The following is a 72,089-nucleotide window of genomic DNA, read 5'->3' on the forward strand; positions in this document are numbered from 1 at the left end:
CAAGGGGAAAATAAAAATGAAAAAAAACCTTCTGCATGTCTGGCAGCATCTGTGAAGAGAAATTAGAATTGGCATTTCAGATCAGTGACCCTTCCTCAGAACTGAGATTAGCTAGGATAAAGATGGTACAGAAGATGGGGTGGGGGAAGAGGGTAAGGGCTAAACAATAGGTTTACCACCGCGTTCCCTGGTCAACATCTCGGTCTCAGGCTTGCTGCAGTGCTCCAGCAAAGCTCAGCACAAACTGGAAGAACAACACTTCATTTTCCATTTGGGAATCCTGCAGCCCTCCGGACTCAATATCAAGTTTAGGGTTTGAGCTGTCCCCTGCCCTCACCCCAATCCCCACACACCAGGCCTTGTTGTCACAAGGTCTGTTATTACACATAACTATGGTTAGTCACTAACAGTTCCCATTAACAGCTATTAACCCTCCTAGCCAAATTTCTATCCATTCTGTCCAACTGTCATCTCCCTCTTTGGGCTCTTTCACCACCTACCGTTTACTCCTTACCACCCCCCCCCCTCCCAATCATCTGCATAAAAAACGTTTTCCTAGGCACCATCAGTTCTGAGGAAGGGTCACCGGACCCAAAATGTTAACCCTGATTTCTCTTCACAAAATCAGAAATTGCTGAAAAAGCTCAGCAGGTCTGGCAGCATCTGTGGAGGGAAATTAGAGTTAACGTTTCAGGTTCAGTGACCCTTCCTCACAACTATAGTAGTGAGGAAAATCTTGGGTTGTATGTAGAGGATAGGGTAGGGGGAGCAGGTAAGGAGTAAACAATTGGTAGGGATAGAGCCGAAAGAGGGACAAGAATAGTTGGACAGACAAAGGAGTGGATAACAATTTGGCTGGAAGGGTGAATATAGGCAAACAGGAGGCAGGACGAACACAGCAAGCCAGGAAGTGGAAAAGTCAATGTTTTGGGTACAACCCTTCTAATTAAGGTGAGAGCAGGAAAGTTTAAAGGAGATGTGTGAGGCTAGGTCTTATACACAGAGGGTGGTAGGTGCCTGTAAAGTGCTGCCAGGATAGGTGGTAAAAGTAGATGCACTAACAATGTTGAAGGGGGATTTAGACAGATAATTGAAATGAATTGAATTGAATTAGCTTCATTGTCACGTGACTCAATGAGTGCAGTGAAATGTTTACAAGTCGTCACTCATGGTGCCATCTTAGCGACAGATTCTTCAGCACAAGTTTTCAGGGAAAAAAACAGTTAGAAAATGGAGAAATAAAAGTTCAGAGCAGCAGTTTTCCAAGCCAGTCCACACCAAGTCTTGACTCCAGTCTGTGCCCGGCTTCACCTTGAGGCTCTAAGGCTGGGAGGCCGCTCTGGTATCACCTCAAGACCGGACGTCCATGCTAAGGCCACGCCCAGCCGAAAGACTGCCGAAAGACCAGGTTGGAAAATGGAGGAATACGGACCACGTGCATTAGATGAGATTAGTTTAGAATGGCATCACAATCAGCACAGACATGGTGGGCTGAAGGGTCTGTTCCTAATCTGTACTGATCTATCTTCTATTTGTTTTAACATATTTTCACAGGCACATTCTATCTGGGTGGCACAGTGGCCTCAGTGGTTAGCACTGCTGACTCAAGGAGCCAGGGACATGGGTTCAATTCCAACCTTGGGTGACTGTCTGTGTGGAGTTTGCACAGTCTCCCTATGTCTGTGTGGGTTTCCTCCCACAGTAAAAAAAAGATGTGCAGGTTTAAGTGAATTGGCCTTGGGAAATTACCCATGGTGTTCAGGAATGTGTGGGTTAGGTGTATTAACCATGGGAAATGCAGGGTTACAGGGTAGGAGATGGGTCTGGGTGGGAGGCTCTTCATACAGTCAGTGTGGACTTGTTGGGCCAAATGGCCTGTTTTGAGCCTGTAGGAGGTTAAAACAAAAATGGAAAGGTTCAAAGAAAATAACAAAAAATACCCATAAGGTTTTTCAGTCCCCTGTGATTTTTATCCAGGGCGATACAATGCAGTGTCATGGAAATTGATCCATTAATTCATGGAGATTCCAGACTGAGCACCCTCTTCGGCAGCACAACAGGGTCAAAGGGCTGAATGGCCTACACATGCTCCTATTTTCCATGTTTTATTTTGAAATGGCAGGACAAGAAAATCCCAAATTCAAGCCTGGTACCCTCCCCCACCCATCGTACTTTGACCTAAAGTCGAGTTGAGCAGCACCCCCTCCCCCTTGCAGCCCCACCCCAGTCAAGCAGCGCTCTCCTCTTGAGTAGGAGAGACACAAAATGTCTTCAAATATTTCCTGCTCGGATCCACAAAGGATTTCGACAAGCAAGCTCGGCTAACCTTGTTTAAACATCGGGAGTTGTTAAAGGGGGCTGGAGGAACAGGAGGAAGCCACAGCAGGGAGTGAGAGCTCTGGTTGGTCACCACTGAGAGAGTCACCCGTCACCAAGGGAAGGACACTGCCTGGGGCTCCATGTTTCAGAGTTTCACACGACAGCTATGACACTTGTCATAGAAACAGGCTGTGGCTTTGCCCTGTTATTGTAACTGTAGTCGACAGGCAGGAGGCTGGAAGAACACAACCAGCCAGGGAGCATCAGGAGGTGGACAAATCGACGTTTTGGGTGTAACCTTTCCTGAGGTCCAGTTACTGTAACTGACCAGGGAGCAGTGACATAGGATTCAGTGAATAGGGGCAGGTGCAGTTCGTTTGACTGGACTAGTCTAAAGTCAGGCTTGCATTTGTATCATGACTTCCACATCCCAAAGCACCTTTGTAGCTCATTTCGATGCGCGGCTGTCCATTTGCGCACAGCAAGATCCCACATTAAAATGACCCAATGCTATGTTTTTATAGGTGTCCGTGGAGGGGAAACCATCTGCCCCCAGACCATTCAGGTGAACTGGGTGGGGGTTGGCATGGTGTCTCAGTGGTTAGCACCACTCCTCACAGCGCCAGGGACCTGGGTTTGATTCCAGCCTCGGGTGACTATCTGCTTCCTCTGGGTGCTCTGGTTTCCCCCCTCATACCCAAGATGTGCAGGTTAGGATGAATTGACCATGGGAATTTACCCATAGTGTTCAGGGATGTGTAGGCCTGGTGCATTGGATAGGGATAGGATGGGTCTAGGCGGGTAGCTCTTTGGAGGGGCAGTGTGGACTTGCTGGGCTGAATGTCCTGCTTCCACATTGTCGGAACTCTGCTGCCTTTCTTCAAAAACAGTCACATGGGGATACTTTACATCCACTTCAGAGAGCAAATGGGCTACACTATGCCAGTCTGTGCTCAACATAAGCTTTATCTAATCCCTGTTCATTTAACCCTGGCCACAATATCTTTATCCCTGACTTCCTCATGCACTTATCCAATTTCCCCTTCAATGCAGCACACCACAAATATTCCCTGTAATACCAAGTTCCAGATTCTAAACATTCCTGCACTTGGCTTTGTGAACTTTATTATTAAGGAAGTATCTCAAAGTAATAAAGAGGATGTCAAAAGAATTTAGTAATTATTTGCATTTATATAACATCTTAATTGAGTAAAAGATATGCCTAGGTAATTCAAAATCTGAGGTGATGTTGTAAGGAGATCTTAGGGAGGGGAACAAAGGTTGTAATTAGAGACTGAAAAGAGGAGAGAGTTCCATGGGGTGGTGTAAAAGTTGCTAGAGGGTATACTAATATGGGCACTCTGTACCTTGAGGGAGGATCACTACTAGTGAGGTGATGGAAATCAGAGGGTACCAAAGAGACCAGAATTCAAGGAAGGCAGATCTCAGAAGGTTGGTCTTTACAGTTTGATGAGCCACTGGTGGGGTCTGATTTGACGCCCATCTCTAATTGCCCCTCAACTGAATGGCATTTCAAAGGGCAGTTGAGAGCCAAACATATTGCAGTGAGGCTGGAGTCACATGGGGGTCAGACTGGACAAGGACGGCAGATTTCCCTCCCCTATTTTGAACCAAAGGGGTTTTGATAATTAATGATCGTTGGCACGGCTATTTCAAAAAACGCCATTTTCCTAATTAATTTCCTAATCCCACTGTGGCAGCACTGTTACCTGTGACCCCAAAGCAACCGCCTGGGTCTCAGGATTACGAGTTCAGATATTTTATAACTACACCATCATCTGTAATTGAGAGGTTTGAGGAGATTATGGAGATATAGAGACTCATAGAATCATACAGCATGCAAACAGACCCTTCGATCCAATTCACCTGTGCTGATTAGGTTTCCCAAAGTAACCCAGTCCTATTTGCCTGGGTTTAGCCCATATCCCTCTAAACGTTTCCTCTTCATGTACCTGTTCAAATGTCTTTTAAGTGTTGTAACTATACCTGCACCTATTACTGTCTCTGGCAAGTAAAGAGAAATTTGAAATCTTGGATTAGAACTTTATAACTGAAGAGTTGCCAGACTGAGATGCGCAGATGATAGGTGAACACAACCTGGTGTAACTTAAGTTAAAGGAGTCAGTTTTGGATGAAGGAAGAGGCTGTAAGGTGAGAGACCAGCAGAGAGGTACCTTGCAAAATGTCCATATTACTGAGGAGGAAGTGCTGGATGTCTTGAAACACATAAAGGTGGATAAGTCCCCAGGACCTAATCACGTGTACCCTAAAACTCTGTGGGTAGCTAGAGAAGTGATTGATGGGCCTCTTGCTGAGATATTTATATCATCGATAGTCACAGGTGAGGTGCCGGAAGACTGGAGTTTGGCTAACGTGGTGCCACTGTTTAAGAAGGGTGGTAAGGATAAGCCAGGGAACTATAGACCAGTGAGCCTGACCTCAGTGGTGGGCAAGTTGTTGGAGGGAATCCTGAGGGACAGGATGTACATGTATTTGGAAAGGCAAGGACTGATTCGGGATAGTCAGCATAGCTTTGTGCGTGGGAAATCATGTCTCACAAACTTGATTGAGTTTTTTGAAGGAGTAACTAAGAGGATTGATGAGGGCAGAGCAGTAGATGTGATCTATATGGACTTCAGTAAGGCGCTCAACAAGGTTCCCCATGAGAGACTGGTTGGCAAGGTTAGATCTCATGGAATACAGGGAGAACTAGCCATTTGGATACAGAACTGGCTCAAAGGTAGAAGACAGAGGGTGGTGGTGGAGGGTTGTTTTTCAGACTGGAGGCTTGCGACCAATGGAGTGCCACAAGGATCGGTGCTGGGTCCTCTAATTTTTGTCATTTACATAAATGATTTGGATGTGAGCATAAGAGGTAGAGTTAGTAAGTTTGCAGATGACCCCAAAATTGGAGGTGTAGTGGACAGCGAAGAGGGTTACCTCAGATTACAACAGGATCTGGACCAGATGGGCCAATGGGCTGACAACTGGCAGATTGAGCTTAATTTAGATAAATGCAGGGTGCTGCATTTTGGGAAAGCAAATCTTAGCAGGACTTATACACTTAATGGTAAGGTCCTAGGGAGTGTTGCTGAACAAAGAGACCTTGGAGTGCAGGTTCATAGCTCCTTGAAAGTGGAGTCGTAGGTAGATAGGATAGTGAAGAAGGCATTTGGTATGCTTTCCTTTATTGGTTAGAGTATTGAGTACAGGAGTTGGGAGGTCATGTTGCGGCTGTACAGGACATTGGTTTGGCCGCTGTTGGAAAAGTTGGAAAGATGTTGTGAAACTTGAAAGGGTTCAGAAAAGATTTACAAGGATGTTGGCAGAGTTGGAGGATTTGAGCTATAGGGAGAAGTTGAACAGGCTGGGGCTATTTTCTCTGGAGCACAGGAGGCTGAGGGATGGCCTTATAGAGGTTTATAAAATCATGAGGGGCATGGATAGGATAAATAGGCAAAGTCTTTTCCCTGGGGTGGGGGAGTCCAGAACTAGAGGGCTTAGGGTTAGGGTGAGAGGGAAAAGATATAAAAGAGACCTAAGGGGCAACTTTTTCACACAGAGAGTGGTACGTGTGTGGAATGAGCTGCCAGAAGAAGTGGTAGAGACTAGTACAACATTTAAAAGGCATCTGGATGGTTATTTGAATAGGAAGGGTTTGGAGGGATATGGGGCGGGTGCTGGCAGGTGGGACTAGATTGGGTTGGAATATCTGGTCGGCATGGACGGATTGGACCAAAGAGTCTGTTTCCATGCTGTACATCTCTATGATTCTACTGTTCTGAAAATGGTATTCGCTTCAGACTGTTATCAAAAGAGCACAGATTAAAAGGCAATATTTAATCTAAGAATGGCAGGCACTTAAACTATTCCAAGGACTGTAGGGTCTGTGAAACATTTGAGAAAGGACAATAGAGGAAGGACGAGACTGGTCTAATCTCCTCTGCTACTCAGTGAAATAAAGACAGATGTGAGACAGCTTTATCTCAATTCCAGACTTTTTTTGATAATGCTCCTGTGAGCTAACCTTTACTAAACTTAATGGTGTTTTATATGTCCAAGTTGTTTTAGTATTGGATGTACGGGTGTACGTATATTCCGGCATTCCAAGGATGATATTCCTCAACCGGCTCATTGCAGGATCCCACACCAAAGGAGGTTCCAAACTCAGAACCCTGGTCCCTGGCCTCCCTCTCCAACTGTTCCATTGGGGGATTTCACAGGCAGTGTACAATGATGGCCACATTAATTAAAACTTCAAAAGATTTTCCTGAAATGTGACCTTAGCGGGCGTGGAGATTGAGGTTTGTGGGAGGTTGTTGCAGTCCTTAATTGTTCTTTGGGGAAAGGAATTAGCAAAGGAAGCACATTGAGGAACGCATAAGTTGTTCATCTTGGGTCTTTGGTCACTTTTGGGCTCGACATCGTGCTTAGAAATACGGAAGCGTTCCTTCATAATGATTTTAGCAAACTTATACACAAGGCCTGTGCTTGGTTCTGGACACTGTGCCAGCTGAGCAGTGTCACCAAATAGGAGACTCAAGTATCTCATAAATAAATGTCTGTAAAAAGCAACTTGCTCAAGGTCAGGAATGTTTTGAGCAGCATTTGACTCCGAGGTCGCTTTGGGGCCTGGCGGGATGAGCAAGGACAATGCAAAGCCAACCCCTCCAACAGTGTCCTCACATGTCCTATTTACAATTGGATGCATAGATCAAAACTTGATTTTCCATTGTGACTCTTACTTCAACCATGACCAAGTGAATTCTTTACTGAATACTCTCCATCAAAGCAACAAAGCAATCCATCCTCCACGGTACTGTATGTGCTGAGTTCTGCCTCCCAACGTCTTGGAATGCTCATTAACACATATTATTCTTGACTTCTCTTGTTGCCCTCTATCATGGCTTTGTTGAGTAATATCTATTACCTATCCAACACACTCACACTGGAGCTCCTGACATTAGTGACAGTCAAGGGATTGCATGGTGGCTCAGTGGTTAGCACTGCTGCCTTACAGTGCCAGGGACCCAGGTTCAATTCCACCCTTGGGCAACTGTCTGTGCGGAGTTTGCACATTCAGTTTGGGTCAAGAGTGTGGTGCTGGAAAAGCACAGCTGGTCAGGTACCATCCGAGGAGCAGGTGAATTGATGTTATGGGCATAAGCCCTTCATTCAATTCGGGTTTCCTCCATGTGCTCTGGTTTCCTCCCACAGTCAAAAGATGTGCAGACCACGTGGATTGGCCATGGGAATTGCAAGGGTTGGAGGGTGGGTCTGGGTGCGGTGCTCTTCAGAGGGTCAGTCCGGACTCAAAGTTCTGAATGGCCTGTTTCCACACTGCAGTGATTCTTTAATTCTATGGAGTAGAGAGAATGCGTGAACCTGACCTCATATAGCCTGAAGAAGGGCTTATGCCCGAAACGTCGATTCTCCTGTTCCCTGGATGCTGCCTGACTTGCTGTGCTTTTCCAGCAACACATCTCCGGCTCATAGAGCCTCAGGTTTAGAGGAGAGTTGATGTCATGGAAATGTATAATATTCTGAAGGGAATTGACAGGGTAGGGTGAACTGCAGCGATATCAAGAATGTGGGCTCACACCTTCAGGATCAGGGGATGACATTTAGGATCTGGATGGATTAGGGATTGTGTGGGGGTAGTGGGTGAGATGGTGGAGCTGTTTCGGAAGTGGATGGATTGAAGGTTGGGAGTATTGGGGGTGAGGTGGTGGAGGTATTTAGGATCTGGATGGATTGGGGGGGTGGGTGGTCAGGTGGAGGTGTTAAGGATCTGGATGGATTGGGGGTTAGAGGGTGAGGTGGTGGGAGGGGCGTTTAGGATCTGGATGGATTGGAGGGTGGGGGGGTGAGGTGGTGGGAGGGATGGATTGGGGGTTGGGGTGGGTGTTGAGGTGGTGGGTGGGGTGTTTAGGATCTGGATGTATTGGGGTTGGGGGGTGGGGGGGGTGAGGTGATGGGAGGGGTGTTTAGGATCTGGATGGATTGGGTGGTGGGGGGTCAGGTGGAGGTGTTTAGGATTTGGATGGATTGGGGGTTGGGAGTACTTGATGTGTAATGACTTCATTCGAAGGGTTGTGAATCTTTGGAACTCTCCACCTCCCAGTGAGCTGCTGAGTCACTGAGTTTATTCAAGAGGAAGTCGATAGATTTTTGAACATGAACAGAATTAAGGAAAGTGAGAACAATGCAGGAAAGTGGATCACCCTGATCCTATTGAATGATGGAGCAGGCTCAAGGGGCCGAATGGCCTGTGCCTATTTCCTTCATGCTCTACATTCTTTTCTAACAGAGTAAAAACAGAACAAAGTCAGACAGGGAAATGAGACTTACTTGAAATAGAATGCACACATGCCACTGTCTTGGCTGTTCCTTTGTGCTTATCAGTTCTACAAGATTCTGCAAGAAGATGGGGGAGGGCGTGCAGAGGATTGTCAGTTCTATTCCCTGGTGGGAGGGGGATGGGAGTCAGAGAAGTTGCTCTTGCAATGGTAAAGGCAGTGATACAGAAAGATAGTGCTTCATCACATTCTCCTTGATGATTTGTTCTTCCTTGGTGTAGCATTAAACTAACCCCGCACTGCTACAAGCAGAAACACAGAGATTGGAGCAGGCATGTTAATGTTCACTGTGTGTTGGAAAACTGAAAGCAGCTCCTCTTTGAACCGGTCACCAGTTTTCTCCAATTTGAAAGGCTGCTACCCCTCCAATCTCTCCTGAACATCCGACACCTCAAGTCCGAAATGAGATCATGGCTGATCTGTGACCCAAATGGAGCCTTTGCTTCATATCCTTTATCTGGTTAGAAAATGAAACGTAGAAAGTAGGAGCAAGAGGATTGTGGCTAGCTCAGTCCCCCAATTCCAGCTTTCTCCCCTTTACCCCTTGATCTCTTGAGCCCTATGAACTATAACTAACTCCTTCTTGAAAACACTCATGGGGTCACCTGTGAAGATAATTTGCTTGACAGGGAAACCAGCGGAACATTGGTGGGTGTGTAACTATTCCCAGTCAGTGGGAGAAAGTCAGGACTGCAGATGCTGGAGCTCAGAGTCAAAAGGTGTTGCGCTGGAAAAGCACAGCAGGTCAAGCAGCATCCGAGGAGCAGGAGAGTTGATGTTTCGCTTTATGCTCTCCTGCTCCTTGGATGCCGTATGACCAGCTGTGCTTTTCCAGCACAACACTATTCCCAGTCAGTGCCTCGAGTTTGGGATGGGGGGGGTGATGGGTGATGAACAAAAACAGGTTACATGAGGTCTAACTGTATTGGGGCTGTTGAGGATAACAGTGCACCCTTACCATGTATTAAACTAATTTTTTAGAATCTCATTATTAGGATGTGACCATTGCTGGCTGGGCTGGCTACATTGTGAACTGTGGCAGACCACATGGTGCTGGCAGACACACAACACTAACAAGGAGACAGTTCCAGGATTTTCACCCAGTGACATTGAAGGAACGGTGATATATTTCAGAGTGGTATGTGGCTTGGGGGGGGAGCAAATAGGGGGTGGTATTCTATGTGTCTGGATGGTGTTCTATATGGCTACTGCCCTTGTCCTAGATGGCGAAAGGCAGTACTTTGGCTCAGTGGTTAGCACTGCTGCCTCACAGTGCCAGGGAGTTGAGTTCAATTCCAGCCTCAGGTGACTCTCTGTGTGGAGTTTGTACATTCTCCCCGTGTCTGTGTGGGTTTCCTCTGGATGCTCTGGTTTCCTCCCACACTCCAAAGATGTGCAGGTCAGGTGTATTAATCATGGGAAATGCAGGGATAGAGTAGGGGGATGGATCTGGGTGTGATGTTCTTTGAAGGTTTGGAGTGGACCTATTGGGCTGAATGGCCAGCTTCCATAAAATAAATTTTTAAAAAGGGTTTGGAAAATGCTGTCTAAGGAGCTTTGGTGAGTTGCTGCAGTGTATCTTGTAGATAATTCATGGGCAGCATGATGGCTCAGTGGTTAGCCTCACAGCGCCAGAGACCTGGGGTTCGATTCCAACCTCAGCTGACTGTCTGTATGGAGTTTGCACATTCTCCCCATGTCTGCGTGTGTTTCCTCTCAGTGCTCTGGTTTTCTCTCACAATCCAAAGATGTGCAGGTCAGGTGAATTGGCCATGCTAAATTGCCCAGAGTGTTAGGTGCATGAGTCAGAGGGAAATAGGTCTGGGTGGGTTACTCTTCAGAGGTGTGCACTTGTTGGGCCGAATGGCCTGTTCCCACACTGTAGGGATTCTAATCTAATCTACATGCTGCTGGTATCGAGCATCGGTGATGGAGGGAGTAGATGACAAGGGAGACAGATTGAGACCAATCAAGCAGGCTGCTTTGATTTAAATGGTGTTGATCTTCTTGAATATTTTAGAAGCTACCCTCATCCTAGGGTATTCCATCAACTCCTGAACAGTGTTGAGATAGTGGATGTACTTTGGAGAGCCTGGAGGAGATAGGTGACTCGCTGCAGGATTCCCAGCCTCTGACCTGCTCTTGCAGCCACAATTTGAATATTGCAGAGTTAATGTTTTGGGTCCAATGGCCTTTCTTCAGAACAAGGGTTCCATTCTGAGGAAGGGTTACTGGACCTTAAACGTTGACTCTGATGTCTCTCCACAGCCTTTGTAGCAATTTCTGTTTTTGTTTCATTGGATGTAAAATGCTTTAGGATATCCTGAGATGGTGAAAGGCACTAAAGCAATGCAATCTCTTTCTCTTCATTCCTTTGATCTTTATAACTGGAGAGTCAGCCACCAAGCGACTAGAAGAACAGGCTTATAATTTCCTGAAATATGAGCCAGGGCTCTGTTAAACCAGAAACTCAGAGACTGGAGCAGGTATGTCAATGTTCATTGTGTATTGTAAAACTGAAAGCAGTCCCTCTTTAAACCTGTCACTGGCTCTGTACAACTTGAAAGGCTAGCCTTTCTCCTGAAATCATCACCTCTTCCTCAAAATATACTCAGTCATGGGATGTTGTCAACACTGTCTGGGCCAGCATTTACTGCCCGTCTGTAATTACTCTGGAGAAGGTGGTGGTGAGGTGCCTTCTTGAACCAAATTAAAAATCACACAACACCAGGTTATAGTCCAACAGGTTTATTTGGAAGCACTGGCTTTTGGAGCGCTGCTCCTTCATTAGGTAGCTGTGGGACAGGATCATAAGACACAGAATTTATAACAAAAGATCACAGTGTCATGCAACTGAAATGATATATTGAACAAACCTAGATTGCTGTTAAGTCTTTCATCTTTTAGAATGAGTATGTGTCTTATGATCCTGTCCCACAGCTGCCTGATGAAGGAGCAGTGCTCCGAAAGCTAGTGCTTCCAAATAAACCTGTTGGACTATAACCTGGTGTTGTGTGATTTTTAACTTTGTCCACCCCAGTCCAACACCTGCTCCTCCAATTTTTGAACCATGGCTATCCATGGAGTGTCAGAACACCACAATGCCCTCAGGGAGGGAATTCCAGGACAGACCCAGTGACACTGAAGGAACAGCGATGTATTTTCAAGTCATGATGCTGTAAGGTCGAGGGAGATCTTGCAGGGGGTGGTGTTCCCATGTATCTGCATGACAGTGGCATAGCAGTAATGGGAAACCACCTCAGCGAATGATTGGGGAATATGCACAGGCTAAATAGCTCCCCTCAGTTTAGAAGTGAATAATGAGGAGGGAATGATTTTAATGTATTGGGCAGAAGGTTTTGAGGAATTTCATTTTCACCCAGATGGTAATCTGGGAGGGCATTTAACCTCACAGTGTTTACAAAGTACTTGAAATGTCATAATATTCAAGGCAATGGGTTTAGTGCTGGAAAGTGGAATTAGATGAGATAAGTTAGCATAGACTCAGTGGGATGAAGGGCCTCTTCTATGTCGTATTTATGGCTCAATGGATTCATTGTGGCAACTTGAATCCGATAAAATCTGAAATTAAATGGTGATGATTTGTTGAAAAGACCTATCTGTCTCATTCATGTCCTTTAGGGGAGGAAACCTGTCCACCTTACTCTAAATGTGACTCCAAACCCAGAGCAATGTGGTTCTCTCTTAACTTCTCTCTGAAATACCTGAGTAAACACTAAACTGCCACAATCCCTTTTTAATGATCTGATGTAAGCGATTGACTTCAGATGTGAACCAATTTAGGAGGGTTAATACCAGACCTCAATGGGGGTGGGGAGAGCTGAATTCACCCAAAAGTACTTGCTGAAAATCAGCTTCAACTACTGTGTGCTCTAGAAAATTTACTCTCTTCATGCATGTTGGGACTTTACACTGAATGCAGGATTGGGAATATTATTTAATTTTTCTACTGCCATGGGAATCCAAATACCAAATCCATGTAAATCCAAGCAATCATAGAATGATAGATCTCTACTGTGTGGAAGCAGATCATTCAGCCCATCAGGTCCACATTGCACCTATGAAGAGCATCCCACCCAACACATCCTCATAATCCTGTATTTCCCATGGCTAATCCACCTAGCACATCCCTGGACACTATGGGAAATTTAGCACGGCCAATCCGCCTAACCTACACATCTTCGGACTGTAGGAGGAAACCAGAGCACCTGGAGAAAACCCATGCAGACACAGGGAGAACGTACAAACTCCACACAGACAATCACCCAAGGCTGGAAGGTACTGTGAGGCAACAGTGCTAACCACTGACCCACCATGGCATCCCAGATACTGCTAGTACATGCTAATAAAGACCATTAATAAGAAAAGAACAGGAGTAGACTATTCAGCCCTTAAGCCTGCTCTATTAGTTAATAGGATCGCAGCTGGTCCAATACTCCTTGCCTCTTCCTGTAAAGATTTGGAGGTGCTGGTGTTGGACTGGGGTGGACAAAGTTAAAAATTACACAACACCAGGTTATAGTCCAACAGATTTATTTGGAAGCACTAGCTTCCTGTAAATACACGAAAGGAGTCAGTGAGACTGAAAAAGGAGTCCCTGAAAACCAAGAAAAAGTAGCCCAAAAATAAAAAATAGCCCTTAGGAACATCTTAAGAGAAGCTCAATTTAAAAACAAAATGCTGTTTAATCTGAGCTTGAGTTTACACAGAGAGAGATAGTGACAATGTCACTGGGTTTATAATCTAGAATGTGTTCAAACCTCAGTAATGACATTTATTGTCAATAAACAAAATTTGGAATCAAAGGGTTGTCTAATATGGAAACTGCGATTGTTTGAAAACCAAACTGGTTCCAACCAATGCTTTCAGGAGAAAGTAATCTGCTCTCTTTACTGATCTGGCCACACGTTGCTCTCGACCCTCAGTTGCTGCCTCCTACTTGCATTCTGAAATAACCAAGGGATAGATGGGCTTCAAACTGGTTCCACAGGTCGATGCAACATCGAGGGCCGAAGGGCCTGTACTGCGCTGTAATGTTCTATGTTCTATAAGCTACTCTGTTAAAGGATGGGCATCAAATGTTGGCTTTGTCTGAGATGCGTGCAGCCTATGAAATATCAAGTCTCCTGCTCTTCTGATGCTGCCTGACCTGCTGTGCTTTTCCCAGCTCTATACTTGATCAACTCTGACTCTGCAGCATCTGCAGTCCTCTCTATCTTTAAAAAAGAAACACATCTGTAACATTATCAGGTCTTCCCAAAATGTCGACAAAGTCATTCCTGACGAAAGGCTTATGCCCGAAACGTCGATTCTCCTGTTCCTCAAATGCTGCTGTGCTTTTCCAGCAACACACTTTTCGACTCTGATCTTTAGCACCTGCAGTCCTCACTTTCTCCTAGTTGTTTTGCCTGGCTCCTGTTGTAGTGTATGAAACACAGCTTCCAATTTTGTGCATAGCAAGATCCCAGGAACATGATTGACTAGATGTTTTTAAAAAATGGTGTCTGTAGAAGGTTTCTTTGGAGCAGGGGAGACAGAGGGGGACCTGATTGAGGTCTATAAGACTATGATGGGGCATGGACAGGGTGATTAAAAGCAGCTGCTCCCCTCAGTTGAAGGCTCAATAGTTGAAGGGTCAATAGTTTAAGGAGAAAGGCAGGAGAGGATTTTGGGAAATGTGTTTCACCCGGAGGTAGTGACAATCTGGAACACACTGCCTGGGAGGGTAGTTGAGGCGAGAAACCTCACAATCATTAAAAAATATTTGGGTGTGCATAGGGTCATAGAGTCATAGAGTTGTACAGCATGGAAACACACCCTTTGGTCCAACCTGTCCATGCCGACCAGGCATGGATGTTGCCAGGGTTGGAGGATTTGAGCTACAGGGAGAGGCTGAACAGGCTGGGGCTGTTTTCCCTGGAGCGTTGGAGGCTGAGGGGTGACCTCATAGAGGTTTACAAAATTATGAGGGGCATGGATAGGGTAAATAGGCAATGTCTTTTCCCTGGGGTCAGGGAGTACAGAACGAGAGGGCATAGGTTTAGGGTGAGAGGGGAAAGATATAAAAGGGAGGTAAGGGGTAACTTTTTCACGCAGAAGGTGGTACATGTATGGAATGAGCTGCCAGAGGAAGTGTGGAGGCTGATACAATTGCAACATTTAAGAGGTATTTGGATGGGTATATGAATAGGAAGGGTTTGGAGGGATATGGGCCGGGTGCTGGCAGGTGGGACTAGATTGGGTTTGGATATCTGGTCGGCATGGACGGGTAGGACCGAAGGGTCTGTTTCCATACTGTACATCTCTGACTCTATGACTCTATAACAGCTTATATTTAAGTTCGACTGGTGTTCGGTGGAATACGGTAGGGACTTTCCAAGCTGGTTGGTGTTAACTTCCTCCTGAGCATTGGCTGAGTGATTAAAAAAAAATCCCCTGATCAACCTGCCCATATAGTTCTCTGTGAGCAGCGGGGTGAAGTCTCTAGTGGTGCAGGTAGCTAGCTCAGCCCTGAGGAGACTCTCACCATGTCAACCGACGAGCAGCAGAACTCTTTGCTGAATAATTCTCAACAAGATATCGCCAGCCACTCCAATGTGGAAGCTAGTGCTACTGTTACCGGCCGGAGGTGAGATTAAATCATAGGCAACCCTTCTGTTTTATGTATAATATGAAAGAAAATCCTTTGTGGACTTGTTTGCTAGTGAGAGATTTATAAAGACTTTCTTTGCCGGAGTAGCCCAGTGGCTGTGTAGAGAGAAACAGAGTATCTAAATCTAGTATAACTCAGATCCAGGTACTAAGTTCTGAATAAGAATTAAATCGGGCAGGAAATGTTAACTTTTTTTCTCTCTCTCTCATGGGTATCTCCAGGATTTTCTGTATTTGTTTCAGATTTCCATCATCTGGAGTGTTTTAACCATTATTTGCTGGAGTCAGAGGCGTGAACAGTGCGCAGTCTGTAAAACCTTTGAGCATGTTGTAGGGTTAGTCTTATGTCAGAAATTGACGCTTTAATAAATAAAAAATAAAATCAGGCTTTTCCAGCATTTGATGGTAGTCCCTAACTGTTACTTGAGAAGATGGTGGTGTGCTGCCTTTTTGAAACACTGCAGTCCTGGGGGTGCAGGTAAACTGTGGGGGAATTCCAGGATTTTGACTCAGTGACAATGTGGAATTGTGATCTGGTTCCAAATCCGGATGGCGTGTTCCATTGCAGAAGATCAAGACATTTTTTTAAAAAAAAACATCCCCCTGTCTTCTCTGGTAAATGTAGCTGATCGTGAAGGAGCAGGGGAGTTGCCCCCAGTGACAAATCAGAAATTGCTGGAAAATCTCAGCAGGTCTGGCAGCGTCTGCAGAGAGAAAACAGAGTAACTGTTCATGTCAAATGCATGGGAGTCGTAACAGTATCTCCATCGGAATTTCTAAAGTTCTAGCTGGGATCTTCATTTAGACTTTTGCTCACTTTCCTCATGTAGCTGTGTAATTTTGTTTTGTATTTTAAAACCAATTGTCCTGGTCAAATTATTATCACTCAACCAACATTGTGCATACAATTTCTTTTTAAAAGTGAGCTGGTCGTTTTATGACATTACTGTTTGTGGAATCTTGCTCTTTTCAACAGTGGCTGCCTTTTCTACCTTACTAACTTCTAAAAGGATCTCTCAAAAATCTCTGTAACCTGTAATTCTTGTATCTTTTATATACTCCCAGAATCTGTCACTGATTTTGTAATAAGTGTCAGTTTTCTTTGGGTGGTTCAGTTGCTACACAATAACAGCTTGACTCTTGGTGTGAAATGAATCATTCTGTCTGATTAATGTCAGTACGTGGGACCTACTGGGGTAACAGCAGAATCCAATTAGTTCTAGCTGGGATCTGAGTTTAGATTTTTTGCTCTCTTGCGCGACTGTACAATGTTGTCACTTTAAACTTCAGAGTCCTTTGTGATTCAGTCTCTAGATCTCTGCCTTTCATAGAACATCAAACCAGCTACTGAGAAAAGAGAGGGTTTTTAAAAAAAAATTGGTGCGGCTCTGAGTTAGCCAGTCATTACCAATCCCTGGTATTGGCGCTCTCAATGTTATTGGCTGTCAACTTTACTCTCAACTACATTCAGATCCACAAACAGTCCCTCCGCCAGGAGTCACTGCTGAACAGTGAATTGGTTCAGTTCTGATCCATTTGGCCAGGCTCTTGTTAATAGTTTCAGGGTTCCCAATCCTGTCTTTATCTCCTCAAATATACTCTTGGGAAGGGTTTTTTTTTTCATTTGTGACCATGGTTGAGAGGCGTTGCAAGTGAATTCAGTTCTGAAAATGAGCAGAAGGAACAAATGGATCTCTTCCAGAGGTGACAAACCGTTTTTAAACATCCCAGCAATGAAATATTGGCTCCATGTCTGGGGAGTACTACACTCTTTGTAATGAAGCTCCATTCCGAACTGTAGAAGGCAGTCTGACCAGGCTGTCCTGTTCATCAGATTTTATTTTGGCTTTTCTTTTTGGGGTGGAAATGATTTGATTTTGGTTTGGACATTTGTTTGTTTGTCTTCAACTGGGACTCCAGACCAGTGTGTGCCGTTTCCATCGCACCCACCATGCACACACTAACTCCAACACATGTAGGCTCACTCACCATACACACACTAATGTTCTCTCAGACACCCAGATACAGATCATCACACACTAATACCCTCAGACACCCAGGGACATGCACTCACACAGGTAAATATGCACTCACCCATGTACACACATGCACAAACAGTCATGCACACAAATACAGAACACCCCCACACAAAGGACACTTATTGTGGGCATTGGCCAGGAGCAGGATCTTTTAGCTGAATTTGAATTTTTCTCAATCTAAGATGTCACAGAGCTCTTTTTTTTATATATTGTATCTTTTAATCTTCTGGGTGTTAAACGCTTTCAGTCATGTCTTGAGCTGCTATGCATTTGAAACAGGTACAAATGATAATGTCTGCATTCAACCAGTTTAAATGTTTGAACAAGTGTTTTCTTTGAAGGATTCACGGTCCAACAGTGTCTGGATGGATCTTAGTACATACATTCACCATTGTTTAGGAAGGGATTTACATTGCCGAGTTAAGTTAATAAAGCATTAGATGTGGTTTGGAGGAGTTATATTGTGGGGTCACAAATCTTGTAATTGACTTTGGAGGATAAATATTGATCTTTGATCACCAGTGCAAGGGGTCTACTTTTAGATTAGATTTGGTTTGAATTGTGCACAGGTTAGGATGTGGTTAGCAACTCACTTCTTTACTAAAACTCTTTATTTTCTCCCTTCTGCTTTGGCTAATGTTTAAACTAAAATCAGGGATTCAGTTATTAACAAGAATGCAGGTGGTTAAAATCAGAAGAATTAATAGGAGCACACTCCTAATTACCAGCTTTGCTCCAACTGTCAAACAAAATGGCTGCTCTTCTATTGCCAGAGCGTTCTTTTGAGATATCTCAGCTCAGTTAGAGCTGGAAAGTAATTCCATGAATCTTGTGGAGCAGTCTCATATAAGGTACGATCCACAGGTTACTTTTCGTTTTGACTAATCAATTGAATCATTTTGTTTGGGAACTGTTTCAGGGGAATAGTGCCAAGGTGGTGTTTCCATGGCCACCAAAATGGCTGCTGTTCAGCCAGTAGATGAACAAAGAAATGATTAAAACTGAGAAGTTTATGAAACATTTGGTAAATAATTTACCTACAGAAGGTGGGGGGGGGGGGGAGAAAAGGGAGGGAAAAATAAACACAGTAATGTCTTGAAATGAACGTAGGGGACCTTTTATCTTCGTGTGTACCAGAGGAGTTAGATCAGGATGTTCAATTTAATTGTTTTAACTGGTTTTCCTTTTTGGCCATCCAGTAAGATTAATAATCAAAAATGTCTAATTTTTAATCTTGAAAAGGGTGAAATCAATACATCATTTCCCCAAGGGGAAGAACAAGTAACACATACTAGGAAATGAGTGCACAGGTCACTCTTGAGCTCCATTTTTGAGGTACACAAAATTATTTGGGCCATTTTATGCCATTCGCAAGTGTCACTGATATTTTCCCCCTACTCGCCCTATATTTTGAATTCACTTCTGACTGTGCAATCCCTTTGTTCATCCTCCTTTTATAAATGTACAGCAATCAGACTAACAGGGCGGGAGAGAGTCTGGGGGAGCGAGTCTGGGGCGCAGCACTGAATTGGATGTCTCTTTCAAAGAGCCAACACAACCGATGGGCTGAATAGACTCCATTGCTGCTGTAAGATGTTGTAGAGATTCGCGAAACAGTTCAAGTATTTTAAAATAATCTTGTAAATTAACTGTACTGGAGTAAATCCTCAGTTTCTGCCTTGGGTGAACAGTAGATCTAATTATACCAGATCATAAAACCTGCTTTGTTTCCACTTTAGTTTACTGCCATGCCATACTCTTATAAAGGAGGAGTGATCCATTGGCAGATTACTGTTTATTGCCTAGTGAGTGCTGGTGGTTAATTCAACACTTGTGACTGGAGATCCCACTATGGTTCCTTTGTTGTCCAGGATTGTTCACTGTAATGAAATTATTTTCTTGCCATTGTCTGGTTTTACATTCTCTCACTCTCGACAAAATATACAGTTTTTGAGTTCAGTGCGGGAGCAGAAGTCCGCTAGTCAGCCCAATCCTGAGACTTTTGGTCAAAGTATCTTGGTGTGGGTCAATAAATACTAAGCAGGAAACCGGGGTGAATATTCCAAGTGTGACCAACTGGGTGAAAACAGGCCAGAAAAGAATCCTTAATGCTGAACTTGAAGCACTTGAGCTATTGTTGGCTATGAAAGCCAGTGGAATTTTCCAGAATTCCTGACTGTTTCACTTTGAGGCAGGAGGGGTTTTCCGTGTCAGTTTGCGAAAACATTCTTCTTATCATAAATCTGCATCATTAGTGTAATCAGTTCATCCAGAAACTCTCTCAACATGTTCCAGTTGCAGAAACATCTCAAATGATCAGTTCTGCTGTTCCAATCTCTCCACGGCTTTGCCTCCTTTAGCACCACAACTCACCTAGGCTTCTAGAATCCCTACACTCTGCAAGTAGGCCATTCAGCCCTTCCGGTCCACACCCAGACCCACCGCCCAATAACCTATCCTTAGGACCATGCATTTCCCACAGCCAATCCACCTAATGTGCACATCTTTGGACCGTGGGAGGAAACCCATGTAAAGAATGTGCAAACTCCACACAGACAATCGCCCAAGGCTGGAATTGAACCTGGGTCCGTGGCGCTGCGAGGCAGCAGTGCTAACCACTCCTATCACCTTAACCACTGTCCCATGTTAGGATGTGAATATTGTTGAAGGAGAAAATCACCTGGGGTATTACAGAGAGATGATGCACATTTGTTTACACCGATAAAAATGGCAATAATATTGAGTGCCCAATGTCCATTGTTACCGCAATCAATTGCCCTTTTTAACCATGAGCCCTTTTTAACCAGTGTTCATCTTTTTTTAACCATGGTGACTATTAACCCTTGTTTGCTCCTGCTGAGTGAAAAATCTTTGGGACTTTTTCTGATGCTGTTTGTTTGATCTACAGAAGTCAGAATTCTGGAAACACAACATGAATCAATCAAATTCTCTTGTAATTCACAAATTAGGGCAGTTCCCGTTGGAATTTTCTAACTTTTTGATGACTCTGACATTTGGGAGAACACATTCAGTACTGATTATTATTGAAGGTTTTATGGGGGAAGCAGAGGAGAACAGCCATTCACTAAACATCACCTGGAGAAATGGGGAGAGATTGAGATATGAATAAACTTAACTCGTGGGTTGTAGGGCAAGATTAACACAAAAAAAAACATTCATCTTATCTATACCCCGCATGATTTTAAAACCTCCATAATATCATCTCTCCAACTCCTGCACTTCAGTGAAAAAATAGGTTAGAGTGGTTACATTACAGGGACAATGCAGAGACTTGGGCAACTGCTCTGGACATGTTGGTCTAAAGTCCAGATTGGCACAGCAGGGAAAATTTAATTCATTTAATTAAATATATTTGGGATAAAATGTTAATCTCATTTTCTGTGATCGTAAACCTACCAGATTGTCATTTTAAATAAAAATCTTATGGTCTGGTTCACTAATGTCCTTCAGGGAAGGACATCAGCCATCCTTACCTGGTGTGGCCTACATGTGACTCCAGACCCACAGCGATAGTGTGGACTCCTAACTGCTCTCCAAAGTGGAGAATCAATCCACTCAATTGTTCATCAGGGGCAATTAGGGATGGCCAAGAAATATCACCTTTCCCACGATACACACCTTCTGAGAATTAATATAACTTTTTTTAAAAAAAATACCATCCCAGAATCAAAACGCTACAATCCTTGTATCAGCTGACTGAGTTTGGGGGGAAAGAAATGTTTGTGATAAGTTAGAAAGAGAGGACCTCAGTAGGGTCATTCAGAACCATCCATGGAGAACCGATGGAAATTTAAGTCTGAACTTTCCTATACAACGTAAGGAACAACCAGAAGGAACATTAAAGAGATTGGCACTTAGAAACCTGTCAATGATGAAGAGGACAATGGGGATGGTGTGGGAAAAACAGCACTTGATGATAATGGGCAGTCACTGAATGGTGTAGCAGATTGATGGGTTCAATACATAGAAAATACATAGAACAGTACAGGCTCTTCGGCCCTCAATGTTGTCCTACTTTAAGATCAGAATAACCTATATACCCTTCATTGTATTATCTTCCATGTGCCTCTCCATCCAATGGTCTCCTCCTACTGAAACAATACTTCTTCTACTGAGCAGTTAAATGAGTGTTGTGAGATTTAAGGGTATTGGAATGGGAGGGATAGTTGTGGTAAGGAGGGAGCAAAGACCGTGGTCAACAATCAACAACCAACCAATCCAGCAAGAGTGAATCTGTTGACTATCCAACTGGATGTGAGAAGGATGGGTTATGGGATGGTCAGTCATGGGAGGAGTTGGAAATTCACAGTGAAAGCACAGAACATGTATCCAGATAGAGTTTTGGCAGCCACTTTGAACTTGGCATTAATGATATTCCTTCATTGTTCTATATTTCAGCAGCCGCACCTGCTCCAAGACTGTCCTCTGGAGTGGTGTGACCGTGTTGGCGGCCATGCTTATTGCTGGGCAAGTTGTCAGCGTCATGTTTCTGCTGAAGCAGCAGGAGAAGATAACCCACCTGCAACAGTCCACCAATCGCATCGAGCAGAAGTACTCCTCAAGCCGGAACCCAATCCGTATGTACATCCTGTTTTCCCCTCCCCCACCCCCCCACCCCACCCCGTTTACCAACTAACTGTTGTTGTCTAAACTCTAAACCAATCTGAGAGCTGGGGGGTTGGCTGTCAGCAAAGCAGCAAAGAGCCAGTCAGTGAATAGACTGAGGAAGACCATGTCAGCAATTATAAATCTAATTCTACAACTAGAACGATTCACAAGTTTGATTTAGCAAGAACCTCCAGCTGATTCCAATGGGGACACCCACTTGTGTTCCGATAGTCACCATGGAGGATTTGTGGTGACTATGGATGAGTTGGACTGTTCTTTTTGGAGCAGTTAGTGTTGAGGAAAGATTTAATTGGGTTATTGATAACGAAAGCACTTTTCAGCCCATAATTAGGAAGAAATATTAAGTGCTTTGATATGACATGGTGGCCCAGTCTTTGAAAATTGGCCATTCATCCCAATATTTACGCTCAACACAGGCTTCCTCCTGGTTCTCTTTATCTATCCCCATCAATGTATCCATCTATTCCTTTATCCATCACTTGTTTATCGAGTTTCCTCTTAAATATGTCAACACCATGAGCCAAGTCTCTTTATGCAGCAATTAGTTCCACATCCTCCCCATTCTCTGGGTATGCTATTTTACTTAATTTTACTTCATTTTGTAACTTGTGTTTTTTAGATTAGACTAGATTCCCTACAGTGTGGAAACAGGCCCTTCGGCCCAAGAAGTCCACACCGACCCTCTGAAGAGCAACCCACCCAGACCCATTCTTCTACATTTACCCCTTCACCTAACACTATGGGCAATTTAGCGTGGCCAACTCACCTGACCTGCGCATTTTTGGACTGTGGGAGGAAACTGGAGGATGTGCAAACTCCACACACAGTTGCCCGAGGTGGGGATTGAACCCAGGTCTCTGACGCTGTGAGGCAACAGTGCAAACCACTGCCACCCACTTGCCACCATGCTGGCCAACACAGTTTTTATCATGACTTCTTTATCATGCCGTGGTAGGGCACCTTAGAAAGCTTTTTTCATTGTATTTTTAATGTAAAAATACATATGGCAAATAATTTGAATTCTAATTCTAAAGAATTTCTCGTGATTTTCTTTTTTTTATTGGTTTTAATCGTGACTTCCCATCCACCCCCACCCCCTTCTGGCAAGTTGAATCAACTGCGATGAAGGGCTTATGCTCGAAATGTCGACTCTCCTGCTCCTCGGATGCTACCTGACCTGCTGTGCTTTTCCAGCACCACATGTTTTGACTCTGATTTCCGGCATCTGCAGTCCTCACTTTCTCCAAACTCTCTCTCCCCTACCAAACGTTTTTAGTGTTTAAAACTCCCATCAGGTTGGTTCTCCTTTCTGGTTGCAGGTAGTCACCGGGTATGAATTAGCTTGGGGAGTGTGAGGAGTCGGTGTGATCTTGAACTCACAACCCACGATGGTGATGGAATCCGATTTTATGTCAGAAATTTCAAAAGTCAAATAGATATTGGAGAGGAATAACTTGCAAGCTTCTGAGATTAAAGTCAGAAGTCACACGACTCCAGGTTATAGTGCAACGGGTTTATTTGAAATCACAAGCTTTTGGAGCACTGCTTCATCAGGTTCCATAATCCACCTAAAGCTTGGATTTTCAAGCCCATGTCTGTTCTGGAATATAGAGGGGAGGGATTTAAAAATGTGGGACTCAATTAGACTCCTCAATTCAGAATGACAACAGCTACTGTAATGGTAGTATCCTAGCTCCAAAGACTAAAATGGAAATAGATTTGTTTCATCTGCATTTCAATGCCAAATATCTTGATTTGATTTATTTATTGTCATGTGTACCTTAGTATAGTGCAAAGTTTTGTTTATGAGCAGTATAGGCAGCTCATAGTAAGCAAGGACATACAGATTATAGGGTGAAAAAGAGACATACAGGTTACATTGCACAAGGTGTGTGCTCGGCAAGATAAACATTGTTTGAAGTTAGTGTCCATTCATCAGTCCAATAATGGCTGGGAAGAAGCTGTTCCTGAACCTGCTGGTGCGTGTGTTCAGGCTTCTGCACCTTCTGCCTGACTGAAGAGGTTGTAGGAGATTAATACTGGGGTGCGATGGGTCCTTGATATTTTGGCAGCCTTTTTGTGGCAGCAAGCTGTGTAAATGGAGCCCATGGATGGGAAGGTTGGCTTCCTTGATGGTTTGGGCTGTGCGTACCACCTTCTGTCGTGTCTTATGGTCCTGGGTGGAGCAGTTGCTGTATCAGGCTGTTATGCACCCAGACAGGGTGCTTCTTATGGTGCATCTGTCAATGAAGGACAGGAAGAAGGTCCTTAGAATTTTCTTTATGGTCAGAAATGTCTGGTGTATTTAAATCCCACTGCCAACTAAGATGAGGATGATATTCCAATGCATCTGTCCACATGTTAAATGCCTTACAGCACTTTGTCCATTTGACCAAAAATGCTTTAATGCAGGTCAATACTGATACAATGGTGACCGATTTGTGGAAAATTTACCATTGCAGAGTAGACCCCATGACCAATCAGTACGTTAAGTGTATCAATATTACAGCATGGTATCTCATCGTGAATTTGAATAGATAGACATATTTAATGTCTAGATGCCAGCATGTTCCAGATAACTTTAGCAGTCTTTCTTCAGTGTTCCAAGGAGGATTGTTTTTTGGGGACTACTAAAATGAAAATAGTGCGTGAGGCAATACAGTTTCTCTCTGGCCTTCACAATAGATCCCAAATGCAGAAGAACAGTTTCTGTTTTACAACCAAGGCCCTCCTGACCTATGAGGAGGTCATGTGAAAATGGTGCGGGGGAAGAAAAGTCCTGGAAAATTGGGGAAGTAAGCAAGGTTGATCATCTTTCTGAACCCCATTTGCAGCTCCCTTTGGAGACCAACATCCAATCCCCAATCTTCCTTTCATGCTGTCACTAAGCCGTACTAATAAAAATGCCACTGTCTTCTATTTCTTCAGGACCTAAGCCAATGATCCACTTCAGACCCATGATGATGGACATGCCCATTGCTTACATTGACCCAAATGCAGAACATCCAAAGGTAATGTCCACTAGAGGGCTTAAAGAAAACCTAGACCTAGTACTTGCGGTTGTCTCATGCTTTTTCTTTTGGATCTTTCTGTGCACAACATTGACTGTTGCATTTGAACAACATGAAAGCAGAGACTGATCTCCAGAACCAACTTGTTGGACATAGATCTTCTGAGAATGGGATAAAGTGTTTCACAATACAAGGATTTTAATATTGGGTGCCTGTTCCAACACAAATCCCACTGGAAGCTTAAAGCAACCAAGAATTGAACATGCTGTTGGAGGCAGTGGAGGAAAGCTCATCATTTTGAGGTCCACGTGACTTTGGAAGGACTTCCTCCACTTGACTTCTTCAGCCTCCATGTCCTCCGTCTCCCTCACAGCCTGGCTCCTGGTTTAGCTACTTGGCTTTCCGGTTGAAATTCTCCATATTCTTTTTGCCCACAAAACCTCACTCAGTTTCCAGCTCAGTCCATGTCCCCGTCAAGTCAGCTAATGATTCAATATGGCTATCCCAATGCCCTCTGCACTCAGCGGTCAAACCAAGTTTCAAGGCTGGTGAGGTGGCATTTGCACAACTGGCATTCCAACTCTGTCCCTCAACTGGGACTCTGCAAGACGCAGGAAATAACCCCTGATACTAATGCTGGATGCCAGCAGGATAGTGAGCTGGAATCACAGAAATTGGGTTGGGAATGTGGGACAGTGTGGATTTTTGTAGAGTGAGAAATGGTTCCATTACTTGCTGTAGTTGTCCAGTTTCTAGGCTGGAGGGTTGGAATTTTGGGGCACAAGTCAGCTGGGCTGGCTTTACTCCTACCCTGTGGGAATACCAAACATGGCATGATGTTGGGTTGGTAACACTGAGGCAGTGTCTAAACTTGGAGAAGGTGAGAGGGCATGGAAAGCGTCATCCTACCCGCCATTTTGAAATGATCAGTCAACACAATATTGAGTTTGTCAATGACCCAGAAATTTGCAGTTTTCCATTGGGGCCTAACCAGAGAGCAGCTCTGCAGTGGATGCAGCAGGAGCTTCTGCACCCACCTCTGAGAGCCTGGATTCAACATGGCTCCTGAAAGGTGGCAGCTCTAACTCTGCAGTGTTTCCTTAGGACTGGGAGCAGCAACCTGAGGCTACCATTTCCTCTGGAGAGGAATTTGAGCCGGGGCCTTTTCTCCCAGAATGGAGAAACGTCCTCTGAGTGCCAGTGTATGCTTGCAATGCCTGTGTTCGTGTAGACCAGACCGGAGCAAGGCATTGTCAGGAATGTTAATTTGAGGGTGCTTTATAATGGTTAGTTAAACGTGGAAGTGAACAGTCATCTTTTGTTTTTCTCTCTTTCTTTTCTAACAGGCTCCGAAACCCACTCCTGCCAAACCCCTGACAGTGCTGGAACAAGTGCAGGAACTGCTGAAGGTATTGTTGAAGGGAATTTTTCAAAGATATGGTGAAGCCATAGAATGTTCCAGCACAACGGGACATCATTCAGTCCACTATGTCCATGCCAGCTTCTGGAAAGTCCTATCCAATTAGTCCCATTTCTCCAGCTTCCTACACATGGAGCAGCAAGAGTATCACCTACATGGGAACACCACCCTCTGCAAATTCCACTCACCATCCTGACATGAGAATATATGTTCGTTCCTTCAGTCTTGCTGGGTCAAAGTGTTGGAACTCTAACAGCACTTGGGGTGTCTCTGAGCTCACTGGATTGTGGCAACTCATCAGCTTCACGAGGGCAATTAAGGATGGGTAATAAAATGGTGGATTAGCCAGAGACACTATCATCTCATGAGTGATTTACACTTTTTTAAAAAAAAAAGCTCTTCCCTCGACCCCTGTGACTCTTTACTCTGAGTGTTTATGCAAACCCTTTTGAGCATTTTATCATTTAATTTGTCACCACACATTCTGGTCATGAATTCCAGCAACTCACTGGGTTATTAAACCTCCTCCTCCCCTATCTGGTATTCATACCAATTTATCTAAACAAAACAGTGTCCTCTATTAATGACCCCAGGCTCCACCCCACTTCCTGTTTTCTCCACAAAATCCATTCGCAATTGTGAAGATCTCCATTAAATATCCCACTGGCCATCTCTGTTTGAAGGAGACCGTCCCCTGCTTTCCCATTATTTCACATACCCGATGCTGTTCACCTCTGACACCATTCTCGCAAATCTCTGCTGTGCCTTCTCTCTGGGAACTTAGCATCCTTCCAAATGTCTGGCGTCTGGAACTGGCTGCAATGTCACAACTGGGGCTGATCTACCAATTTTAAAGATTGCTTAAGAATATTGTAGATGTTGAGGGCTGCAGGGGAAGAGAATGGTTAGTGCAAAGGGTACGAATTGGAGAGCTCCTTCAGAGAGCCCAATGGGCTGAATACTTCTATAGCAGCAACTCACTCTCTCATTTGTGACCTGAATATAGCACTGCTGCCTCACAGAGCCAGGGACAAAAGAACCTAAGAACTAGGAGCAGGAGTAGGCCATCTGGCCCTTTTAGCCAGCTCTGCTGTTCAATAAGATCATGGCTAATCTTTTTGCGGAGTCAGCTCCATTTATCCACCCCCTTGCAGTAACCCTTAATTCCTTTCCTGTTCAAAATTTTATGTATCCAAGCACCCAGGTTTGATTCCAGCCTCTGGCGACTGTCTGTGTGGGTTTCCTCCCACAATCCAAAGATGTGCAGATTAGATGGATTGGCCATGCTAAATTGCCCTAGTGTCTGGGGTTGTGCAGGGTAGGGGAATGCAGGGTGATGCCAATAGGTAGGTATGAGTCAGTGTGGGATGCTCTTCAGAGGGTCAGTGCAGACTCAATGAGCCCAATGGACTCTATCTGCACTAGGGATTCCGTGATTCTCGGAAAAGGACACCAGGTATTGAAGGCTTTGATCATTCTCACACCTCCTTTGCCATCCATGGTGAAAAAGCAACTTGATGGACTCTAGTTCCAATTTGTGTGCAGCCTGTACTTTAGCATGTGGCTTTAGTGTAATTGAATGAATGATTGGCTGGTGAGGAAAAGGTCTGCCAAGTGATGACGTTGTCTTGATTTTTCATTGGCAGAAAGATAATGTAACCAAGGAGATTCCAGAATTTAACAGCACTTTCTCTGCCAACCTTGACCTGCTGCGAGACAGCATGACTGAATCCGAATGGCAGGTTAGTGTTGATGACATTGAATTGTAGGCCATTCGGCCCATTTCTATACTGCCTTCTACACACAAAGCTGCCTCTCATTCTATATCTCCTCACCCTATCAGCCCGAACCTTCTGTTCCTTTCTCCCACATGATATAAATGAATAAACTGATTATTGTGCATTAAGAAATTAATAAATATTCATCAGGAGTCTGTCTGGCTTTCCTTTTTATACTTCCCAACTACTTGGAGTGGTAGTGAATTCCAGAATGTAATTCCTCCTGCTAATTGGATTTATTAATGTGTATGCGTTTTGGATTCTTTTACAAAGTAGGAAGTGGAAGAGTCCATTCAGTCCATTCATGGCTGACCACACAAGTGAGTGCTGTGTTATATGAATTTTAGTGCCTGTGTGATGCCAGCTGTGTAGACTGATGTCTCAATGACTGACTGGCAGATCATATCAGACAGCACCTTTTGTCTGCTCAAGATAGACTGAGTACTGATAGTATTCCACCAAACCAAAACTCAGAACATAATGTTGAGTGTTAAATATGGTTCTGTGATGGCACAGCACTTATTGAACAAGCCTGAGTGTTTTACAAATTACACTCCTAACACATTTAACATCAGTAATGCTCTTACTGTGGCTTCCTTATGCTTGCTACACAAATTCAGATCTCTCCTCTCCAGAAGAAGGGAACACCCTTTTTTAAATTTAAATGCAACTGTGAGGGACATTAATTCCCTGGTACATTCTCCATGGCTCACATTAATTAGGGTCAGCTTGCCAATGAATCACCACTTTTTTTTTTTACAAGTTGTATAAATTGATGTTCCCTTTGAAATTTGGCATTCTTGCATTTGTCCTGATGAGTGCAGGGCAAAAAGCTTTGGTACCATTCTGTTTTTATTTTACAGTTGCACTCAAATTTAATTCCCTCACTTGGAGTCAACCCACAAACCGGTTCAGATGACCCACTCCCAATCCTTAATAACTGACCATTGCTGCATCTTTGCTGTTTACAGGACTTCGAAAGTTGGCTCCGAAACTGGCTCTTTTTCCAACTCATTCAGGAGAAGAAACCTGTCCCGACAACCAGTGCACCCCACCACGAGCCAATGCCTGAACCCGAACCCCAACCCAGTGGTACGTGACTATGTCGTGTATTTCATTCCTTGTCCTGAAGGGGGTGATCTCTCAGCTGGCTCACCTTCAGCGTGCATCAGTAAGAATGAAGATCTTGCATTTATTTGTTTCACCTTCTGAGGGCATGTCAAAGCTAGGCGTTAGGCAATGGACATCTTCGGCAGTACAATCACTGTTGCTTTGCAATGTTGACTAATGACGTAGCCTACATGATGACCAATCTGTTGTACAAACAGAAATTGGGATCAGTGAACATAGGTTTCACCTGAGAGATCCATGTTACAACAAACTCTCAATATTACAAAACTCATAATCCTGAGACCTAGGCTTGTACCCTGGGGACATGGAGCCAGATCCTACAGAGAACAGGTGGAATTTCAATTCAGTTGAAACATCTGGAATCAAAAGCTATTCATGGTAATGGTGGTCATGACAACCATCAATTGTTATGTACATCTGTCTTGTTCTCGTGTCCTTACAGGCAGGAAACTGCAATTCTTACCTGGTCTGGCCTATACGTGACTCCAGTCCCACAGCAATGTGGTTAGCTGTTAACCCTCCCCAACTGTTCGGGCCAAAGGACTGTCAAAGATTGGTAACAAATACTCACCTTGGTAGGGAACACCTAAAGGAACAAATACAGGAATTTCCGGAGGTCCCAAAGACCTGTGCTGTTAATGAAGTGCATTTAGAGTCGTCTGCATGGAGGCCTTAAAGGTCCCAAAGAAATGGGGAAATTCTTCCTGAATGTCCAACGCCAATATTTGCCCCTCAACCAACTTCATTTTTTTTTTTCAAAACAAAAAGCAAATTATTCTCTCACTATCTCAATGGTCCGTGTGTGGCCTTTCTGGATTGAAAAGGAAACTTTCGTAAGGAAAGACCAGAGGACTGTCAAAGTTATAACACAGAGAGGCCATTCAGCTCATCATGTCAACATTGGCTGGTTATGCAGCTGCCCATTATAATCCCACTTTCTGGAACCTGGTCTATTGCCTTGTTGGTTCCAATACTTTGTGGGAAACATTGAGGTTCCTTTGTAAATGAGGTTAGGGTCTCTGCCTGAACTGCTAAACTGGGCATTTAATTCCTGACCCCCACCACCCTCCTCATTATAATCCTTCCATCAGTCATCTTCAATACATGTCCCCACTAGGGGAAAGAGGAGGAGAGAAAGAGAACAAGATAGAGGTGCTGATGTTAGGGAGAACATTCTGGAATTTTGGTCCAAGGAGGGGTTGGAGTAAATTGTGGAGAGGGAGGGATGAGGACACGGAGGGGCAGGGGTAAGGCCATGGAGAGACCGAGAGGGAAGGGTGCAGGGATTTGAAAACTGTTTTGAAGATTCTCAGATGAGGCTCTACTAGGAGCTGATGAAGGCTTTGAGCACCGCGGGAAGGGATAGTAAGTGAATCCCATCAGTACCAAGCTGCTGTCTCCAACCAGTGGTGAATGTATCATTCTTACTTTCTTTTGTATGTTTGAATCTCCTTCTTTGTTCCCATATACAACAGGGCAAAAGATTTACTCCAGCTTTGTGATGAAACCAATGATGGTTAGCCTTCCAGAGTCTGACAACGCTCCAGAAGCAAAAATAGGTAACTCTTCAAAATCCGTGTTCAGTCCAGAGCAAATGCAGGATTGGGAGGGACTGCTCTGGGTATAGTGAGAATATACACCCCCGTTTCCCACTGTGGAGATTGCAGTCACCAGTGGATGGAAGAGAAAGTTAGGAATGGTATCATGATGATTTGCACTTGCTCAGTCAGATTGTCCATTTGTCCAGAACCAGGGGACTGCATACACACCGGGAAGAACATTCCCAACCAATCTGTTGGAACAACATTGGACCTGCTTTTAACCCTTGGATGTGAATAGATTGTGAATGAGTTAAGGTCAGACTTGATGCTGAATGATTTAGGAGTAGAGTCTGTGGAACAGGCTCCTTAGCCTGTTGATTTTATTCAAATGCACTGGGTTTCATTCAGAAAATTTCCAAACAGTTTCTGAGTAACTTTGAGTCTTAACAGTACAGAGGCTAACCTGCTGGGAGGAACAGATGGCTGCTTCTCCTTTTTGTGTAGGTCTGATGTTATTGATTGATCATCAACCAGTCAAAACACCACAGAATTGATGCTCTGGTTAACCAGTATCTTCACTAGTGTGGTGCCAAGTTAGTGAGACTTTGAACCAAAGCCCATAAGATGTACAGGGTTGGATGCACCAGAATGGTGCTGGGGATAAGTCAGGCAATGAGGGCAGACACGTGACTATGGGATGAGCCTGCATTAGAAATAAGAAAACAAAGATTTAATCAAGATTTGCCTTTTTGATTAAAGAATTGATTTAAAGGAAAGATTGACTCTCTAGCCACAGGAAGCGATCACAATGGAGTTAAGAGAAACCTTTTTTTGTCGTGGAGTAAGGAGAATACTTACAACTGGGTCAATTACATCTAAGGAAAAGGCAGATAAGTAGTCATGATAATGCAGAGCACAAAACTGGTTGTTGAGTCGGTTTAATTTGAGGACAGTCAGATGGACAGAATGAGCCGTGAGCTCTAAGATCAGGAGACCAATCATGAGGTTACACGCCCACCAAGCCAAGCTGGCATGGCCGTTCCTGAAGCATTATTGATAAATTGGGGAAGGTTCTTAAACCAACTTAGTCACGTAAGAGTAATAGACATCCTGCTCTGAGCGAGACTATGATTTAATTCTTGACTGTTGCCACCAATGCCCACATCATCAATGAAGGTAATGGCTGACCTTTGTCTTTGAATTCCTGCACTCCATGAGAAATTCCTTGCAGAAACTGAAGGCTTTGCTGAGCCACTTTCTGAGAACAATTCAGGTTAACCGTGTGGTGTAATATGTTGGCTCAGACCAGGTAAGCACAGCAGGTTTCTCTGTTTATGGACAACACAACAGCTTCTTGGTCACGTACACTGTTTTCACTTCAATGATATCAATGTGCTATTTGTGAACTGCACTCCCAACATCCAGCTGGAATTGGAAGTTGAGTTTCTAAGGTTTATTTTTACAGACATCTGGATAATGGGTCCAGTCATAGAACCAGTGCATTGCATTTATTTTTGAATCCGACAAACATTTAGCAGCACTCTAATAAAGCAATTACCCATGAATTGCCTCCCAGCCTGTGAACTGACTCCCATATCATAAACCCTACCCAACCTTTGAATCTTCTCCCACAGCCAGTGTGCACCCAGCTGTATCACCTGGGGGAAAAAACAATTCCATATCAATATTCTGCAGTACCCTCCAGTAATCCTCTAAGCTGTGAATTCAGCTTGTAGTTCTGTTATTCAACACCAGACTTCCATGGATTTGCAATCTATGGGTTTGAAGAGCTCGCTGCAGGCTCATCTCGCAATCGAAGTGAGTGTTGGATCTTCCATGTCAGCCCAGAGGCTGCACACACTGAAACTGTCTGTTGAATCCAGGTCTGATCTTCTCATTCTATGCAGGGCAATCGTTCTGAAGGATCGAGTCTCTTCAGGTTCTTTTGAGTGATTAAGGTACAGCTTTTCACTTGCACACCTTCTTAACAGGCACAAGGTCAGAAGTCGCACGACACCAGGTTATAGTCCAACAGGCTTATTTGAAATTGCAATCTTTCAGAGCGCTGTGGCTAAGGTGCTTTGTGATTTCAAATAAACCTGTTGGACTATAACCTGGTGTCCTGTGACTTCTGACCTTGCCCACCCTAGTCCAACACCAATGCCTCCAACAGCTTCTCAATGAGGAGGTCTCAAGTTTTTTTTTGTGATCTTGCTGCCCAACATACCATTTACTCTGGATGCTGAATACAAGCTCTCATCCCTCCAAATATTCCATTCCCTTCTTTTTACTGGAGAACATGTCCAAATTAGTAGGGTTACAAATCCCAGCTCCAGTAGCATCGCCCAATTGTATCAACGTCGACAGAAGCTCAGGGGCATCAGGTTTAACGGGGGGAATAAAAACAGCAACAGTAAAGTACCTTTACTTAGTGCCTTTTTAATATAGTAAAATATCCCAAAGTACTTCACTGACACCTAGAAATACAAGGACCCAGCAGAACAAACATGGCCAAGGAGGTAGCTTTTTAGAACAAAGTAGGGAAGGAGCTGGAGAGATTTTGAAAAAGAATTCCAGAGCTTGGGCCTAAGACAGTTAAGGGAATGGCTGACAGTATTGGTGTAATTAAGGATACACAGAAGGCCAGACTGAGAAAGGGTGCAGCAGTTTCGGTACGCTCAGAGGTTACACAGACTGGGGAAGGGAAAAGTCTATGTTGGGGTTAAACACGAGTGGTGAGAATTCTAAAACCCTGAAGGTGGGCTACAGGCAGAGGACTGTGCGTGAAGAAAAACATCAATGTGATGTCAAACATTATCTTCCCTCGTTCAGTGCTCAGCTCGGACACAGAGTGTCAGAGACGTCACAAAGTCGCGGTTGTTCCTGGAGCTTTCCGTCCCAGTTGTGATGAGATGGGAAACTATGAGGCAAGACAGTGTTGGCCAAGCACAGGATACTGCTGGTGCTGTTATCCGAATGGAACAGAGATCACCGGAACAGCCACTCGCGAGAATTTAACTTGCGAAAGTACGTTTCAGTTTTCTTAATCTACGTGAGAGGATGAATGTGATGTAAAAATCCCCCATGTCATAGGGAATGAATTCACACACTGGAGGAGCTTGTGTTCACATGCATCAAGACCTGGACAATATCCAGGCTTGGGCTGCTTTGTGGCAAGTAGCACTCTGATTACACAAGAACTCCTAAAATAAGAAAGGATCCAGCCATCAGTCCTACACATTCAGTGGCATTATCATCAATGGTTTTCCCCACCATAGATGTCACTAATAACCTCAAATTTAACAGGCTTTGGGGTTAATGAATGCAGTGGTTACAACAGCAAGTCAGAAACTGGGAATTCTGTGGTGAGTGTGATGGAATATTTCCCACCTGCCTGGATGAGTGCAACTCCAACAACACCACAGCATTTAGGATGATGCAAGACACTTCATTGGTATGGCATGCACAGATGTGCACTCCCTGCACCACCGAACGCACAGTCGCAGCAGTGTGTACCATCTACAAGATGTACTTCAGCAACTTGCCAACATATTTTCAATAATCTCCCAAGCTGACAAGATCATCTGGTTGGAAGGATAAGGACAACAGGCACACCACTATCGGCAAATTTCCCATCAAGCCACACACCATCCTAATATGGAAATATATCACTGTTTCTTCACTGTCGCTGGCTCAAGATCCTGGAATTCCCTCCCTACCAGCATTATGGGTCTACCTATATGCCAAGGGCTGCAATAGTTCAAGAACGCTCCCTCTGAGTGTGAGAGAGAGAGAGAGAGAAACTAGGGATGGGCAATAAATGCTGGCCCAGCCAGCAATGTTCACGTTAATGAATAAAATAAGTACAGGAATGAAGCCCATTGGAACCTGTCCCCTACTTACTGGTTTGTACCTCAGCTCCATTTTCCTAATTTTGCTCCAGATTTCTTGATTGCCTGATCATAAAAGCAATCTGGTTTAGGCCCAAACGATCTAGTAGATCACTTTCCCAGGGTGTTCCCGATTTCCATAATCCTTTGTGTGAAGATCTTGTGCATAATTTCACTATGAGGTGGGTCTGTGTCCAATTTAAAGACTAGATTCCCTCTTTTTTCTCTATGTACCCCCAACTCCTCCTCTCGGCATCAGCAGAAAAGCTTTATCTTTCTTAACTGGAACATAAGAACTAGGAGCAGGAGTAGGCCGTCTGGCGCAGCGAGCCTGCTCCACCATTCAACAAGATTATGGCTGGTCTTTTTGTAGACTCAGCTACATTTACCTACCCGCTCACCATAACCCTTAATTCCTTTACTGTTCAAAAATCTATCTTTGCCTTAAAAGTATTCAATAAGATAACCTCAACTGCTTCACTGGGCAGGGAATTCCAGCGATTCACAATCCTTTGGGTGAAGAGGTTCCTCCTGAACTCAGTCCGAAATCTGCTGCCCCTTATTTTGATGCTATATCCCCTACTGGCAACAAACCTCCCTGCTTCTATCTTATCTATTCCCTTCATAATTTTATATATTTCTATAAGGTATCCCCTCATTCTTTGAGATCATTTTAAACCTTTCAATTGGATCAGGCCTCAGGTGGAATACAAATTCAGTTGAGCCCCAAAGGCAGAATTGCACAAGGTCCAAATATTGGTATCTTCCGGAAGGAAGAGGTCAACTACAGGGATCAGGAGTGAGAACGCTTGGATACTGAGCTCAGTAATTGTTAATTTGATGCAGCAATGACAACCAATACACCACATCTTAAAGAAGGCTTTAAGGATGATTTGGATCTTTGATAGAATTGGATTGTCAATTCTTTGATATTTGGATTCAGGTCACTGAATTACATTAACAAACCATCCCTCCAGATTGGAGAAGCCGGTGTCCATGTACATGCACTATCCTATGAACTTAAGTCAAAAATTGCGAGAGAGTTACAATGTGCATGGAGGTCCTTTGGCCCATTGTGTCTGTCTGCACCAGCTCTTGAAAGAGCAAATTAATAAAGCGGGGACTGAGCGAAAACTTGTATTGCCCCTACAACAAAACCCATATACACTTGCCACTGTAATATTCCTTGCCTAACCATTGAATATTCTCCCACATTCACTCTCCCCAATAATAGAATCTAACCTTCAATTTAATCTGCGCTGTACTCTATACCCGTTCGTGCCTGTTCATCTATGTTTGTGAGAGAAACCACCGAATCAATGTTTCTGGAAGCCCAACGGGACTCTGTCTTAAAATAGCGGCCCATCTTTCACTATCCAAGATTAAAACAGCCAACCCTCCTTCACTATCAAAGATTAAACTGTACAAAGTGCATAAAGAATTACCTATGACAGGCTGGATTTTAATAAAGCTTTAATAAATTGTCATTTTTATTTTCAATTTCCTCTTGCCTGTCTTTAATTGAGGTTTATTTCGATCTTTAGGCTTTAGAAAGTCAGATGATCTGAACATGTCTGGCTTGGCAGCAAGTAAGTAACCAGTGGGTTTTTTTTTAACAAGCTTCTGAAATTAGAATCTGAATAGAAAAGAATATGCAGTCCAGTTGTGTATAGGCTCCTCATAAACCCTGTCCAAAACTCTGCTGTCCACATCTCTACTTGCACTAAGACCCAGTCTGCAGTTACCCCCCCCTCACCCCCCCACTTCTCAACGTCCTCCCCGATCTCTGTTGGTTCCTGTTTAGACAATGATCTATTTCAGTGTTTAGATCAGAGTGGTGCTGGAAAAGCACAGCAGATCAGGCAGCAAACGAGGAGCAGGAAAATCGACGTTTCGGGCAAAAGCCCTTCATCACGAATAGAGGCAGGGAGCCTGCAGCGTGGAGAGATAGAAGTAAAGCGAATGATCTATTTCAGACTTCTTATTCCAGTCGATTCAGCCTGTCCTTGAATGGGAGTGGGGCTGGAGAGGTGTGAGCAGGTAGAGAAAGGGAACTTCTGCTTATGATTTGTGGCTCTGTTTGCAAGTACGGTCCAGGTGGTGGAGAGGTGGTAACATTGCTGAGCTGGTTGATGCAAGTCCCAGGGGATTGGAGTTTAAAATCTCACAGTGGGAACTGCTCAAATTCAATCAATGACTGTGGAATTAAAAGTGTGTCTCAGTAAAAGTGACCATGAAACTGTTGTGTATGTATTACCATAAACAGCCACCTTATTCACTAAAACCTTACCTGTTTTGGCCTGCGTGTGACTCTAGATCAAAATGTTCTCTGAAGTGGCCTAGTTAAGGGGCTTTAACAGACTCATCTTGAAGGGATGAATGGCCTATTCCTGCACCTATTTGCTATCAGTGACAAATCCTGGATGAGCCAACAATATGCATCCAGGGACAAATGTGCTCACGAAAAGGGAAATTAGAATATGTTTCAAACTAAATATTAAAGAGGACGGTTTTGGATCTGCATTTCTTCATTGAGTTGGTTTCTTGGCCCTGAGTTGGATGATTTTGTTCGAATCTCAGTCTTGAGACTTGAGCACAAAATCTCAATGGACTTTCTCCATTTCTGTTGGATGCCCCAAGCTGGACTTTCAGGTGAACTTCACATGTTCTCTGAGCACTTTATTAAAGGAGTGCGTTACTCCTGGCGTCGTGGCCAATATTTATTGATTTAATTTTTAATTTCATGTATTTATTGAATTCAAATTCCGCATCTGCCATGATGGGATTTGAACCGAGGTCCCTTAGAGCATTACCTGGGTCTCTGGGTTAACGATCCAGTGATCATTCCATGAGGCCATCACCTCTCCCAATAGCCAATATTTATCGTAAATTAATCCATCAAGTTGTCAATCACCAAAACCATATTATTTGCTCATTGTCCGTTTGATGTTAATGTAGATATTGCCAGCCACATTTCCTACATTTTAATAAAGACTGCACTTTGAAGATTTTTCATTGGGCGTAAAGTGCTTTGGGATATCCTAAAGCATTTCTTTATTTTGAATCTTTGGAAATGTCTCACAAAAGGGCGGCACGGTGGCACAGTGGTTAGCACTGCTGCCTCACAGCGCCAGAGACCTGGATTCAATTCCCACCTGAGGCGACTGACTGTGTGGAGTTTGCACGTTCTCCCTGTGTCTGCGTGGGTTTCCTCCGGGTGCTCCGGTTTCCTCCCACAGTCCAAAGATGCGCAGGTCAGGTGAATTGGCCATGCTAAATTGCCCGTAGTGTTAGGTGAAGGGGTAAATGTAGGGGAAGGGGTCTGGGTGGGTTGCTCTTCAGAGGGTCGGTGTGGACTTGTTGGAACGAAGGGCCTGTTTCCACACTGTAGGGAATCTAATCTAATCTTCGTACAGAATCCAGATGAAAGCAACGTGAAGAAAATTGTGTTGAAATTGCAAAATGTTGGGTGAAATTTTGTAAACTCATGCAAACTTTCTTTTTCATTTCAGTGAATTAAGAGCTCGCTGGGGAAAAGCAAGCAAAGTCTGACCAGCTTCATTCCAGACATCATACATTAATTGCAACTCCTGATTTTTATTAACCTTGGGTATGATCGCTAACTATTGAGAGCTGACCTCCTTATCTGGCTGATGTACTTTCCATTTTTCTGAAAGACCTGTCCTCACTGATGATTTTTTAAAGAGAGGAACAAATTGCCCGAATCTTTGATACTGCTCACTTCCCTAAAAAGAGATTTACTTCCACTAGACGTTCCATTTCATCCAGTATCAGCCCCCCTCCCTAGGGGTTGGTTCTATTCTTTTGCCTCCACACAATGACGATGATGTTTCATGAATTTCAAGGTCTTTGAAGCTTGTCAATAATTTAATTCAGAAGTGCAAGATTCCTGGATTTTAAAATGCCACACAGGACCTGTTTAATTCCAACAAAATCTAGACTGCTGCAAAGGAAATTAAATAACTTTGCAATGGAGCCCTGAGATTAATGATAACCTTCTGCTGACTCGCAGAACATGGCAGAGAATCAAGATGGGACAATAGTGTGAGGTTGGGATCCTTCATAGAGCGTTCTGTTGATGAGTTCCAATCCTCCTGTAGCTACTGGCCTATCCATTTCAATTTGGAATTACAACCCCAAATCATTCATTTACTCTGGTTTAGTGCCTTAGAATTTCCCACACTAACTGCAGTGACAGGACTATCACCACATAGACCACAGAAGAAGATTATCACCAACACTTTCTCAAGTGGCAACTGGGACACTCAGTAAATGTCAGCTTTGCCAGCAACACCCACATTTGGGTTCAGAAGCAGGCAATGTATTTGAAATTTATTCCATGGCAATTTGCTTTTTGAAGTGAAGTGATTTTTTTTTTGCCCCCATCTCCGTATTTTTATGATTAAAGGCTCGATGTCTTTTATCGAGATATCTGTTTATATTCCCAGGCTATCCTTCACCAGACCTTGCAGAAGCACCCACCTTATAACTCTGCACCTGGTTTTTGGTTACATAGAATATGTAGAACAGAAATAGACCATTTGGTTCAGCTAACCCACGCTGGTATTCATTCGCCACTAAATTGACCATCATAACCCTTCTCCCTCAAAGCCTTGTCCAAATGATAACAAAAAGGACACAATCCTGATGAAGGACCATCACCAGAAGGTCATTATGCACAATCACTTTTTAAAAGCTGTCATTGTCTATAAGCAACGTGTGAAAACTGTTATTGCTTCTTAATCTTTTTTATTTGTAACTCAATGGTGATTGCTTAATTGTAGATGGGGATAAATATTTTGCAATAAAGGGAGGGAATTCTGATCTTGTGTTCTGTTTTGGACAATAGAAGTGCCTGGCTTCAAATTAAAAGTCAAGTCTTTGCCTGGTTCTTGGAGCCTAGCAAAAAGGCCTCAATCCATCATCAAGGCCTATGGGTGTGAATAGTGAGTGGAAAAGATTTAATGATAGGGTTTCCAAATCTGGAGCCTTCAAAAATGAGCGATTCATTGGCAGGACATTGGTGGAGAATAACCATTGGCAAATTTCAAAATAATTCCACATGTTGTTTCCGTTTTGTTTCTTTATTGGTGGAAGTGGGGGTAACAAACCCTGATCGACTGACACTCAAGCCTCACCCCAATCTGGTAATTTTGGGACAGGTTATTTGAGATGGACATTCAGGTTGGGTGACCATTGAATGAGGAGATAGAAATAGTAGGTCATGTGATGAAGCCTTCAGGAATATGACAAACTACCATTCGCAAACCAATTTTTCAGTGCTTTTGTCTATTTTTTTGCTTCCTACACATTCATGTACACAGGGCAAAGGCAACTATTCGAGAGAGAAAAGGTGAAATCTTCAAGGCAATGAGAATAAAGACTTGACAAAATCTGCTCGATCTTTCTTTTCTCTAATATGCTGCTGTATAACACAATGGAACTCAAAACACCAAGGAGAATGTGGGGTGCAAAGGGCCAATTTCTCCTCATGTCTATTGCATGCAAGTCCATAATCACTCACAATACCAGTTACAATGCAGATGTGCCATGTCTGTCATTACAAAGGAGAAAATGTGTAATTTCTTATCAGCAAGCTGATCAAATCCCATAGCATTGAGGGGGAAACATTGGGCCCACTCAAGTAGGAGAAAGACAGTGAAGTCCATTGTGTCTGTGCAACATGCCTGTTTGAAGATGCCAGTCAAACTACTAACCTCTTTTTCCTGTCGATATTCCTGCCGCTGTTTGTTTTTCACATTTGCAATTCCCTTTTGTCATAAACTCTGGAAGGAGCATCCAGTTTGAAAAATGTACCTACAGAAATTATTTCCATTATGAACCCAAATGGAGAGACAAAAGCCTAAAACATGGGACAGGATTAAAGCAGGGGGAAAGGGGGCACAGAAGGGTGTGTGCTACAGGCTGGGACTGAGAGTGTCTTGGTGATGTCCCTTGCACTGGGGAGATCTCGAAGGGCTGGCATCTTTCGATAATATTATCAAAAAGGGTGCAGTTCAGAGCCATGCAGCTCGGAAACAGACCCTGCGGTCCAACTCGTCCATTCTTAACGTAATCCCAAACTGAAGAAGAACTTGCCAAAATAAAACATCAAACAGAACAGGCCCTTTGGCCCATCATGTCTGTGCTGACCATGACAGCATAGTAAACTCATCCTATCTGTCTGCACATGGTCTGTATTCCTCTATTTCTTTGGATGCTGCCTGACCAGCTGTGCTTTTCCAGCACCACACGTTTTGACTCTGATCTCCAGCATCTGCAGTCCTCACTTTCTCCCTCTAGTTCCTGCATGTTCATGTGTCTAAATGCCTATTTTAAATGTTGGTATTGTATCTGCTTCCATCACCTCCCTTGGCAGCATGTTCCAGATACCTACCACCCTCTGTGTTTGAAAAAAAAGTGCCTCACACATCTCCTTAAACTCCTGCCCTCTTGTATCTGACAATTCTAACCTGGGAAAACACCTCCGTCTATCTACCCTATCCACACCTCTTATAACTTTATACACTTCTATCAGGTAGCTCCGCAGTCTCCGATGCTCTAGCTAAAACGATATGAGGTTTTCTAGCGTCTCCCTGTAGGTAATACAAATCCAATCCAGGCAGCATCCAAAGCCTCCACATCCTTCCTATAGTGTGGGGACTGGAACTTCACACAATGCTCCAAATGTGGCTTGACCAAAGGTCTCTAAATAGAGAAAGGAAGTTGAATTTGCAATCGTTCGCACAGAGATTCGAAACTATTCATGCCAAAACTGGAATGTGTCCTTAGGTCTTTGAATGTTTTCTCACTGAGGCTGTTTTATCTGCAATTTATGCATTAGGCTAAACTTGAGAGAACCTTACATCTGTGAGTATTCACATGGACCACATAGGACATTCAGTCCATCTAGTCCATGTTCAGTGTTTATGCTCCACGAGTTCTTTCCTGCTTGACCGTATCTCGCTTTATCGGCCATATTCCCCTCTCCCATTCCCGCTCCTGCGATGAGATAGTCACTGATGGGGAGGCTCAGCTCGCAAGCCATCAGACATTGCAGCATGAACAGGCCAGAGAGGATTAAGGAATTTGAGTTCCCTGCAGAATCGAACACCAGAATTAGTGATGAAAAATGGTCACTTACCACAGCCGCCTGGGCCTCTGTGGGTAGGGTGCCTAGCTCACCCTGAGTTTGGAATGGGATATTGCTGTGGAATGATGAAACAGTCATGATTAGAGTGAAAATCCTGAATCTCCATTTGATCCCATTTTGGGCAATTTCCCCAAAGCCTGAGGGAAACAAACTCCCTGTAGACAGGCTAATGCCCTTGACCATCACCGAGTCAAAGGTCAAAACTTTTCTCTCCTCACCCTCTCATTTCCAAGTCCAAAGCTCCCCATTGGTGTTTGGCCATGCCAACAATATTAACCTGACAGATAAGCATGACCAGGCACTCAGCTCCTGTGGCCAAAGCTAACTGTTAGTTATCCAGATGACAGGAAGTGAAATCCTGAGCTGGATAAATGGCTGCACTTCATGTAGCTTGATCCAATGCTACCTGACAGTCACTTCTCACAGGTGAAACCATGGCTAATATCATCTTGGCCTCTGAGAAAATCAACTAACAACATGATGTTGTCGTGGGCAGTTTGGTGTATGGCTTCTCCATTTCCATCAGTCCGCTATTGTCTCTGGAGTCTCCCCAGTTTTAAACAATATCTCTTGTTTAATCTTGAGTTTAATCTTTAATCTTCCTTAGTAATCATGAATTTGAATAATGTGGAGCATTACGGTGTGTTTTTTTGATTTGCAACTCACTTTGAAAATGTTATTTGAAAATGTTTGGCAGTGACGTGTTTAGAATCAGAATGCTTCTTTAAAAGTGGGAGATTTTTCCTGGATTACCCAATCATTTTAGTTTGAATTAGTACGGATTGTATCAGAGTGAACCGATCATCATTGTTCCTGATGTTGCTTGTGTAGCTTTGCATCTTAAGGCTGTGCTGTTTTTAAAGTTTTGAACATTACAATGAAACTTTGCTTAAATAAATTAGTTTTTAAGCTTGTAGTTGGGTTGCTGGTGGATATTGTTGAGAAATGCAGGCATTAATTTAGAGCACTGGTTGATAGCGGATAGAAGATCATTGTCAATGATGAGTCCCTGGGCAATGTTTTGTAGATCCTGCATTGTCACTTCCTATGGCGCAGTGGTGAATCCATCCTCAGTATTTGGTGGGCTTTTCAGAACGATTTCAAGATCCGTTGGGGATAAGAGAATAGTTTCCGATTAATGTGATTTGTAAAAGTGAGTGAAACGTATTTGGATTTATTGCAACCTTTGTTGCAATAATATTTGGAAGGTGTTATGACATGGGATAAACCCCCCCCTGTTAATTTTAAACCAACACCACAGAAAAGATTTATCCCATGCAGTAACCTGTGAAAATTCGAGAGGCCCTAGAACAAGTCAAAGTAAAAAGAAACAATTTTATTTCGTAAAGTATAACAGACAATAATTAACTAACTATTTACAACTCCTTCCTCTAACCTATCTTTTATTTTCTATAATACTAATCCAATAAAACCCCGATTAAGATTTACCAAAAGTCAAATTTCAGATCCAGCCAGCTGTCGAATCTTCCCTCTGTAGATTTGCTCTCTAGGTTGGTGTCAATGTTTTTTCTCTGTGTAAACTCCTTCTCTAGACTGGTCCCTCTCAGAGATTTCTCACTAGCAGCCTACATTTGTTGGTCTTTTAGCAGTTCTCCCCGAACTGTTCAATTTTTCCTGGTCTTATATCCCTAAAACATTGGATTGTGCCATTGGCTTTTAATATTGTCAACATACTAAATTAAAATTTGATTGGAGTTTGGAGTATAATTTAAATTGATTGGCCTAGTTCAAGTTTGGTTTTGTCTCCAGGCAACCAGCTACACTAGCTGCTGGACCAAAAGGGTACATTATATCATGTTCAGAACACTTGGTGCTGTCAGGTAGTTCGGCTAGTTTTTAACTCTCTTTAAGGTACAGTACACCCACATCTTCATAACAAAAGTCAGAGGAAAAGAACATGACAGTTTCTCTCCTGTATGTGACATTACTCCTCTCCCCTTTACACCATTACATCTTGCTGTTTGGTTCATTGTTGGGACATTAGTGACAAGTGCAAGATCCAGGATTTATTGCCCCATCCCTAACTGCCCCTTGGCATGGGGGAGGAGGACTGCAGAGCTACTATTTTAGAACACACAGTCCATCTGCTCCTGAATCCTCATCTGTGCTTGGGTTACCCTCCAGATTTCCCAATTCTAATGCCCCACATGACCAGCTTCATATTGTGTAAACTTGATGTCATCCATATCCCTGTGGCTTGGATTCACACTCACTCCTGTCCACTCCCACCCACTGATCTCCATTGGATCTCTGCATGACGACCGCTCAACTACAGAATTCTAATCCTTGTTTTGCAAATACTCTTCATCGGCTTACCCTCCCTATCTGTGTCACCTCCTCCAGGCCTGCACCTCCTTGAGATCTGCCCAACTCTGGCCTTTTGCTCATCCCTGAGTTTAATTGTTTCACTGTACTTTCAGCTGCCTAGGCCCTGAACTCTGGAACCATTTCCTGAGTCTCTCGATCTCATGCTTCTTCTTTAACATGCTTTTCGAAACCCCTCCAACTAAGGCCTGTGTCTTCCTCTGGATTTGTGTCCACACGTTGGTTACAGAGAATTAGTTTCTGGAATCTGATTTTTAAAGATGGCTGCCTTATCATTGGAGGGGGAGTGTTAGTGGGAATCTGTGGACTGAGCTACAATGGAAGTTAGTGAAGGAGATCCAAGGAGCCGCGATGCTCTCCCTATTTCCTCATCATGATCTCAAAATCTGCACCTGGTAGAAAAGCAAATTGGAGAAATTACTGTTTATTGAGAAACGTCTCTTTATTGAGAATCTGTTCATGATAAAAATCAACCATGTGGTCTCAACTTAAAATCTAACATCTCAAATACTCCAAGAAACTGTGTCGCCCTACATTTCTAATGCTCTCTCCTTCTTAAACTTATCACCTGTGTTTGTGTCTGTGCAATGTCACATTTTATCATTTTTCTTAGGGTTAGTACGTAATAAAATTCGTCCTTCTTGTACTCAGAAAAACATTAATATTTATGACTGATTTGTCAAACTTGAAGTGGAACAGCTGTGTGCTTAAATAAAAATCTTTGTTATGATCGACCGAGAGGGGACAAAAAAGAGGTGAGCTGATTTAGCGCCTCCCCGGTCTGAACTACATGTGACTCCAGACCCACAGACCCACCCAGCTCTGAAATGGCCATGCAAGCCTCTCGGTTAAGACCATTAGACAGGAGCAGAAATAGGCTTATTGTGTCTATGTTGTATGATATGACAACCCTTCACTCTACCTTCCTGTCTTAACACTTGATTCCCTTACTGATTAAAAATCTGTCTCAGCCTTGAATGTTCTCAATGACCCAGGTTCAACAGCCCTCTCTGGCAAAGAGTTCCACAGAGTCACTACATTCTGAGAGAAGGAATTCCTTCTCATCTTCCTCTTAAATGTATGAGCCCTTATTCTGAGATGATGCCCTCAGATCCTCGACTCTCCTACAAGGGGAAGCAATCTTTCCACATCTACCTTGTCAAGTTCTCTAAGAATCTTGTATATTTCAATAAGTTTGCCCCGTATTATGTATTCCAATGAGTACAGGCCCAAACTACTCAACCTCCCCTCAGAAGACAATGCTTCCATATCTGGTATCCGCCTGATGAACCTTCCTCTGGTCTGCCTCTGGAATACCTTTCCTTAGATGAGGGGCTGAAAATGGTCCATGGTATTCCGACCAGTGCATTGTACAGTTTTAGTGAGACCTCCCTATCTTTATACTCCATTCACTTCGAAATAACAACTAAACTTCCATTTGTCATTTCTGTTCTCCGCTGACCTCACCCTTTGTGATTTATGCACAAGGATCCCCAAATCCTTCAGTGCTGCATTCCTTCCTCATTTAAATAATATTCATCTCTTCTATTCTTCCTCCCAACGTGCATGGCCTTACTTTGTCCCACATTATTTTCCATCTGCTCAGGTTTTGCCATTCACTTAATCTGTCTCTATCCCTTTGAAGACTCTATGTGTTGTCCTCACCACTAGTCTTTCCACTTTATTGTTGTGTCTTCCATAAACATGACTATAGTGCATTCACTTTCCTCATCCACGTTATTTATATTTTTATCAATAACTGTGGCCCCAGCACATTGAAGATACCCTCCATTGTGGGATTAACCATCGTGGTAAATGGGATAGAATTCAAACAAATGTAGAAGTTAAAGACTGGGCATCCATGAGGCACTGTGGGCCATCCACCGCAGCAGAACTGTACTCCAGCACAATCTGTAACCTCATGGCCCGGCATATCCCCCACTCAACCATTACCATCAAGACAGGGGATCAACCCTGGGTCAATGGAGAGTGCATCAGCGCATGCCAGGAGCAGCAGTAGGCATAACTAATAATGAGGTGCCAAACTGGTGAAGCTACCAAACAGGGCTAGTTGCATGCCAAACAGCATTTATTGCAAATGATAGACAGAGCTAGGCGATCGCATAACCAATGGATCAGATCTAAATTCTGTAGTTCTGCCACATCCAGTTATGAATGGTTGTGGACAATTGAACGACTCACTGGAGGAGAAGACTTCACAAATATCTCCATCCTCAATGATGGAAGAGCCCAGCACTCAGTGCCAAACATGAGGCTGAAGCTTGCGCAGCTATCTTGGCCAGAAGTGCTGAGTGAGTGAACTATCTCAGCCTCCTCCTGTGATCTCACTTCACATGACGTGAAAAACAGCTGAAGGTACTTGACAGTGCAAAAGCTATGGGCCCTGACACAATCTGGCAATAGGACTGAAGACTTGTGCTTGAGAGATTGCCGCTCCCCTAGCCAAGTTGCTCCAGTAAAGCTACAGTACTGGTATCTACGTAATAATGTGGTAAATTGCCCAGGTATGTCCTGTACGCACAAAGCAGGACAAATCCAACCCGGCCAATTACTGCCCCACCAGTCTACTCTTGATCAATACCTCGTCAGCAATAACCTGGTCAGTGACACCCAGTTTGGGTTCTGCCAGGGCCACTCAGCTCCTGATCTCATTACAGCCTTGGTTCAAGCATGGATGAAAGCATTGAATTCCAGATGGGGAGGTGAGAGTGAGAGCTCTTGACATCAAGGCTGAATTCGACTGAGTGTGGCATCCAGAAGCCCTAGCAAAATTGGAGTCAATGGGTATCAGGGGGCAAGCTCTTCACTAGTTAGCATCATATCTGACACACAGGAAGATGGTTGTGCTTGATGGAGTCAGTCATTTCAGCGGAGGAGAAAGTGAGGTCTGCAGATGCTGGAGATCAGAGCTGGAAATGTGTTGCTGGAAAAGCGCAGCAGGTCAGGCAGCATCCAGGGAATAGGAGAGTCGACGTGAAGAAGGGCTTATGCCCGAAACGTCGACTCTCCTATTCCCTGGATGCTGCCTGACCTGCTGCGCTTTTCCAGCAACACATTTCCAGCTCAGTCATTTCAGCTCCAGGACATCTCTCCAAGAGTTCCTCACCATAATGTCCTCGGCCCAACTATCTTCAGCTGCTTCACCAATGACCTTCCTTCATAATAAGTTCAGAGGTGGGGATGTTCACTGATGATTGCACAATGTTCAGCACCATTCGCAACTCCTCAGACACTGAAAGAGTCCATGTCCATAATTGAAAGACTTCCTCAACTTTCAGATTTGGGTTATTAAGAAACAATTAACATTCATTCCACACAAGTTCCAGGCAATGACCATCTCAAATGAAGGAGAATCCAACCAACACTTCTTGATATTCAATGGCATTATCACTATCAACATCCTGGGGTTACCATTGACCAGAAACTAAACTGGACCTGTGCTGTGGTTTCAAGAGCAGGTCAGAGGTTAGGAACCCCGCAGTTATCTCCTGACTTCTGACAGCTAGCCTAATCTAGAAGGCATAAGACAGGTGTGTGATGGAATAGTCCTCACTTGCCTGGATGAGTACAGCCATCAATCAGTGAGCTCAAAACCATCCAAGACAGAACAACCTGCTTTACTGGCATCTCATCTCCAGCAGCACCAATGCTTAATAGCAGCAGTGTACACTGTCTACAGGATGCACTGCAAACAACTCTCCAAGGCTCTTTAGACAGCACCTTCCAAAACTGTAACCACTACCATCCAGAAGGATTAGGGCAGAAGATAACTAGGAACATCACCTCCTCGAAGCCACTCACCATTCTGTCTTGGAAATATATCGCTGTTCTGTTAATGTCGCAGGGTCAAAATCCTGGAACTCCCTCTCTAACAACATTGTGATTTCACTTGTTCCCCATGGACTGTTGTGGTTCAAGAGTTCACCACCAACTTCTCAAATACAGTTGTGAATGGACGATAAATGCTGCCCACAACCTGGGAATCGTGTCATTTTTAAAGATGTAAAATTGGAATTTCAGTTCAGGTAGTCCATTTTATTTCACATTTGTTTCCTGAACTTGCCTTAATCTTTGGTAAAGGTGAATGCTGCAGCCATCCAGGGTCAGTGTTTACCCCTTAAAAGCCATTTTAGTGAATGAAAGGCCTCAGCGATTAAAATCAGATGATGGAAATTGAAAATTGAAGTTGAAAATCTAGCACTATTGTGATTCTTCCACACCACAGAGTAGAATCACAAACAATATTTCTCCTTTTTGTTTACAATGTCAATATGAAACATGTAAAAACTGCGTCGTTTGGTGATTTTTACAAGTGTGGACTGAAATAAGAAAGAATTGTTTCAAAAACAATGTTCTGAAGGAATGTCTGTGTAGTGATGGTACCTAAGCCAGGGTGGGTCTTATTGACTGTGAGACCCCTGATTGGGATTGTTAACCTGGGCCAATTAGGGAGCCCTGGCTGACAGAGGATTCTCAAAAACCTCCTTCTCTGTTTTTGGCTACACTTCAGGCCCACGCTCCTGATCTTCAGGCACCCGGTATGGAGGAGGGAGGGCAGACCTCGTGGGTCTGCTCCTGGGCCTGGCCAAATTAGCCATTAACAGGTCCAGGCAGCAGGCCATGGAGGGGGTCGTTAGGGCCGACTGCCTGCCCCCCTTCCGCGGTTACGTTAGAGCCCGGGTGTCCTTGTGGAAGGAGCACGCGGTGTCCACCAACACCCTGGAATTGTTCAGGGAGAGGTGGGCGCCGCAGGGAGTGGAGTGCATTATTTCCCCCTCCAACTCTATTTTGATTTAATCCCTGCCCTCCCCTTCACTGTTTGATCACACAGCACTGCCCTTTGATGTGAAGGGCGCTGCTTGTCACTGGCTACTCGGGTGTTTCCTTTCTTCCTGGTGGTGGAAACTGAATAAAGATTCATGCACTTTGTGTCTTTCATTGTGTCTCACACCTACACACACACACACCATGGGTGCTAGGGGAAAATATAAGCACTTCCGCATTTAGGCGGTAGTGTGGGGGTAAAAAGAAAAAAAAGAACAGGAGTGCCAGACATTCTGTTCACTGTGAAAAAATATAAAAAGGAAAAAGAAGAAAAAAAACCAGGGGATTCAGAATGTCTCCTCAGTCTAGGGACTGGCTTTGAACTGGCTGGTCACAGCCCATACACTGTGCATGTGTAAATAAAGATAAAAATCACACAACACCAAGTTACAGTCCAACAGGTTTAATTGGAAGCACACTAGCTTTCGGAGCGACGCTCCTTCATCAGATGATAGTGGAGGGCTCGATCGTAACACAGAATTTATAGCAAAAATTTACAGTGTGATGTAACTGAAATTATACATTGAAAAATTGATTGTCTGTTAAGCCTTTCATCTGTTAGAATACAGTGATAGTTTCACTTCTTTCATGTGTAAATCACAAAACCTTTTTTTAAAAAAGTTGCATTCTCAGGTTAGCTGTTAACAATGGTGATAGCTAGACAATATGTTGAAGGTGTTGGCCCCCTGTGTTCTCTGTCTATGCCATGATGTTTAGATTGATTCTAATCTAAAAGGTGAGATAATGGAGTTTTACATAAATTCATGCAGTTTTTGAGCAAAGTACAATGTAACCCTGCAAGTACAAACTCACCCCACAAAATATATGTGTGTATGTGGGTCTTTGTCTGTCTGTGTGTGTGTGTGTCTGTCTGGGTTGGGGGTTGTGAGTGTGAGAAAGTGTATGTGTGTGTATGTGTAGTGAGTGCAGAGTGTCTTAAGTCTGTGAGGGGTGCATGTGTGAGTGTGGGAGTGTGTGTGTCTCTAAGGGTGTGTGTGGGTGTCTGCGTGCGCGTCTGTGTGTATGTGTGTCCATGTGTATGTGTGTATAGGAGCGCCTGTGTGTGTGTGAGAATGTGTGTGTGTAGGAGTATCTGTGTGTGTGTGTAGTGCAATGGTGGTCACCTGTAATGTGACATGAACCCAAGGTCCCGGTTGAGGCCCTCCCTATGGGTACCGAACTTAGCTATCAGCCTCTGCTCGGCCACTTTTCTCTGCTGCCTGTCCCGAAGTCCACCTTGGAGGATGGTCACCCGAAGGTCCGAGGCTGAATGTCCTGGACCACTGAAGTGTTCCCCAACTGGGAGGGAACCCTCCTGTCTGTTGATTGTTGTGCGGTGCCCATTCATCCGTTGTCGTAGCCTATGCTCGGTTTCCCCAATGTACCATGCCTCCGGGCATCCTTGCCTGCAATGTATAAGATAGACAATGTTGGCACATAAGATAGACACATGTGTACCTGCCATGTACAAGCTGCCCAGCTCTCAGGACAACTCCATACAACCCTGTCACGGTAGGCGCTGCAAGATGTGTCAGAGTGTGGACATAGATACCACCATTATGCGTGGGGACACCTCCCACCTTGTACATGGCAGGTACACATGTGACTCAGCCATCGTTGTCTATCTTATACGTTGCAAGCAAGGATGCCCGGAGGCATGGTACATTGGGGAAACCGAGTAAAGGCTACGACAACGGATGAATGGGCACCGCACAACAATCAACAGACAGGAGGGTTCCCTCCCAGTTGGGGAACACTTCAGTGCTCCAGGACATTCAGCCTCGGACCTTCGGGTGACCATCCTCCAAGGTGGACTTCGGGACAGGCAGCAGAGAAAAGTGGCCGAGCAGAGGCTGATAGCTAAATTCGGTACCCATAGGGAGGGCCTCAACCAGGACGTTGGGTTCATGTCACACTACAGGTGACCACCACTGCACTATACACACACACAGATACTCCTACACACACACACTCTCACACACACACAGGCACTCCTATACACACTGACACACATATACAGAGACGCGCACACACACTCTTACAGACACACACACACACCCACATTCACACATGCACCCCCTCACAGACTTAAGACACTCTGCACTCACTACACATACACACACATACACTTTCTCACACTCACAACCCCCAACCCAGACAGGCACACACACACACAGACAAAGACCCATATGCACACATATATTTTGTGGGGTGAATTTGTACTTGAAGGGTTACATTGTACTTTGCTCAAAAACCGCATGATTTTATGTAAAACTCCGTTATCTCACTTTTTAGGTTAGAATCAATCTAAACATCATGGCATAGACAGAGAACACAGGGGGCCAACACTTTCAACATATTGTCTAGCTTTCACCATTGTTAACAGCTGACCCGAGAATGCAACTTTTTTTAAAAAAAGATTTTGTGATTTACACATGAAAGAAGTGAAACTATCACTGTATTCTAACAGATGAAAGGTTTAACAGACAATCAATTTTTCAATGTATAATTTCAGTTACATCACACTGCAAATTTTTGCTATAAATTCTGTGTGTTAGGACTGAGCCCTTCACTATCACCTGAAGAAGGAGCGTCGCTCCGAAAGCTAGTGTGCTTCCAATTAAACCTGTTGGACTGTAACCTGGTGTTGTGTGATTTTTAACTTTGTACACCCCAGTCCAACACCGGCATCTCCGAATCATGTGTAAACAAAGGGTGACTTGGTGACAGGATACTGGCTGCTATTTCAGCCTGCAAAGCAAGTAACCGCATGGGCGGCACGGTGGCACAGTGGCATAATGGTTAGCACTGCTGCCTCATAGCACCAGAGACCTGGGTACAATTCCCGCCTCAGGCGACTGACTGTGTAGAGTTTGCACGTTCTCCCCGTGTCTGCGTGGGTTTCCTCCGGGTGCTCCGGTTTCCTCCCACAGTCCAAAGATGTGCAGGTTAGGTGAATTGGCCATGCTAAATTGCCTGTAGTGTTAGGTTAGGGGTATGGGTGGGTTACGCTTCGGCGGGGCGGTGTGGACTTGTTGGGCCGAAGGGCCTGTTTCCACACTGTAAGTAATCTAATCTAATTTCTCTGTGGGGCTTTCAGATTCCTCAGTTACCAGCTTTCCGCCTCTGTAGGCTGCTGGCTTTCTCTCACCTTTCCAGTCTCTATGGACTATCATTTTTTAATTGTGGAAGCAGCCATACTGGCAGTAAAATCGCTGCAGTCTTAATGGATCCAATCTCTCTTCGTATGTCAGTCTTGCCATTCCCAGGAATGATTCTTCAGGAATCATTCCTGAAGAAGGGCTTATGCCCGAAACGTCGATTCTCCTGCTCCTTTGATGCTGCCTGACCTGCTGCGCTTTTCCAGCAACACATTTTTAAATTCCCAGGAATCAGCCTGGTGATACTCCATCCTTATTTTTAACAACTCTTGCTATTGATAGAATCCAGTGAAGGCTCACCAGACTGATTCCTGGGATGGCAGGACTGACATATGAGGAAAGACTGGATCAACTAGGCTTGGATTTGCTGGAATTCAGAAGAATGAGGGGGGAATCTCATAGAAACATATAAAATCCTGATGGAACTGGACAGGCTGGATGCAGAAAGAATGTTCCCAATGTTGGGGAAGTCCAGGACTAGGGGTCACAGTCTAATAATAAAAGGTAAGCCATTCAGGGCCGAGATGAGCAAGTATTTCTTTACTCAGAGAGTTGTGAACCTGTGGAATTCTCCCCCATTGGAAGCTGTTGGGGCCAGTACATTAGATACATTCGAGAGGGAGCTGAACGTGGCCCTTGTGGCTAAAGGGATTGAGGAGGATGGGAAGAAAGAGGGAGTGGGATACTGAGATTGCACGATCAGCCAAGTTCACATTGAATGTGGGGTGCAGGCTCGAATGGCCTACTCCTGCACCTATTTTCTATGTTTCGCTGTGTTTACCTGGTGTGGCCTAAATGTGACTCCAGACCCACAGTACTTCCTGAAGAGCCCTCTGAAATGGCTGAGCAAGCTGCTGAGTTTGAGGGCAATTAGGGATACGCCACTAATTGTAAATACCTTGCCAGTGCCATCCACACCCCAGAAGGGAAAGAAAAATGGTGTGGTCACCAGGGAAAGCTGATTCCCTGCCAGGTTCTGCGGGGTGTTCTGTGTCCAACAGTACGTTTGGGCAGTGGTGACATGAGAGCTTTATCTCAACCGAAGGGTGGCATCACCAATAATGACCAGACCCTTTGATCCCTTTAGCCCTGAGACCTCCCTCTTGAAAATATTCAATGTTTTTAACCTCAGCTGCTTATTGTACCCGAGGTTATACATGACAATTGTGGTAATCCAGATTGTAAAGGTGGATGAGCAGGATCCTTTGAAAAGGAATTGGAAAAGTAGCTTTAGGAGGGAGGAACTTTTGAACTGAGAGCAGAAAGGAAGGGAGTGGCGTTGACCTGCAGAGAGCTGGCATGGATACCAGGTGCCAAATGGGAACACGGTTCTCTGAGGTGGATAATCCACTCAGGGATTTTCCGTGTGGGAGGGTAATGACAATTTCTGCATACCTCTTCCATTAAAACCTAGAGGCAGCAAACATATCGCCTAGCAACTGACTGGAGCAGAAAGTCCCCAAAACCAGAACTTCCTGAATCGATTTAAGTGAAGAAAAAAACCCACAGACCGGATCTGTTTGGTGTTTGATTTCAGAACTTTGAAGGTCTGCTTTTGATCAAGTAAAGGCCTGTGTGTAAATGAATCCTGGCAAGTTCATGTAACAGCTCAGGAACTAAGAAGATAGGAACAGGAAGAGGCTAGTCACCTTCCTGGAGTTGGTTCTTGCCATTCACTCAAACCATGCTGAGCTGGATCTTCCAATGTTCTGCCCCCAACTGAGTTTTGATAATCTTGCCACTGGGAACAGTCTCTCCTTATTTATTCTTAAAAAAAAAGTCACAAGTTTGAATCAATTAAAGCTCACTGTAACCCTCTCTACTGTCAGGTGAACATCCCTAGCTTCCTCAGCCATTGAATCCCTACAGGGTAGAAGCAGGCCATTCAGCCCATCGCGTTTACATTGACCCTCCGAAGAGCATCCCACCCTATCCCTGTAACCCTGTATTTCCCATGGCCAATCCACCCTAACCTGCATGTCTTTGGACTGTGGGGGAAAACTGGTGCACCCGGACAGGAGGTAGAATGCGCAAACTCCATACAGTCGCCCGAGGTTGGAATCAAACCCGGCTTCCTGGTGTTGTGAGGTAGCAGTGCTGACCACTGAGCCACTGTGTCATGGAGGAATAGGAGCAGCGGGAATACGCGTAAGCCTTTCAGGTCTGTTCAGTTAGGCTTCTATCTTAACTCCATCCATCTGCTCGATTGTCCAAGAAATAAAACCCAATAACCTTCAGTTATATATTTTCAATCATTGAGTATTATAGCATGGAAATAGGCTCTTCGGTCCATCCTGTCCACTCTGGACCTATCTACTCTAATCCCAGCATTCGAGGAAGAAAGACAAATAGGCCACTCAATCCTTCGAGCCTGCTCCACCATTCACTAACCTCATGGCTGATCTGATTTTAACCTCAGATCTACAGTCCTACATAAAAATGTTCATCCCCTTGGACATCTGAGGGGTGGCACGCTGGCTCTCAGTGCCAGGGACCTGGGTTCAATTCCACCCTTGGGTGACTGTCTGTGGAGTTTGCACATTCTCCCCGTGGCTGCATGGGTTTGGTTCAGGTGCTCCAGTTTCTTCCCACAGTCCAAAGATGTGTAGATTCGGCGAATTGGACATGCTAAATTGCCCATAGTGTTAGGTGCATTAGTCAGAGGGAAATGGGTCTGGGTGGGTTACTCTTTGGAGGGTTTGTGTGGACTGGTTGGGCCATATGGCCTGAAGGGAATTTAATCTAATCTACCCACCTCTGCCTTAAACATACTTAATGATTCAGCGTCCATTACCTTTTGAAGAAGGGAATTCCAAAGACACATGACCCTCGTCGAGAATTTATTTTCTTTCCCTCTCTCACACTATCCTTGTGTGTTATTTCAAGTGCTCATCAACATACGTCTTAAATTGTGTGATAATTTTCACCTTTACTATCCTTTAAGGCAGTGGTTTACAGAGAGCCCATGCCCTCTGGGTTCAAACTCTTTCTGTTTAAAACTACCCTCTCAACCTCAGGGTGAGTTAGAGCCTATCCTCTGCACTTTCTCAGCTTAAAGAGTTCCAGATTTCTAACCATTCATTGTGTGATTGACAGTTTCCTAGTTTGCTCTATTTCTAAGGTAAATTCCCTTTGATCGGGAATTCCCACAGAAGAATTAATTTCCCTCTGTCTATAAATCCTTCAATCGCCTGAAACACACCTGGATTCGAGCAGCCCACAATACTGCACAGTCAAACCTGATTCTGTATTTTTATCCTGAATTCATGTGCTTTCCAAAAGGTCTTCTGGACACCTGTTCAACTGATTATTGATCTCTTCTGGGACTAACACAAATACATAAGGCCCCTTGAGTCAGTCTCACAATCAATTATGTCTTTTTCTGGGAATTATCTTCTAAAATTCACTCGTGGGATATGGACATTGCTGGCTTTTATTTATCGGCCGTCCTTAGTTGCCCCTTGAGGAAGTGGGGGTGAGCTGCCTCCTTGAACCGCTGTAGTCCATGTGCTGTAGGTTTATCCACAATGGCAGGGAATTCCAGGATTTTGACCCAGTGATAGTGAAGAAATGTGTGAATAAGACAATGATGTAACTGATATCTAACGGCATGTTATCAACAGCCTGAGAAGAGAGGTGAGTGTAGCATGCGTATCAGGAAATGGTATTGTTTACATCAGTCCGTTTGTACAGAGCTTAGTGGACAATAGTCACACTCAGGTAATATAAAGACAGAGATGTAGCCATCTCAAAGTAGGGGCCGTCTAGTTTATAGTGCTGAATAGAATTCGTATCCTGAGACCTCATGATAGGCAGAATTCATGAGGACAGAACAATCCTTAGTAGCAGTGGTATCACTCATGAAGTAGTGGAAACCAAAATTATATAATGGCTGACTTGCGCCTCATTTCTGTGGACTTGCCTTAGCTCCTTAGCCCATCAATAGATTTCATCTTTTGGTTGTTACCATAGCATTATGGAGGCTGTTGACGTCATGGTTATCTTCAAACCTCCTTCAGTTCTTCAGTCTCCATGTTAACCCCTTGTCTGCATTTTCTTCCTCCGTTTTTGCTTCCTTGATTTGTCCTTTAGTTGTTGCCTGCACAAACCTGGTTTAAGTTTACTATGTCTGCATTTGGTTATCTCTGACTGTGCTTATAAAGCTTCTGATTGCTAGCTCTTGATGTATTCTGCGCTGACTTCCATACCAAGCAAAAATTGATTTACTTCAAATTTGAAAAGTCCAATTGGTCCTAAGCAGCTCGGAGGAGATACTGGTGAAATGCTAATGTCACTGGCTTAGCATCGGGGCTAATGCTATGGGAACAAAGGTTCAAATCCCACTGTGGCAGCAACTGACATTCAGTTTGCACGATCTTTAATTAAAAGCTAGTCTCAGCGATGGTGACCATAAAACCAATGAATGTAATAACTCACCTAATTCTCGGTTCCCCTTTAGAGAAGGAAATCTGCCAACATTACCTGCTCTGGCCTATAGGTGACTCCAGTGATGTGTAAGGAGGCGATGGTCCAGTGGTATTATTGCGAGCTTATTTGTCCAGAGACCCTGTAATGATGGAGGGATCCAGGTGGAATGCAGATGGTATAATTTGAATTCAATAAAAATATGGAATAAAGAGTCGAATGATGACCATGAAACGGTTACGGATTGTCCGAGAAACCCATCTGGTTCACTAACATCCTTTAGGGAAGGAAACTGCCATCCTTACCTGGTCTGGCCTACATGTGACTGCAGACCTGCAGCAAGGTGATTGATTCATAACTGTCCTTTGGGCAATAATGCTGGTCTAGCCAGCAACGCCCACATCCCATGGGTCAATAAACAATATGGTTGACTCTTAACTGTCGGAGGATGGGTTAGCTCCTGGGAAGCCCCTCAGGTCAAGGACAATCACAGATGGACAATAAATATGATGCCCACCTTGTATCAAAGGATAAATCTCTGGGGGAGAGATTCCAGATTTCTTCACACATTGTTTGAGATGTATTCTAGATTCCATTCCTAAATAATCTGGCTCTACTTGTGTTTTCTTATTCTGGGCCTCTCCAACCAGAGGAAACACTTGCTCCATGCCTGGCCCACCGAATCTTTATTATTGTTTCAAGCAGCTTGAATAAGGCCACCCTCCAGCTTTCGTAACTCAGGGGAATACAAGGCTAGCCCACGTTAGCTTCTCCATAATTGACCCTTTTAGGCCTGTTATTATTCTCATGAATTGACACAGCACCCACCTGCCATCTTTCGATTATTTACTGGCACGTCTTGGTGAAGGAGACATGTGCAGGAACTCTCCTTGGATAAGATGGGGATGACTCATTGTCCGTTTCCAAACTGAAGTGGATAGATTTTCAGCAAAATAGAGACTACAAGCAGCAGGAGACGATTTGGTCCTTCAGACCTTACCATCAACATGATCATGGCTGGTTCACTACCTCCTTGTCATATTCCTACTATCCACTGATACCCCTTGATGTCTTTTAATTCTATTTCTTTCTTGATTACATTCAGTGACGCCACAGGTTGAGAATTCCGTGGTTCAGAGTTCTGTGAATGAAGACAGTGTTCCTCATCTTAGTCCAAAATGATCTCCCTCGCATCTGAGACCATGTCCCCTGGTTCTAGACTCCCCCACATCCCCTGAGGGGAAATGTCCTCCCTGCATCAGCCTGTCCAGCCTTGTTAGAATTTTATACGTTCCAGTCAGATACGAACATACGAGTCTCGAAATAAGTGCTAGCCAGAGTGATAGGCAACAAATGCTGCTCTAGCTAGCAATATCTACACCCCCAGGCGTGTTCTCACATTGATAATTCAATATAATTCCACTGAAGCCTAGTTAAGGCTGGGTGTAAGATACTTGGTGTAAACTTGACGTAATTTACTTCCGCTGGACAGCACCTTTTCTGGTCCATACGGCCTCCTTCAAAGAACACTATATATGAAACTTGTCCCCAAGAAACAGATGTTTCCTCTCTGACTAAAATATCATGAACACTCTACAGCCAACATTTTCTTAATTTCTTTTTACTTTTCGGAACTGTGTTTTTTACTTGTGTTTTCACATCCTCTTTTCACTACAAAATATTATTTCTGTGCAATGGTGTGAGGCTTAACAACAATTAATAGAGGGACAGGAGCAGGCCAGTTAGCCCATTGAGGCAGTTCTAGCATCCCAACAGATCAATGCCAGGTCAATCCACATCCTAGCTACATTTATCTGCCTTGGCTTTAACATCTCTTAATAATCTTAACCACAGAAATCGCACTCAGTGATATGAAACAAAGAACTGTGGGTAATGGAAATCTGAACCGAACACAGAAAGTGCTGGAGAAACTCAGAGTTAATGTTCTGAGTCCAGTGACCCTTTGTCAAAACTGATAGTATCTGGGAAAAAGCAGTATTTATCTTGACAGCAAAGAGTGTACAGGAGATGGAGACAGAGCTCAGAGACCGTGAGAGACAGAGGGATCGTTAACAGTTGGTCAAATGCAATCAATCTCAGTTTTGAACTTTGATTATGCTTGAGTGGTCACACGCTACGGCAGAGGGAAAGTTCCAGATTTCTGTTGTACATGACCCATGCCTTTAAGAGACCTCACCTTTAAGAGTCCATGTGCTGTGTATAAACCACTGTGTCTCTGCCAGGCAGTTAGTTGGCTGTTTATTGTTTTTAAATGAACTAATCCTGAGTTTGCCAATCCCTGATGAACAATTGATTATTAGACCGTTATAATCGACTCAACAACCTTTTGCTCCCGATTGTGATGACAGAGTTCTCCCTGACCTCACACCTGAATGACCTGGGCTTGAACCCTTAAATCGTGTGGGCTATTTCCTGACCTACACCCCCACTCCCCCACTGGTTTATCAAATACTTTGTGAGAGATTACCTCTCTCTCTAAAGCCGAGGATATCCCAGCTCTGTTTATGTGACCTATCTGTGTAATTAACCCTGTGAACCCTGGAGAAAGGTTTAGAAGGATGTGCTGATGGAGGCAGATGGAATAAGCAGAGTGGGAGGAGATGGAGGGGAGGCTTGTATGGGCCTATTGTGGATGAAGGCCGGAGGGGCTGAATGTTTCTCTGACCAATAAGACATCATTGACTGAAGCCACTTATAATTCCTTTCATTGATCTCCTCTCCAGTCCCTCATCTTTCACACTTGAAAACTTTCTCTTTGCTGTAGCGTGTGGACACTTGAACACAGTCAAAGTTCAAAGCTGAGACTGATCGCATTTAATCAAATATTAACAATCCCTCTGTCTCCTGCACTCTTTGAGCTCTGTCTCCACCACCCGCACATCCCTTGCCATCAGAGAAATACTGCTTTTTCCCAGATATTATCAATTCCGACAAAAGGGTCAGTATGAGGAGAAGTAGGATAAGTAAGTGGAAACTGGGTTAAGGAGATTGCCCTTTAGACTCATAGAGGCATACAGTACAGAATCAGAGCATTCGGTCCATCTGGTCCATAATCCCAAACTAAACTAGTCCCTGCTCCTGGCCCCTATCCCTCCAAACCTTCCTATCCATGTACTTATCCAAATTTTTTTAAACGTTATAACTGAACCTGCATCCACCACTTCATCAGGAAGCTCATTCCTCTTTCTGTGTAAAAAAGTTGAACTTAATGTCTTTTTTGCATCTTTCTCCAATACCTGGCAACAGAAGGCGTTGTTAAGGGCAATGTGTGGCAGAAATGGACTTCCAAACACGTCTGATAATGTGCAGCACAACAGACCTCTGGGCAAAATTAGAGATCATGCAGTAAAAAGGGGCAACAACAAGGATATAAAATTAACATGTTGGTGAGTGTAAGTGCTGAGGAGAGGTTTAAGTTGAGAATGTGTTAGAATCATTGAGAACAGCAGGAGACCCTTTGGCCCTTCAGCCCGGTGCTGGCTCTTTGGAAGCTCCTTGCTCCTCTGCTCCTTTCGCCTGGAGCGTTTTCTTTTGAGTATTAATTCCTGAGTCGGCTCTCACTCCCCTGACATGGGAAATGTACCCTTCATTGCGGCCGGTTCTCTCGCCTCACACTGTGGGGTCAAAATCCACTCTGAAGACCCAAGTACAAAACCCACAATGAAAGCTCAGAGCGTTTGCACACTGCACTATTTCAGATAATCCTTGTCCAGCACAGAGGAGACTATTTGGCCGCACTGAGTTGATTCTCTCTCTCGCGCCACTGTAGTTTCCCTTCTCGTTCAGATATTTCTCAATTCTCTTTTAAAACCACAAATAAGACCATAAAAATAGGAGTGGAAGTAAGGCCATTCGGTCCATCGAGTCCATTCTGCCAATCCATCATGTTTGATGGGCATTTCAATGCCACTTAGCCGCACTCTCCCTGTATCCCTTAAGTCGTTGCGAGATTAAGAATTTAAGAATGACCCAATATCCATCACATTGTCAGGTAATGTCCCCAGGTCCTAACTAGTCACTAGCTGATTTACCAGTCACCTGCGATTTGTCCCATTTGGTTATCAACCCTCCAGTTCTCGGCATCACCTCCTCTCCAGTTACGCAATCTAACCTCTACATAAATGTAAACATCCTGACTAAATCTACTGTCTGCTTTTTTTGGTGTGGTTCTTCTTTATTCACTCATGGGACATGTATGTCACCAGCTGGGTCAGCACCTATTGTCGGTCCCTGGTTGCCCTTTGGCGAGTGTTGGTGAGCTGCCTTGAACCACCGCAATCCATGTGCTGTAGGTAGACCCACAATGTCCATAGGGAGGGAATTCCAGGATTTTGATGCAGAAAGCATAGCCTCAGAATAAAGAGGGACCAATTTAAGACTGAGATGAGGAGGAATTTATTCTCCCAGAGGGTTGTCAGTCAGTGGAATTCCTTGCCACCACGCTCATAAACTTGTGCAAAAGTGTGTACAGATCAAATTAAGACATGTCAAGTGGGATACACCTGAGCATCACTCTCCATTCTGATGCAGGCTACTTAACATATTTATTTGTGTAGCTACTAGCACACTAGTAAATATTTCCATTAACACAACAATAACCTCCACCTGCTCGACAAATCTCATCAAATCACCACCCTCCTCTAATTCCAGCCACTTCTGCAGCTCCAATTTTAATCGCTCCATTATTGGTGGTCATGCTTTTAGCTGCCTGGGCTCAAACTCTGAACTCTCCTCTTAAACCTCTCTGCTCTCCAGAAAGAGGCACCTCAATAATTACCCAGGCATTTGGTCATCTATTTTCATATCTCATTATGTAGCTCAGTGTCAAATTTAGTTCAATAATTGTTCCATTGAAACACTTTGAGTTTTTACTGTGTTGGAGGGGCTACATAAAAGCAACGTTGTGTTTATGTCACCTCCTCTAGCCTTACATCTCTCCTTATCTCTGTAATCTCCTCCAACCTCTTACAAACCTCCCTATCTCAGTAACCCTCTGCAGACACTAATCTCATCCTATGTCTGTAATTCTCTCCAAAGCCTACACCCTTCTCTATCTCTCTAACCCCTCTCTAGCCTCTACATCACCCGAATCTCTTTAACCCCCTCCAGCCGCTATACCCCTCCCTATCGCTGTAATCCCCTCCAGCCCCTATACCCCTCCCTATCACTGTAATCCCCTCCAGCCCTGACACTCCTCCCTATCTCTGTAACCCCCACCAGCCCCAACACCCCTCCCTATCTCTGTAACCCCCACCAGCCCCAACACCCCTCCCCATCTCTGTAACCCCTCCAGCCCCAATACCCCTCCCTATCTCTGTAACCCCCACCAGCCCCAACACCCCTCCCCATCTCTGTAACCCCTCCAGCCCCAATACCCCTCCCTATCTCTGTAACCCCCTCCAGCCTCTACACCCCTCCCTATCTCTGTAACCCCCTCCAGCCCCTACACCCACTCCCCATCTTTGTAACCCCCTCCAGCCCCTATACCCCTCCCTATCTCTGTAACCCTTCCAGCCCCAACACCCCTCCCGATCTCTGTAATCCCCTTCAGCCCCTACACCCCTCCCTATCTTTGTAACTCCCTCCAGCCCCTACACCCCCTCCCTATCTCTAGAATCCACTCCAGCCTCTACACCCCTCTCTATATCTGTAATCCCCTTCAGCCCCAACACCCCTCCCTATCTCTGTAACCCCCACGAGCCTCTACACCCACTCCCTATTTCTGTAAACCCCTCCAGCCCCTACACCCCCTTCCTATCTCTGTAACCCCCTCCAGCCCCTACACCCCCTTCCTATCTCTGAAACCCCCTCCAGCCCCTACACCTCCTCCCTATCTCTGTAACCCCTCCAGCCCCAACACCCCTCCCTATCTCTGTAATCCCCTCCAGCCCCTACACCCCTCCCTATCTTTGCAACCTCCACCAGCCCCTACACTCCTCCCTATCTCTGTAACCCCCTCCAGCCCCTACACCCCCTCCCTATCTCAGTAATCCCCTCCAGCCCCTACACTTCCTCCCTATTTCTGTAACCCCCTCCAGCCCCTACACCCCTTCCCTATCTCTGTAACCCCCTCCAGCCCCTACACCCCCTCCCTATTTCTGTAATCCCCTCCAACCCCTACACCCCTCCCTATTTTTGTAATCCCCTCCAGCCCCTATACCCCCTCCCTATTTCTGTAATCTCCTCCAGCCCTACTCCCCCTCCCTATTTCTGTAATCCCCTCCAGCCCCTATACCCCCTCCCTATTTCTGTAATCCCCTCCAGCCCCTACACTTCCTCCCTATTTCTGTAATCCCTTCCAGCCCCTACACCCCCTCCCTATTTCTGTAATCCCCTCCAGCCCCTACAACCCCTCCCTATCTCTGTAACCCCCTCCAGCCCCTACATCTCCTCCCTATCTTTGTAATCCCCTCCAGCCCCTACACCCCCTCCCTATTTCTGTAATCCCCTCCAGCCCCTACACCCCCTACACCCCCTCCCTATCTCTGTAATCCCCTCCAGCCCCTACAACCCTCCCTATCTCTGTAACCCCCTCCAGCCCCTACACCCCCTCCCTATCTCTGTAACCCCCTCCAGCCCCTACACCCCCTCCCTATCTCTGTAACCCCCTCCAGCCCCTACACCCCCTCCCTGTCTCTGTAACCCCCTCCAGCCCCTACACCCCCTCCCTGTCTCTGTAAGCCTCTCCAGTCTCTTTGGAAATGAAATCTCTGTACTTCTCCAAATGTGTCGAAGTATTGTGTTTGTCTGAAACTCTGGGGCTTGGTGCCTGGTATTCAGGTCATTCCCTGGTGTTAGTCAACAATTACAGTGAACGAGGAAATTCAGAACAGACTCTTGTCTCTGTTTTCGCAGTAGATTTTAGGTACAAAGCTGATGCTCGCAGGGTCAGTGAGAGGTCAGTGTCCCTTTACCATTTAGCTGGGAATTGGAGCAATGAGATAACGAAAGGGTAATTGCTCCAGAGTCACATCTCAGGATGACCTAATCCTTTCCAAAGCATGTTGGTTAACCACTGAAATCAGCTGACCGGAATAGGAAGATGCAACTTTCTAGATGAGTTGTTCCTGAAAGACTAATCACTTTCAAATCCTGACTCCCCTCGATGTTGTATTTTCCCAGATGACCACTACTGGCACAATCTGGTGTTTGCCACCTTTGCCGGTACTTGGTGCTGGGTAAGGGGTGATTAAGGTAGCTCACTATCACCAATCCTCCTTTGCCTTTGGCTTGGGTCTATCCAGTGATTAATGGCGGAGGATACAGCACCATAGAGTATTTACAGGACAGACTTTGTTCTTTGATAACCAGAAGTTTTAATGTATACCAATACATACAATAACATTTGGTCAGGCACATTGACTCAGACCTTTGGGAGCTGGTACAGATCCATCTGCTCCCTCTGAAAGCTGGACTCCTCATTCCCAGATTGTGTGTGATTTCAGAGGAATGCATGGATCCAACAGATCAAGAACATTAGTCCCTTCAGAACAATTACCTTTGCCACACACTTCTCACCCTATCCCTTAGTCTCATCTCTCACCCATCAAAGATGGGGCATTCCTAAATACCTTTGAGAAAGTAGCGGTGAGTGTCTACTTGATTTCCTTCAATCCATTTGGTTTCGGTGAACCCGCAGCACTGTTACAGACTGCCAGGATTTTGATTGTGTGACAGTGAAGAATAGGATGGTGAGTGGATTGGAGGGGAACTTGCAGGTGGTGGTGTTTCCATGTATCTGCTGCCCCCATCTTTCCAGATGGACATGGTCCTTGCTCGGGGAAGGTACGGTCTAAGGAGCTATGAACCTTGTAGCCGCAGTATTTATATATCTGGCCCAGATGAATTTCTGGCCAATGGTAACCTAGTACTGATGGTGTTGTTGGGATATTCTGTGAAGGTAATGCAGTTGGATATTAGGGATTGTGGTTAGCTCTCTCATCTTAGAGATGGCCATTGTATGGGGCCAATGTTATTTTATTTTACACCACACTTCGGATGGGTATATGAATAAGAAGGGTTCAGAGGGATATGGGCCGGGTGCTATCAGGTGGGACTAGATTGGGTTGGGATATCTGGTTGGCATGGATGGGTTGGATCAAAGAGTCTGTTTCCGTGCTGTACATCTCTAGGACTCCAGGCCTCTATGGCTACTGCAACTCAGATTGGAATATTTCATTACTTAACAAAAAGAAAGACTTCTCGCATATGCTTTTTTTTTTGCTGTGCGTTTTAAACCTGCATCCTTTAATTATTAATACATCTGCCAGTGGAAGCAGCTTCTCTTTGCTTATTCTGTCACGACGTTTGTGAGTTTGAACATCTCGATTATATCTCCCCCTAACCTTCTGTGCCTCAAGAACAACCCCAGCTTCTCCAACCAAAGTCAAATACTGCAGGTGCTGGGATTGAGTCACACTGGACTCGAAACATTTCACCTGTTTCTCTCTCCACAGAGGCTATCAATCTGGCTGAACTTCTCCAATCATCTCTGTCGTTGTTCCAGTTTCATAGAATACCTACAGTGTGGAACCAGGCCATTTGGCCCAACAAGTCCACATGACCCTCCAAAGAGTATCCCACCCAGACCCTATTACTCTACGTTTACCCCTGACTAATACACCTAGCCTATGCATCCCTGACCACTATGGGTAATTTAGCATGGCCAATTCATCCAACCTGCACATCTTTGGATTGTGGGAGGAAACCGGAGCACTTGGAGGAAACCCACGTAGACATGGGGAGAATGTGCAAACTCCACACAGACAGTCGCCCGAGGCTGGAATCAAACCCAGGTCCCTAGCATTGTGAGCCAGCAGTGCTAACTACTGAGCCATTATGCCACCCAACACACTCTCCATTGTGCCATAGAGCCTTGCTCTGTTTCTCAAGCCTGTCCACCTGAGTTTATTATCCCTGGTACCATTCTGGTAGTCTCCTGTGTAGAGTACACAGTCCAGAACGGGAAAAAAATCTTCACTTGATGCCCATGACCCTGTGTTTCACAGCTTTGTAAAGCCAAAGGTGACATGCATCCTTTTAGAAACTTTATCAACCTGTACTGCCATCAGTAAAGGATTCAATCATAGAATCTCTACAGTGTGGAAACAGGCCATTTGGCCCAACAAGACCCTACCAACCCTCCAAAGAGTATCCCACCCTGACCCATTCCCCCACCCTATTACACTATATTTCTGCTGATTAGGGGAAATTGAGCCAATGAGCCCCCATTAATCATGGAACCACCAGCATCAAATTTTATTGATACACTTAAAAGGTCCGTATTAATGGTGTTGTTTGAAAATGTTCGATGGGCACTGTAACTTTCCCCAGTCATTTAAGCTTTAATGGTTTCTAGCTCCTATTTCAAGTCAGAAAACTGAATTGCAACCCTGATTTTTCACAGATGATGAGTTAACATTTTCTTAATTGTTTGCTTTAAATTTCTCTCGAGTTTCAACTCGTGGATGACACAATCCCAGAGTTCTTGGAGGAGCTGGATTTATTCTTGGAGCAGGAAAGGTTAAGGGGAGATCTAATCAATGTGTTAGAAATCACAAACATTTTAAAGAGGAACACTTTCTCTGTGCCTTTACCTTCTTCAAAATTGGACCTTTTTTCTGATATTGAACATTTATCCGGTATTGCCAGTCTCCATTTATTTTCTGTGGGCCAATGCGTCAGAGAACATGTGACTAACTGTGTCTATTTTCCATTCTGTCATTGCCTTCACATTCATGTGAATGGGGCTGTGGGGTAGTCCCTGGATATGGAATTGATCCCCTGGTAAAGGGATGTTGAGGTGAAAGAAAAACCTCAGACTGAAAAAACGTCCAAGGCGTGGGGGGATGGTTAATTCCGCCAAGTTAGAATGTTGTTAGGAATGAGCAAGTTCTGCAAAACAACTTCTGTACAGAAATGCTTGCGTCAGACCCCCTGTTCATCAAAGTTAAGAAGTATCCCTTTCCCTCCTGTCCTTGAAGATTGATAAGAGCAGACAGGATAAGGAACTGAAGCCAACTAGCCTGTAGTGATTCAAGTGTGAGCATGAGGCTCCTGAGCCAGGAGAGACCTGGATAAGAGAATGTGAGTCTGCCGTGTTATGCTGGAAGGTAATAGGGAGCGAATTGTAAACTAATTATGTGTGTACTGGCCATAGTGCTAATGATATAAAGAGTGAATTCTCATATACATCACTCACTTGGAAATCCAACATGGAGAGTTCACCAATGGAATGACTACATTGGATAAAGTCTGGCACACGGGCTAATTAAGCTACTAATATTGTTAGCATGTGCAATTGTTTAATTATTTAATAAAGAGGGAGTGGAAATAATATTCAGATTGATGTGTGCCAATGATACCCAGAGTAGAGGCCAGAACCTTTAGACCAGAGAGTGTATAAAGGATTATAAAGTTCTCAGACTCCATCTTTCTCCAGGATAACTTGAAGCATGACATGTACTTGAACCATGCTGCATTGTTGTAATCAAGTAATATAACATTAGCCAGGCAATGATGTGTAATATATAACAGCCAGGTCTCACAAATATGTGTTGAATCCTTCAAGACCATGTCACCCACCACTAATGTCTTATGTTACAAAAAAAGGAATCATTGCCATATCAGAGAAAGATACCCAACTGAAGACAAAACCCATATCAAATCACAGGAACATGAACAGACAAAAATTAGAGGGATCTGGCCCATCCGCAAATGGGTGGAATTAGTTTAAGATGGCATCACAGTTGACTGAAGGGAATCTTCAGCACGTTCTGTGAAACCAAAGCCTTGAACCAGGCGCTTTGCAGACTTGTCCTTTTCCAGTGTCTCAGTGTCAATATTTTTGTTTGATCAAGCTGCTGTGACACCCCCTCGTTTACTGTGTTAACGGCGCTTTATAAATGCAACATGCTGTTGTGGTTGCCTGTTCACTCTGAATGTTAAATTTAAATTCCTTTAGGACTCTGATGCACCCTAACCTCCTCTGTCCCTCAACTGGAGAAACAAGAGAAAGACTTGCATTTCAGTAGCACCTTTCATGACGTCAGGACACCCTGAAGCATTTCACAGATAATGAGGCATTTTTGAAGATGATCACACCTGGAATATGATAATAAAGGAGTTAACATGCACTTTTCATTCTCTGACCATGCCCTTTCAGGGAAACAGAAATCTAATGGCCCTAGGTTTGATTTTCCTAAATTCCCCACAAATCCCTTTGCCTCACTTTAAAAATCCTTCTACAAAACTAAATTTTCATTGCAAAGGAGCTTTGTTCAAGAGTTAAATATTGCATTCAAATAGAAATTTAATTAGTCTCTCAGTAATCAAAGGAATTAACCACTCAGTAACCAAGGGAGTTAATCTTTCAGTCACTGAGGGAGGTTTTTAAAAAATTCATTCACGAGAGGAGGGTGTCACTGGCTAGGCCAGCATTTATTGCCCATCCCAAATCGTTAAGGGTCAACCTGTGGGCTAGACCAGGTAAGGCTGCCAGCTGCCCAGGTGACCCAGGTAGATTTTTCCAACAATTAACAATGGATTAATGATTAACATTAGACCCTTAATTCTGGTTAGTCTCTAGGAGTCAGGGCAACTAGTCTCTCTCTAACTGAGATTAACTAACTAACAATTTAATTTTTAGTAAGTTAGGCAGTTAATGACTCAGCTAACTAGGGGAGTTAATCTCTCCATAACTGGAGGAGTTAATCTTCCAATAATTAGGGAGTTAATGTCTCAGTTACTGAAAAATGTAATATCTCAATAACTGAGAGAGTTAATCTTCTGGTCTATGAGTAAGTTAGACTTTTAATATTTGAGGGATTTAACCGCCCAGTATTTTTACGTTTGATTTCTTAGTAATTAAGGCGGGGGTTAACACTCAGTAACTGAGAGGTTTAACCTCAGTAATTGAGGAAGTCAGTCAATGTCAGTAAATGAGGGAATTGACTATGCAAGTAACCAAGACCGTCAATCACTGAATAACTAAATTAATCTTTAATCCCCATCAAACGCAAGTTCATGTTAACTAAAGGTCGCCCTCTTGTGTCCAAAAGACAGAACATCAGATTGACTCTTCCACATTGACAGAGTCATAAAGTCAGGGAGATATACAATATAGAAACAGACACTTCGGTTCAATTGGTCCACGCCGACCAGATATCCCAACCCAATCTAGTCTCACCCACCAACACCCGGCCCATATCCCTCCAAACTCTTCCTTTTCATATACTCATGTGGAGTCTTTCAGGGAGGTGATGGCCTAGTGGTGTTATCACTGGACTGTTAACCCAGAGACTCTGATTAACATTCTGGCAACCTGGGCTCGAATCCTGCCATAGCAGATGGTGGAATTCGAATTCAGTAAGTATCTGGAATTAAGGATCTAATGATGACCACAAATCCATTTTGTGAAAGTGAGTGCTGGAGATTAGAGTCAAGAGTGTAGTGCTGAAAAAACACAGCAGCTCTAAGGAGCAGGAAAACTGACATTTAATGAGTGGCTCAGTGGTTAGCACTGCTACCTCACAGTCCCAGGTTCGATCCCAGCCTTGGGCGACTGTCTGTGTGGAGTTTGCACATTCTCCCCGTGTCTGCGTGGGTTTCCTCTGGGTGCTCTGGTTTCCTTCCACGGTCCAAGGATGTACAGGTCAGGTGAATTGGCCATGGGAAATTGCCCGTAGTGTTAGGTGCATGAATCAGAGGGAAATTGGTCTGGGTGGGTTATTCTTCGGAGGGTCAGTGTGGACTGGTTGGGCCGAAGGGCCTGTTTCCTCACTGTAGGGAATCTAATCTAAATGATGCAATTATTCCAGCCTCCACCACTTCCTCTGGCAGCTCTTTCAACACATGTACCACATTCTGTGTGAAAAAGTTGCCCCTTAAGTCTCTTTTGTACCTTTTCCTCTCTCATCCTAAATCAATGCCCTCTAGTTCAGGACTCCTCCACCCCAGTAAAAAGACCTTGTCTATTCACCCTATCCATGCTCCTCATGATTTTATAAACCTCTATAAGGTCACCCCTCAGCCTCCAACACTCCAGTTTTTCCCTTTGCTCATAATACACATTTTTTGTGCCTGTGTCCATCTACGTGCATGATATTGGGGAATTCCAAGTAATTCTTAAAACATTTTACTTTTGTGACATAGGAGAAGGTGAGGATTGCAGATGCTGGAGATCAGAGTCGAGAGTGTGGTGCTGGAAAAGCACAGCAGGTCAGGCAGCATCCGAGGAGCAGGAGAATCGTTGTTTTGGGCATAAGCCCTTCATCAGGAATGAGGGTTGTGGGTTAGGAGCTGAGAGGTAAAAGGGAGGGGGTGGTGTGGGGGGAAAAGTAGCTGAGTGTGCAATAGGTGGATGAATGTGAGGGAGAAGGTGATAGGTCAGAGGGGGGAGTGATGGATGGGTCCAGAGGGTAGTGCTAAGTTGGAGGCTTGGGACTGGGATAATCTGGGGGGAGGGGAAATGAGGAAGCTGTTGAAATCCCGTGTGCTTGCAGGGTTCCAAGGCGGAATATGAATTGTTCTTCCTCCAGGTGTCAGGTGGTAATGGTTTGGCGGTGACGGAGGCCCAGGATGGAATAGGATGACCAATTCCACCTCAGAAAGTCCCAGATAGCCTCCTCCTTCCATGATCACAACTTCCCTTCCCACGTGGTTGATGATGCCTTCCAGCGCATCTCCTCCACTTCACCCACCATCGTCCTGGAACCGCACCCCTCCCAATGCAACAAGGACAGAATACACCTGCCCCCCCACCCCACCACCCTCTGCATACAATGCATCATCCTTTGCCACTTCCGCCACCTCCAAACGGGCCCCACCACCAAAGATATATCTCCCTCCCCATGCCTATCAGCGAAAAGACCATTCCCACTGCAACTCCCTCATCAGGTCTACCTTCCACACCTGCCCACATCCTACTCCTGACACCTTTCCCTGCCACTGCAGGAAGTGCAAAACCTGTGCCCACACCACTCCCCTCACCTCACCTCCATCCAAGGTCCCAAGGGATCCTCCCACATCCTTCAGAAATTTACCTGTACCTCTACCAATGTCATCTACTGCATCTGTTGCACCCGATGTGGTCTCCTCTACACTGGGGAGACAAGATGCCTTCTTGCGGATCGTTTCAGAGAACATCTCTGGGACACCTGCACCCACCAACCCCACTGCCCCGTGGCTGAACACTTCAACTCCCCCTCCCACTCTGTCAAGGACATGCAGGTCCTGGGCCTCCTCCACCGCCAAACCATTACCACCCGACGCCTGGAGGAGGAATGCCTCATATTCCACCTTGGAACCTGCAACCACACGGGATAAATATGGATTTCAACAGCTTCCTTATTCCCCCCCCCCCCCCCCCCCCCCCACATCATCCCAGTACCAAGCCTCCAACTCAGCACCTCCCTCTGGACCCATCCATCACTGCCTCATCTGACCCATCACCTTCTCTCCCACCTTCATTCACCTATTGCACTCTCAGCTACTTTCCCTCCTCCCCACCTTCCCTCCCATTTATCTCTTAGCCCTGACCCATAAGCCTCATTCCTGAAGAAGGACTTATGCCCGAAACATTGATTCTCCTGCTCCTCGGATGCTGTGTGGCTGGCTGTGCTTTTCCAGCACAACACTCACTACTCTTGATACGTCTCTGTTACGCCTCACTGGGGTAACACACTGGGAACCAAATCCCATTATTGCTAAAGTTTAGGGGCTCATCTGGGACAGATTTGAAAAATAAGAAAGAAGAAATCGGTGTGGAACATGCAAATAATGTAGGTGGAGGAACATAGCATCTTCTGCACTGCGTTTAAGATATTGCACAACAAAGAATTTCCTGCAAGTGGCAGACTTGTCCGTGACATTCTTAAGGGAACCTCCAGAGACCTGGTTGATTGACTTGGCGGGTAAACTGGAGGTGCCATTGCCTGTCAGAGCTAGGAAGGCAGAAATAATTGAAATAGGAACGCTGCACTTGAGTTTAAAGAGACAGTCCAGATAGAGACATACCAAAATCTGCTGATATTCAATTATTACTAAGGCAGTTTGAGCATGAAGAGAGAATGAAAAAAATTCCAAAAGAAATTCGAAAGGTAACAAAAGGCAAAAAAAACAGAGCAGACAACAGGGGTGGCTTGCTGTTTAGCACGGATGCCTCATAGCACCAGGGACCCAGATTTGATTCCACCCTCAGGTGACTCACTGTGTGGAGTTTGCACTTTCTCCCCATATCTGCGTGGGTTCCTCTGGGTGCTCCAGTTTCCTCCCACAGTCCAAAGAT

At 44.5% G+C, this 72,089-nt stretch overlaps 1 protein-coding gene across 4 annotated transcripts; it reads left to right on the forward strand.

The window, feature by feature from the left end:
* The first annotated feature begins 15,177 nt into the window (after positions 1–15,177).
* cd74b (CD74 molecule, major histocompatibility complex, class II invariant chain b) lies at positions 15,178–39,676 on the forward strand. 4 transcript variants are annotated; one of them, XM_043703106.2, is made up of 10 exons: positions 15,178–15,348; positions 21,830–22,008; positions 24,989–25,071; positions 26,418–26,480; positions 28,138–28,233; positions 29,241–29,361; positions 30,876–30,959; positions 33,774–33,968; positions 36,376–36,420; positions 38,344–39,676. In XM_043703106.2, the coding sequence occupies exons 1-10, from the start codon at positions 15,248–15,250 to the stop codon at positions 38,349–38,351; spliced, it is 975 nt and encodes a 324-aa protein (XP_043559041.2). In that variant the 5' UTR covers positions 15,178–15,247; the 3' UTR covers positions 38,352–39,676. The 4 variants fall into 4 exon arrangements, with proteins under 4 accessions (XP_043559041.2, XP_043559042.2, XP_043559043.2 ...); XM_043703107.2 differs by lacking the exon at positions 36,376–36,420; XM_043703108.2 differs by lacking the exon at positions 33,774–33,968 and having other exon boundaries at positions 15,180–15,348.
* Positions 39,677–72,089: the final 32,413 nt, after the last annotated feature.

Source organism: Chiloscyllium plagiosum, unplaced genomic scaffold (genome assembly GCF_037043375.1).
Source record: "Chiloscyllium plagiosum isolate Xiang-an unplaced genomic scaffold, Cpla_swu_hap1 HiC_scaffold_16, whole genome shotgun sequence".
Lineage (NCBI taxonomy): Eukaryota > Metazoa > Chordata > Chondrichthyes > Orectolobiformes > Hemiscylliidae > Chiloscyllium > Chiloscyllium plagiosum.

Excerpts from the sequence above, each read along its gene's own strand:
- cd74b (XM_043703106.2), top strand. The coding sequence starts at position 15,248 with ATGTCAACCGACGAGCAGCAGAACTCTTTGCTGAATAATTCTCAACAA. Across the intron at positions 15,349-21,829 it reads GCTACTGTTACCGGCCGGAG|CAGCCGCACCTGCTCCAAGA; the intron begins GTGAGATTAAAT and ends TCTATATTTCAG. Across the intron at positions 29,362-30,875 it reads ACCCGAACCCCAACCCAGTG|GGCAAAAGATTTACTCCAGC; the intron begins GTACGTGACTAT and ends CATATACAACAG.